Raw genomic sequence first — 72,089 nt, forward strand, 5'->3', positions numbered from 1 at the left:
CAAAGTCTGTGGCAAGGGGAGTCATGGAATAGCTATGACTCATCTAACGTACAGCAAGAAGAAAAGGAGTTGGAGAAGTACATAGCATGGATGAGATAGGTCTACATGTTAGGGAAATAGTGTAAAAATAGCCATTTTAAGGGGGGGGGAAGTGTAATGGATTTAATATATATAATCATATATATATATATATATATATATATATATTAATTGATACGATGACTTATTTTACATCTGCTTAGTTCTTTGCTCAATATTAGCCGACCAGACAGAAATCAGCCTCTCCCCCCACCAGTGCAGCCTGACAATCAAGATTAAACTGTTTGCAGAGAGATATAGTAATATCAAAATGACATTTGGATATTTGTGGAGAAGAACAAGGTTTATTGCTTAGCGCTTAGAAGCAAAACAAGTCAAACTTGTGCATGACAAAAAACTATGTAAAAGTATCTTAAACACGCACATGTCACTAATAATCAATAATGTGGGTGGTAATTTATGTTAATTCTGAAGTCTATACAAAACTCCTGTGAAATGCCATAAAAAAAAAAATAATTAACTGGCCCGGTCTTTAACCCCTTAACCCGTACAGGACCTAGGGTGTATGCATATGCCTTCTGTACCTGGGTCTTAAGGACCCAGGACGTACCTGTACGCCCGTGGGAATTTCGGTCCCCGCCACGTGCCGGGCAGGGACCGGACCGGGGTGACTGCTTATATCGATCAGCAGGCACTCCGCGCAAATGCCCAGGGGGGTCATCAGACCCCCCCATATCGTCGATCGGCGCAAATCACAAGTGAATTCACACTTGCGATTTGCACCGATTACGGGTCATACGGGTCTATGGTGACCCGGTGACTCGGAATATAAGGAGGATTGCGTTTGTCTAAGACACCCACGATCCCCCTGAAGGGATAGGAGTCAGGTGGTAGGGGTGCCACCCCTCCTATCCCTGCTATTGGTGGTCTAGACGCGACCACCAATAGCAGATGGGGGGCGGGGGGGGGGTTAACTTTTGTTTTCCCCGTCCTGGCCACCCACAATAGGCAGGGCAGAACGGGGAACCGAAGGGGACCAGGCGCCGAATATCCACTTATCCGTCGGTGGAGGCTGCGGGACGCGATCGGGTGGGGTGATCGGCGCGGGCGGCATGTCGTGCGGCAGAAGAGGACGGCTCCCTGGATCCGACGGAAGCCGGTAAGTTGCCTAGCAACATCTTGAGGGCTACAGTCTAAGACCATTATACAGTGGTCTCTACACTGTAATCCACCAGATGTTGCAAAACTACAACTCCCAGCATGCTCAGACAGCTGTTTGGGCCTGCTGGGATTTGCGGTTTTGCAGCAGCTGGAGGTCTACAGTTTAGAGACCACTGCACAGTGATCTCTATACTGTAGCACTCTAGATCTTGCAAAACTACAACTCCTAGCATGCCCACACAGCAGTTTGCTGTCTGTGCATGCTGGGATTTGTAGTTTTGCAACATCTGGAGGTCCACAGTTTGGAGATCACAGTACAGTGGTCTCTAACTGTAGCCCTCCAGATGTTGCAAAACTGCAAATCTCAGCATGCCCAAACAGCTGTCTCGGCATTCTGGGAGTTGTAGTTGCGTAGCTCCAGCTGTTGCATAATCATCTCCCAGCATCAGTACATGCTGGGAGTTGTAGTTTTGCAACAGCTGGAGGCACACTGGTTGGAAAATACTGAATTAGGTAACAGAACCTAACTGAAGGTTTTCCAACCAGTGTGCCTCCAGCTGTTTCAAAACTACATCTCCCAGCATGCACGGTCCTTCAGTACATGCTGGGAGTTGTAGTTTTGAAACAGCTGGAGGTTTGCCCCCCCCCCCCCATGTGAATGTACAGGGTACATTCACACAGGCAGGTTTACAGTAAATTTCCTGCTTCAAGTATGAGCTACGGCAAATTTTTCACCGTAGTGCAAATTTCTAGCGGGAAGCTCACTGTAAACCTCTGCCAGTGCGAACATACCCTAAAAACACTACGCTACACTAACACATAATAAATGGTAAAACACTAAATATAAACCCCTTACATTGTCCCCCCCCCCCCCCAATAAAAATGAAAAATGTATTGCACAGCAGTGTTTCCAAAACGGAGCCTCCAGCTGTTGCAAAACAACAACTCCGAGCATTTCCGGACAGCCACTGACTGTCCAGGCATGCTGGGTGTTTAGCAACAGCTGGAGACACCCTGTTTAGGAATCACTGGCGTAGAATACCCCTATGTCCACCCCTATCCAATCCCTAATGTAGTCCTCAAATGCGCATGGCGCTCTCTCACTTTGGAGCCCTGTCGTATTTCAACTAAACAGTTTAGGGGTATTTCCGTACTCGGGAGAAATTGCACTACAAATTTTGGGCGGATTTTTCTCCTTTTACCCCTTATGAAAAGGAAAAGTTGATGGCTACACCAGCCTGTTAGTGTAAAAAAAGAAAAAAAATTTACACTGACATGCTGGTGTTCCTTCTTTTACCCATGATAAAAAGGTAAAGTTGGCATCTACTCTAGCATGTTATTGTAAAAAAGAAATTTTTACACTAAAATGCTGGTGTTGCCCCACACTTTTCATTTTCACAAGAGGTAAAAGGAAAAAAATACCACCAAAATTTGTAACACAATACCCCATATGTGGACGTAAAATGCTCTGCGGTCACACAACAAGGCTAGGAGTGAGAGCATCATGTACATTTGAGGTGATTTTCACAGGTTTTATCCCAAATTTTTCATTTGCACAAGGGGTAATAGAAAAAAAAGCCCCCCAAAATTTGTAACACCATGTCTTATGAGTATATAAATTCCCCATATATGGACGTAAATTTCACAAGAGATAAAAGGAAAAAAAAGACCCCTAAAATTTGTAATGCAATTACTTCACCGAAAAGTCATCAAACACATGTGGGTTGTTAAGGCTCACTGTACCCCTTGTTACATGCCTTAAGGGGTGTAGTTTCCAAAATAGTATTCCATGTGGTTTTTTTTTGCTGTTATTTCACCATAGAGGCTTCGTAAATGTGACATGCCCCCCTGAAACCAAAATTTGGGGAAATAACTGCATTTTAGTGAAAAAAAAATTTCATTTACACATCCGAATTTACCGAAAAGGCGTCAAATGCCTGTGGGGTGTTAAGGCTCACTTTACCCCTGGTTCCATGCCAGTTGCCAGAGTGTAGTTTCTAAAATAGTATACCATGTGTTCTTTTTTTTTTTTTTTTTTTTGCTGTTATGGCATCATATGGGCTTCCTAAATACAACATGCCCCCCAAAAAACATTTCAGCAAAATTCACTCTCCAAAATCTCAATGTCGCTCCTTTGATTCTGAGCCCTCTAGTGCACCCACAGAGCACTTTGCGTTCACATATGATATATTTCCTTACTCAAAAGAAATTGGGTTACACATTTGGGGGGGGGCTTTTTCTCCTTTTACCCCATGTAAAAATTCAAAAAGTCGGTATACAAGACCATGTTAGTATAAAAAATTTAGATTTTGAATTTTCTCCTTCACTTTGATGCTATTCCTGTGAAACACCTAAAGGGTTAACAAACTTTCTTAATGTCATTTTGTATACTTTGAGGAGTGCAGTTTTTATAATGGGGTAATTTAGGGGGTATTTATAATATTAAGGCCCCTCAAATCCACTTCAAAACTGAATTGGTCACTGAAAAATTCCGATTTTGAAAATTTTGTAAAAAATTGAAAATTGCTGCTGAACTTTGAAGCCCTCTGATGTCCTCCAAAAGTAAAAACATGTCAACTTTATGATGCAAACATAGAGTATACATATTGTATATGTTAATCAATATATATAAGCAAAGAGTTTAAAAGTAAAAAAAAATTCACATTTTTCATCAAATTTGGAAATATTTCACCAAGAAATGATACAAGTATCAAAAAAAATTAGCACTTACATAAAGAAGAATATGTCATGAAAAAACTGTCTCAGAATCAGAATGATAAGTAAAAGCATCCCAGAGTTATTAATGCTTAAAATGACAGTGGTCAGACTTGCAAAAAATGCTCTGGTCCTTAAGGTGAAAATGGGCTGGGGTTAAAGGGCTAACATTAAAATAAAGGTGCGTAAAATATTAATTTTACTTGCCAGATGCCTGCAGGTGTTAAAATGTACACAGAAGTATTGGCAGATACAATTACTTTTTCAAGCAATCCAAAAATTCTCCCTTTTGGGTATTGCAACAGGGTTGGTATGACAAAATAATCAAGAAAAAAATAGCTTTTGTTAACATTGAAAAGTAAAAATCTATATACAGTGTATATAAAACTCAACGTGTGTGTGTGTATGTATGTGTGTATGTTCCATCATCACGTTCAAACGGCTAAAGATATTAACATGAAACTTGGCACACACATTACTTATATGTGAACAACAGACAAAGGATAGGTGATTTAACCCTTACTCACCCCCATTTGCCAGGGGTGGGGTCTATGTTTAAAGTCCCATAAAAGTCAATGGGAAATATATGTTACTGCATAACTTCCAAACAGCTTGAGATATTTCGATAATACTTGGTCACATGTAATTTATATATCCACTTAAAATATAGGATAGTTAATTTAACCCTTAACTACCCCCATTTGTGAGGGTCTGGGTTTTTGTTTAAAGTCCCATGCAAATCAATGGGAAATGTATGTTCCCACATAACTTCTGTACGGCTGGAGATATTTCAATAACTGGTACACATATTATGGGTCGGGATAGGAGGTCAACATAGGAGGTCCCCATAGGATGTCAGGATAGGAGGACAGGATAGGAGGACGGGATTGGAGGACGAGATAGGAGGACGGAAAAGGAGGACGGGAAAGGAGGTCGAGATATGAGGATGGGATAGGAGGACAGGATAGGAGGACGGGATAGGAGGACGGGATAGGAGGTTGGGATAGGAGGTCGGGATATGATGACGGGATAGGAGGTCGGGATATGACAACAATATATGAGGACGGGATATGAAGTCAAAATCTTCCTCCTTTGTTTATTTTCCTCCCCAACAAGGATTAGAAAGGAAAAACCGGGCAACGCCGGGGACTCAGCTAGTATAGATATATATATATATATATATATATATATATAAATTATTTTTGGGTGCTACAAGTGGATAACTGTCTCAAATAGTAAGAAAAGAAATAGCTTATGTAAACAATGAAAAGTTAAAGAAATTATAATTTTATTTATGGGAGTTCTTTGTTGCAACAGGATTGGTGACAGTGTCTCATAAAAGTGAAGAAGAAATCACTTTTGTTAACATTGAAAAGTTGAAAATATTATCCCTTGTATTGGAATCATGGCGGGTTGTGTCTGTGTAGGCCTTGCTGTTGACAATTCATGTCAGTTTGGAATAACAGATGTAAAAACTTCATTATCATGTACTCCATCATGAAAAAGCTGCTGCTGATGTTGCTCCTGCCACTTGCAGGGGCAGCACTGACAGAGGAAGTAGAGCATTGACTCTGCAGGGAGTGGAAAGTGGACCCCCATTCAGCAGATATTGCTGTTCGAAAGCCATGGCACGCTGGCAGCATAGTTTCCTTCTCAGATGTTGAAAAAAATGCCCTCATTCTGGCTTTACACTGAGGGTCTAAGAGTGTGACTATCCAGTACTCAGCTATTTCCTTCATGTTCGTCATTTACTTCTATTATTGGAGTATATGCTAAGTGAGTAGTTCCCAGTTGTCAGTCGGTTCCACCAGTCACTATTTCTCCATTTTAAATGGTTTTATTGTTTTAATTGTATGTGTTCATTTGCATATTTGTTCAATAAAGTATATACCTTTTTGAATGCTAGACGCTTGTTTTCTTGGTTTTGTGTATACTTCTCCTAAGCATAGATCTATTACACTAGGGACGTATGGTGAAGTTTGTACTATTTCCTTGATGTGCACAATACGCCTGTCAGTATCTGTTCCGCTCTCAAAACACTGACTATGTGTGATTCTAAACGGACAGCTAAACACTTGTTAGAGACTCCAGTAAACAGAAGCCCAGGCTTGTATTGTCCACCAGAGGACTCCAACTTTATTTTAGTCTGTGAAACTGCAATACAATACAATAACAACATATCAGTACACATGGAATCATTAGCCTAGCATAAATGACAAATAACTAAGCAGAAAGGCGCTTACAGGTGATGATGTCCCAAACCTCATGGGAGAGATAGATACATGCTGCCTGCCCAGTGGAAGAGTGACCTCAAGATGGTGGAAGAGCTTCCTGGAACAAAGGTCACTTCCTGTCTGTATAAACTATCTGTGTAAATAAAGCTGATATTAACTTCTGCCACTAGATGGCAGTGGTACACTACACAACCTATCATTATAATGCAGTTAACCTAAAAAGGCAGCACACTCCCTGCCTGATATAATACATTATATCACTACCTATACATATCTGATGTACAGGGAAAAACATATTAATAAGATAATGTATTCCTGACCAGAACTAGTAACAAACTATAACATAAGTCCACAATATCAGTATCTCTTGGCTGTGGCACTTCAAGCTGGTAATCCACATGAAGAAATAGTTCTGTCCATAAACCCATCTTCAGATAGGAGAAGCCGCACTAGGCCAAACTATCTCCTACCCCATTTGTAATCCACAGAATGGAATTCAGCTCGTGGCAAATGTCACATTTGAAAACTCTCAGTGACAAGCTCTTAGTTATGTATTGAGCCAATAACAGAATAGAAATACTCAAAGGAGAACAATGACATCAGAAACTGGTCTGGCGTACACTTTAACAGTCCCTTGTTTCGTGACTTTTACTTCAACCTTTCTGACATTCCCATCTTTACTTGGCAACGTATTTGTGACAATTCCCATAGGCCAGTTATTTCTGCTTTCTTGAATATCTTTCAATAACACAACATTTCCCACCTTGACATTGGGACCAGTCTCTGCCCATTTCTTGCGACTTTGTAAGGTAAATAGGTAATCTCTCCTCCATCTCTTCCAAAATGTATCAGCCAGACATTGGACTTGTTTCCATTGCTTTGCATGAAGTTCTGTTGTACTAAAGTCTCCACAGGGGGCTGATAAAGAGTCTACCTTTTGGGTCAAGAGCATAGCAGGGGTAAGAACTGTTGGGTTATCTGGATCTGTAGATATTGGTACCAAAGGTCTTGAATTAACCCCTTAAGGACCGGAGGTTTTTCCGTTTTTGCATTTTCGTTTTTTGCTCCTTGCCTTTAAAAAATCATAACTCTTTCAAATTTACACCTAAAAATCCATATGATGGCTTATTTTTTGCTCCACCAATTCTACTTTGTAATGACATCAGTCATTTTGCCCAAAAATCTATGGTGAAGCGGGAAAAAAAATCATTGTGCGACAAAATTGAAAAAAAAAACGCTGTTTTGTAACTTTTGGGGGCTTCCGTTTCTACGTAGTACATTTTTCGGTAAAAATGACACCTGATATGTATTCTGTAGGTCCATACGATTAAAATGATACCCTACTTATATAGGTTTGATTTTGTCGGACTTCTGGAAAAAATCATAACTACATGCAGGAAAATTAATACGTTTAAAATTGTCATCTTCTGACCCCTATAACTTTTTTATTTTTCCGTGTATGGGGCGGTATGAGGGCTCATTTTTTGCGCCGTGATCTGAAGTTTTTAACGGTACCATTTTTGCATTGATAGGACTTATTGATCACTTTTTATTCATTTTTAAATGATATAAAAAGTGACCAAAAATGCACTATTTTGGACTTTGGAATTTTTTTGCGCGCACGCCATTGACCGAGCGGTTTAATTAATGATATATTTTTATAATTCGGACATTTCCGCACGCGGTGATACCACATATGTTTATTTTTATTTTTATTTACACTGTGTTTTTTTTTTTATTGGAAAAGGGGGGTGATTCAAACTTTTAATAGGGGAGGAGTTAAATGATCTTTATTCACTTTTTTTTTTCACTTTTTTTTTGCAGTGTTATAGGTCCCATAGGGACCTATAACACTGCACACACTGATCTTCTATGTTGATCACTGGTTTCTCATAAGAAACCAGTGATCAACGATTCTGCCGGATGACTGCTCATGCCTGGATCTCAGGCACTGAGCAGTCATTCGGCGATCGGACAGCGAGGAGGCAGGTAGGGGCCCTCCCGCTGTCCTGTCAGCTGTTCGGGATGCCGCGATTTCACCGCGGCTATCCCGAACAGCCCACTGAGCTAGCCGGGATGCTTTCGGTTTCACTTTAGACGCGGCGTTCAACTTTGAACGCCGCGTCTAAAGGGTTAATAGCGCGCGGCACAGCGATCAATGCCGCGCGCTATTAGCCACGGGTCCCGGCCGTTGTTAGAGGCCGGGCCCGACCCGCTATGACGCGGGGCCACGCCGTGGCCCCGCGTTATAGATCGGGAGTGGACACATGACGTTCCAGTACGTCATGTGTCCTTAAGGGGTTAATGATGGCCATAACTTCTGCCATGAAAGTACTCAAAGTCTCATGAGTCAGACGAGTGGGTTTGGATTGGAGCAACATTGCATCTAAAATTTGTCTAGCCACACCAATTAATCTCTCCCAAGCACCTCCCATGTGAGATGAGTGTGGAGTGTTAAAGAGGCATGTACATCCTTTGCCTTGGAGATAATCTAGAAGTTCTGCATCATTTGAGCATATATGCAGCTCCTTGCATGCTCCAACAAAGTTCGTACCTCTATCTGAGCGAATCAACTTAGCCGGACCACGAACAGAAAAGAATCTTCTCAGAGCATTGATGAAACTGGATGCTGACATGGACTCAATCAATTCTATATGCACTGCTCTTATAGAAAGACACGTGAAAAGAACAGCCCAGCGTTTGCTGTCAGCGCTGCCTCCTCTAGTTCGGCGTGTTACAACTTCCCAGGGACCAAACACATCAACATCCACACTAGTGAATGGAGGTTCAGGATTGACTCTATCTTTTGGTAATTCTGCCATCTTTTGGCTTTCAAATCTCCCTCTGAGCTTACGGCATACGACACATTTGTAAATGATTGCAGACACTAGACGTTTTCCACCAAGAATCCAGAATCCTGCAGCTCTGATTGCACCTTCAGTAATGTGTCGCCCTTGGTGTACTGTTTGACTGTGATAATATCTTATGATCAAGGTAGCAATGTAGTGATCGTGAGGAATGATGACAGGCTGTTTCTCCTCATCTGACAGCATGGCATAAGATAAACGGCCACCTACTCTCAATAGTCCATATTGATCTATAAAGGGACTTAGTTTTGTAAGACGGCTATGTTTAGGAAGCATCTTTTGCTGTTCAATACAGTCATATTCTTGCCTGAAATGTGCGCTGTACAGAAGAAATTATAACTCTCTTGGCTAGTGAAAGTTCTTCTAAACTAACCCTTTCATGGAAAACTCTCCAACTTCCAGGTTGATCATCATTAGGTTTCTTTTGGAAGCTTTTGGTAACATGGATTAACTTCGCTATAACCCTGTTCAGTCTCTTCCAGTCCGAAAATCTTACAAAACGATGTGGCTGCAGTCTAGCGTCAAGGGCTTTAGTACTGAAGCTTACTACTTCTGACCTAATTTCAGGATCAGCTTCGGGCTCCACTAAAGGGTAAACATTGGTGTCAGGACTATCTACAGCTGTCTGATACAGAAAAGTTGGCCCTGAAAACCATATAGAGTTCTGAAGGCAAGCTATCTGTGTAGGCCTGGTAGCATAATCTGCAGGATTTTGTTCTGAGGGCACATAGAACCATTGCTCTGGACGTGTTGTTTGTCTGATCCTGTTCACCCGATTAGAAACATATAAAAAGAATCTCTTTGTAGTGTTGCAGATATAGCCTAGGACTGTTTTACTGTCTGTAAAGAATTTCACAGCGTCTAGGTCTATCTCGTCTCTCACTAGCTCATACAGTTCAACCGCTAGTACAGCTGCACATAACTCTAGACGTGGGATTGTGTGTGCTGGCCTAGGACTTAGCTTGGATTTTCCCATAACAAATCCAACATGGCAGACATTTCCTACATCGCTTACCTTCAAGTAAGCAACGGCACCTATTGCTATAACAGATGCATCTGAAAAGATGTACAGTTCTTTTTTGCAGGCCTGTGACAATGAAAGAGGTACATAACACCTGGATATTTGTAAACATTGTAAGGCTTGTAAAGACTCTGTCCATTGGACCCACTCATGGAGTCTTTCTTGTGGAAGTAAGGCATCCCACTCACTTTCTCCACTTGATAGTTCACGAACTAAGGCCTTACCTTTTAAGGTGACTGGTGCCACAAACCCGAGAGGGTCGTAGAGACTGTTAACAGTGGATAGGATCCCTCTTCTTGTGAATGGCTTTTCTGCTGAAGAAACCTGAAACACAAAACAGTCTTTATCTAGATCCCAGCTTAGGCCTAGACTTTTCTGCAATGGAAGGGTGTCTGTTCCCAGGCAAAGGTCTTTGAGGTCTTTAGCTCTGTCTTCTGCGGTGAAAGCTTCCATGACTTGTTTGCTGTTAGAGGCAATCTTATGTAGTCGCAGATTAGACTCTGCCAGCATTTGTTTTGCTTTGTTGAGAATGTTGACTGCTCCTTCAGGTGTGTTCGCTGAAGCAAGTCCGTCATCTACATAGAAATGTCTCATCACAAAGTGCTTGGCATCTTGACCATAACGTTCTGCACCTTTCTGGGCAGCTTTCCGCATACAATATATGGCAACAGCGGGGGAAGGGCTATTACCAAAAACATGTACTCTCATTCTGTACTCTGTTACCTCTTTATCTATGTCGTTATCCTTGTACCACAGGAAACGCAGGTAGTCTCGATGGTCCTCTCTCACTAGAAAACAATAAAACATCTGTTGCACATCAGCTGTGAAGGCAATAGGCTCCTTCCTGAAGCGTAAGAGGACACCCAGAAGTGTGTTATTTAGGTCTGGGCCACTCAGCAGTACATCATTTAGTGAAATGCCTTCCTGTTGAGCACTGGAATCGAACACAACTCTTATTTGATCTGGCTTGTGTGGATGGTAAACGCCAAACATTGGCAGATACCAGTGTTCTTTACCTTTATCCAGTGATGGTGCTAATTCAGCATGATTATTGTCCAGCATCCTTTTGATAAATTCTGTAAAGTCTTTTTTCACTTCAGGCTTTCTTTGCAAAGTTTTGCGTAGTGTGTTTAAGCGCTTCATGGCTTGCTCTCTGTTACTAGGTAAATAACACCTTGGTTTGCGAAAAGGTAAAGGGGCTACCCAATTGTTGTTCTTATCTTGGAAAGTCTCTTTATCCATGATGTGGAGAAAGGTTTGATCATCTATGGACATTGCTTGTTTGTCATCATCTTTTGTCTTCTGGAACACTGAGTTCCCTAAATTGTCGGTCTTCAGACCACTACTAATATTCCTATCATAACTGGAAGGAGAGCCACAGTATGGTTTTAGGGTTTCTTTAACAACAAAGCTGTTTTGGCATGGACTGAGAAGGGACGTGCATCCATTTGTTAACACAGATGTCTTAGAAGTGTTGACACTGTCAGGCCGATGAGCTGCTCCCAAACAAACTTCTCCTACTATAACCCACCCCAAGTCAAGTCTTTGCGCATAGGGGGCATTAAATGGCCCATTAATTTGTTGGCGTACCTTATGCACCTGTAGAATGTCTCTTCCAAGAAGTAGAAGAATAGAGACGTCTGTCTGGACAGCTGGAATAAGGTGAGATATTGCATTAAGATGAGGATGATGAAGGGCCACTTCTGGTGTAGGGATTTCTGATTTATCATCTGGTATCATATCACACTCTATCAAAGTGGGAAGTGAGAGATGGATCCTCTTGTCAAGAGACTCAATAGTAAAGTCAGTAGCTCTTCTCCCTGAAGTTTCTATCACTCCTGCACATGTCTTTAGGGTGTATGGAACTGCACTTGATGTAATGTTGAAGGCATCAAAAAAGTCTGACCTTGCCAGCGACCTGTTACTTTGTTCATCCAGAACCACATACATCTTTACTGCCTTTTCTCTTTTCCCTGTGGGGTACACTGTTGCTAGGCAGATCTTGGAACATGAGCATGGATTTGTACTGTCACCACAGATTTCAGTGCATTTGGACATTACTGGGATAGCTGATTTATCTTTTTGCTCCCTGCCCTCATCTTTTGGGGTTTCAGTGACCTCTAATGGTTGATGCAAAGTATTGGGGTGCAGAGCTGAGATGTGTCTGTCACTGCCACATTCTGAGCAATTTGCTTGTATTTTGCAGTCTTTAGCTATATGTTTGGTGGATTCACAACACTTGAAGCATATGCCGTTTTGTCTAAGAAAGGCTAACCTTTCCTTGATAGGTTTACTTTTGAACCCTTTGCACTTGTTTAGAGGATGGGGCTTTTTATGAAGTGGGCAAAGTCTGTCAGGGCCTTCAAAGGTGTTTATCTTGTAGCTGCTTGAATCTCCTGGGTCCTCAGAGGGAACTGTTGTCTTGTGGGTGATCACTGAAGTCCTATTGTAGGATCTAGGTGGCTTTTCTGCCTTAGGCAGTTGGCTGCTGGTGATGAAGGAAAAACTGGGATCACACCTCATCTTAGCTTGCTGCTGTACAAACCTAGAAAACACAAAGAAAGGGGGGAAGGGGACACCATGTTCTTCTTTGTATTTAGCTCCAACACTCACCCATTTCTCTTGCAGGTGGTGAGGTAGTTTCTCCACTATAGGCTTAGTACCGTTGGCAGTATCTAAATGTGCAAGTCCCCTTAAATAACCTTCTTCTTTGGCACACTGGACTTCCCAAAGAATATCACCCAGCTCTTGCAGTTTTAAATTGTCTTTGCTGTTTAGCTTAGGGAAAGACTCCAGTCTTTTCATCAGAGCACCTTCAATTGCCTCTGGTGATCCATATCTTTCTTCTAGCCTTTGCCAGGCCATATCGAGTCCTACTGAAGGGTTAAATAGGTGTATCCTGCGCATCCTTCTTGCATGCTCTGCAGACTCAGACCCAAGCCACTTTACCATCAGGTCTAGCGTCTCAGCTGCTGTTAAGTCCAAGTCTTTGACTGCATTCAGAAAAGAAGCCTTCCATGCCCAGTAATTTTTTGGGCAGTCATCAAACTTGAGGAAGCCTGTATTAACCATTTCTTTATGGATAAGATATTTAGTGACGTCTTGCATGCTCTGGTGTTTGGGTTGCTGCGGTGAGGATTCTTCTTTTATCACTCTGGTACTGCCAGCCTCATGGGTTTGTTTTCGTGCGCTCAGGAGTTCTGATGGTTTTGGTTTAAATTCAGCTGACTTTGGATTGTGAAACGGTAATGTTGAGCTGCCACTTGAAATATCTTGGACATACGCCCTAGTGCGTTCTGCAGAGGAAAGCGGTTTCTCGGGCACATCTGGGCCTTCGTGGATAGATTCCATTCCAGACCGCTCAATATCCGCATAAGCTGCTGCTTCTGCTGCTGCAGCAGCGGCTGCACACTGACGTTGAAGAATATGCAACTTTGCTTCCTGTTCAGTTTTTTCTTTTATAATGGCAGCCTCTTTCTCTGATCTTTCCTTCATAATGGCAGCCTCTTTCTCAGTAAATTCTAGCTGAACGCGAGCAGCCTCTGCTTTGGCGTGAGCCCTTGCAAAAAGGGCACTTGCTGATGAAATCTGACTGGACCTTGCTGATCTAGATGAGCGTGAGCGTACATCATTCTGCTGGACACTTGGCGCGCTCTCCCTGCCTTGATGTGTCCCGGGTAGCTGATCTTCAGCATTATACTGACTTCCTGATCTTAGACTCATTCTGTCTGTGCAGCAACTACTATCTCCAGGCTTGTTGTGCTATCACCTTTTCACTGTTCCGCTCTCAAAACACTGACTATGTGTGATTCTAAACGGACAGCTAAACACTTGTTAGAGACTCCAGTAAACAGAAGCCCATGCTTGTATTGTCCACCAGAGGACTCCAACTTTATTTTAGTCTGTGAAACTGCAATACAATACAATAACAACATATCAGTACACATGGAATCATTAGCCTAGCATAAATGACAAATAACTAAGCAGAAAGGCACTTACAGGTGATGATGTCCCAAACCTCATGGGAGAGATAGATACATGCTGCCTGCCCAGTGGAAGAGTGACCTCAAGATGGTGGAAGAGCTTCCTGGAACAAAGGTCACTTCCTGTCTGTATAAACTATCTGTGTAAGTAAAGCTGATATTAACTTCTGCCACTAGATGGCAGTGGTACACTACACAACCTATCATTATAATGCAGTTAACCTAAAAAGGCAGCACAGTATCAGTAGGCAGTGGTACACAAGTGGTAGTAGTAGTAGCCAGCAGATAGCACGCAGTGGTGGACTGGTGATAGTTGTAGTAGCTAGCGGAAAGCAGGCAGTGGTAGACTAGTGTTAGATGTAGTGGCCAGCAGACAGCAGGGTTGGTACAATAGTGCTAGTTGTAGCCAGTGGACAGCAGGCAGTGGTGGGCTGATGATAGTTGTAGTAGCCAGTAGTTAGCAGAAGTGGTGCACTAGTGCTAGTTGTAGCCAGAGGACAGCAGGCAGGGGTGGACTAGTGATACTTGTAACAGGCTTTGTGAAGCAGCTCCATGTGTTTAAGTAGCGCCATAATTCCTAAACCTGGACCATGTTGATGCCTTATTTTTTTTATTTATTTTTTTTTACCATAGGTGCACTGTGCCTGGCTTTCTGCATCTAGTAATATAGAGAAGAATTTCCACTTCAGAATTTCCACTTCAGAATGCAGTACAGACACCACTACCCATATGTGCACCAACTCTGGAAAGCTTTTTTCCTAAGCCTACAGATGCAGCAGTTTCACTGTCACCTGCTCCTGAGCTGAACAGACCAACAGAACTATTTCTGGTACATTTGACAGATGTTCTGGCCCTACTTCGGCTACACTCTTCATCGCTCTTCATCTTCTCTTCGTCTCCACAACTCCTCTCAGTATGGACTTCTGATATCTGGGCTCATTGCGCCCCCTCAACATATCAACCAATCTGCTTTAAAATCTTACCACAATGCCAACCACCACTGGTTGCATTAGTGCTATGCTCGGCCACTGCTTCCACCTAATCACACAACTCCTCATGGCTAATACTATCCTTCTGTTTATCAACCCACTTCTGGAAAATGACAAGGGTAACCAGGACCCACTATGATAATGAACCCTTGGTGAGGATGTATTAAATATAGTACCAACTAGAATACACCAATGAGGTTAAGATAAAACTTAACTTTTATTTAAATCATAATTAAATAACAACGGATATGGTACACACAACTGCGACAAATTAATAGGGAGAGGGATGAGGGGTACAGGTGAAGCCCTAACCTAGAGTCCCTAATACATAGAAAATCTCCTACTTTCTAGGTGTGGAATGGGGAGACGGATAAATGACAAAATTACAATACAATAAAAAGACAAGTGGCAGTTGTATGTACCATATCCGTTGTTATTTAATTATGATTTAAGTAAAAGTTAAGTTTTATCTTAGCCTCATTGGTGGATTCTAGTTGGTACTATATCCTTCTGTTTAGCATTAGGAGGGGGAAGCAGTGACAGAGATGATGGAACAGACAATCTGGGAAGGCCTTTTCCATCGTGCCGTGTAACTGTAGATGATGGGGAATCCACTGAAATATGGCTCAACGCTATACTATCAGAGTCCTTCTCCTCCTGAAATGACCAATAATTAGCCAATCAGTCCACAAAGACTGTATTATCCTTTTAAACAACACAATCCCTGGAAGACATGACCAACTTTTGCTTGATGTTGCTGCTGCTGCTGCTGCTACTACTACCACCTGATGAAGGCAAAAGTTTGTGCCGAAATGTGCTGTCTAGTTGTATGCCAAATAATCTTTTTCATCCTGTGCATTTCCTGTGGTCTTGTTTATACCAGTATCTAGCAGCACCTCTAAGACCTTTTTTTCCTCATACCACTGTTCCATACTACACTGCTCAAAAAAATAAAGGGAACACTAAGATAACACATCCTAGATCTGAATGAGTGAAGCAATCATATGATATACTTTCGTCTTTACATAGTTAAATGTGCTGACAGCAAAATCACAAAAATTATCAATGGAAATCAAATTTATCAACCCATGGAGGTCTGGATATGGAGTCACACTCAAAATCAAAGTGGAAAACCAAACTACAGGCTGATCCAACTTTGATGTAATTGTAACGATGCTGGATGTGGATCCTCTGACCTGTGTGGCAGATGACGCTGGCCGTATCGGGGAGCAGAGTCTAAGGTGCCGCTGGTCTTCACCAGAGCCTGCCGCAAGGCAGGATGGGCTTGCTGTGGCAGGCGACACCCACGTCGCTACCCATGATGCGACTAAACCACACAGGTAGCTGGGCAAAGATGTAGTACAAAAGGATGAGGCAGAGGCGTAGTCGGACTTAGCAGAAGGTCAAGGCAGGTGGCAAAGATGCGTTGTCAAATAACGTAGCGGTAGTGTCAATATACACAGGCAAGACAACAGACAGTAAGGTACGCTTAATCTCAGGCAAGGGGCACTGAAGATCTGGCAGGGAAGAGTGGGAGGTGCAGGAACTTATAGAATAGCCTCAGGTGTAACACATAATTATGGGCATACTGGCCCTTTAAATATCAGAGCTCCAGCGCGTGCACCCTAGGAGACGGGGACACGCGTGGCGGAGCTGAGAAGCAGAGGAGGAGGTAGCAGAGGAGCGTGGTAAGTGACGGGCAGGAATTTGCTTGCGGGTGCGTCCTGCGATGCGAATCCCAGTCCCGCCGGTAGCAGGGGAGAGAGGGACAATGCCCTTGCCGCCAGTGCGTGGGGCCGGAGCGCAAGGTGTTACAGTAATGTCCTTAAAACAAGTCAAAATTAGCCTCAGTAGTGTGTGTGGCCTCTACCTGCCTGTATGACCTCCCTACAAAGCCTGGGCATGCTCCTGATGAGGTGGCGGATGGTCTCCTGAGGGATGTCCTCCCAGACCTGGACTAAAGCATCCGCCAATTTCTGAACAGTCTGTGGTGCAACGTGGTGTTGGTGGATGGAGAGAGACATGATGTCCCAGATGTGCTCAATTGGATTCAGGTCTGGGAAAGGGGCGGGCCAGTCCATAGCATCAATGCCTTCTTCTTGCAGGAACTACTGACACACTTCAGCCGCATGAGGTCTAGCATTGTCTTGCATTAGGAGGAGCTCAGGGCCAACTGCACCAGCATATGGTCTCACAAGGGGTCTGAGGATCTCATCTTGGTATCTAATGGCAGTCAGGCTACCTCTGGCAAGCACATGGAGGAGTGTGCGGCCCCCCAAAGAAATGCCACCCCACACCATTACTGATCCACTGCCAAACCAGTCAAGTTGGAGGATTTTGCAGGCAGCAGAATGTTCTCCACGGCCTTTCCAGACTGTCATGTCTGTCACATGTGCTCAGTGGGAACCCCTTGCACAAAGGGGGAGGTAGTGGTCCTGCTGCTGGGTTGTTGCCCTCCTACTGCCTCCTTTACATCTCCTGATGTACTGGCCTGTCTCCTGCTAGACACTACGCTGACAGACATAGCAAACCTTTTTGTCACAGCTCGCATTGATGTGCCATCCCGAATGAGCTGCACTACCTGAGCCATTTGTGTAGGTTGTACACTCCGTCTCATAATACCTCTAGAGTGAAAGAACTGCCAGCATTCAAAAGTGACCAAAACATCAGCCAGGAAGCATAGGAACTGAGAAGTGGTCTGTGGTTGCCACCTGCAGAACCACTCCTTTATTGGGGGTGTCTTGCTAATTGCCTATAATTTCCACCTGTTGTCTGTTCCATTTGCACAACAGCATGTGAAATTGATTGTCAATAAGTGTTGATTCCTGAGTGGACAGTGGGATTGACTTGGAGTTACAGGGTGTTGTTTAAGTGTTCCCTTTATTTTTTTGAGCAGTGTAGTACCTATAGTGGTGCTGGTACTGCCACAACCTGCTTACTGTCAGAGAACATGGAAGGGGTGCTCTTTTAACTACTCTGTCATTATCTAACTATTCCTTTAGCAGACATGTTTAATTGAAAAATATTTGGAGGTTCTTTTTATGTTTTCACTGAAAAATATTTGTAGGTTATATTTATCTTTTTGGGGTGATTTGTCACTCACCTTCTGGTCAAGTGGTGAAGAAACTGCCAGTCAACTTTCACTCTCAACACTAGAAATGTGGGTTTATGTTAAACCCAGTTGCAAATGCTTTATGTTTGATTAAACCCTGAAAATATAGGTAACTTGGTGTAAAAGGCCTATTCCACATTCACTCTGAATGTTTTTAACCCCTTAAGGACCAGGCGTTTTTCGTTTTTTGCACTTTCATTTTTTCCTCCTTACCTTTAAAAAATCATAACTCTTTCAATTTTGCACCCAAAAATCTGTATTATGGTGCATTTTTTGTGACACAAATTCTACTTTGTAATGAAATCAGTCATTGTACCCAAAAATCTACGGCAAAACGGAAAAAAAATCATTGTGCGACAAAATTGAAAAAAAAATGCCATTTTGTAACTTTTGGGGGCTTCCGTTTCTACGTAGTACATTTTTCGTTACAAATGATACATTTTCTTTATTCTCTAGGACAGTTAAAATGATACCCTACTTGTATAGGTTTGATTTTGTATTACTACTGAAAAAAAATCATATATACATGCAGGAAAATTTATACGTTTAAAATTGTCATTTTCTGAGCCCTATAACTTTTTTATTTTTCCATATTCGGGGGGGGGCTATGAGGACTCATTTTTTGCGCCGTGATCTGAAGTTTTTGTCGGTACCATTTTTGCATTGATCGGACTTGATCGCTTTTAATTAATCTTTTCATGATATAAAAAGTGAACAAAAACACGCTATTTTGGACTTTGGAATTTTTTTGCGCGTACGCCATTGAACGTGCGGTTTAAAAAGCGGTATATTTTTATAATTCGGACATTTCCGCATGCGGCGATACCACATATGTTTATTTTTATTTACACCTTTTTTTTTATTCTTGGAAATGCCAGGTGATTCAAACTTTTATTACGGGAAGGGATCATTGAAAGGGTTAATGATTTTTTTTACACTTTTCTTATGCAATATTATAGCTCCTATAGGGGGCTATAACATTGCATTAACTGATCTTTTACACTGATTGATCCATCTCCATAGGAATGGATCAATCAGTGTTTTCGGCGATTGAATGCTCAAGCCTGGATCTCAGGCTTGAAGCATTCATTCGGCGATCGGGCAGCGCAGGAGAAGGTAAGAAGACCTCCTCCTGTGCTACAGCTGTTCGGGATGCCGCGCTTATACCGCGGCGATCCCGAACAGCTCCCTGAGCTAGCCGGGCACTTTTACTTTCGGTTTTAGCCGTGCGGCTCAGCTTTGAGCGCGCGGCTAAAGGGTTATTAGCGCGTGGCACCGCGATCAGTGCCGCACGCTATTAGAGGCGGGTCCCGGCTTCACTATGACGCCGGGCCCGCCGCGATATGATGCGGGGTTACCATGTAACCTCGCGTTATATCACGGGAGCGGGACTAGGGGCGTAAGTTTACGCCCTTGGTCCTTAACAGGTTAAAGTGCTTTTTTGTACCCAGCTACAGATGCTATATGTTTGATTAACCCCTTCCCGACCTATGACATACCTGTACGTCATGGGTGGCAAGGTGTTCCCGACCCATGACATACAGGTACGTCATGGATATTACTGCCGCTACTCGCGGCACCCCGCAGCGCCCGGAAAGATGGTGGCTATCACTGATAGCCAGCCATCTTACCGTGCGACCACGGGGGGTTTCGTCCCCCACCCCCCCCAGCGATCGCTGCTATCAGCTGGTCAAATCTGACTAGCTGATAGCAGCGTTTCGCTATCAGAATACTTAGCAGCGCGGTGTGTGAGTTCCGATCACGGGGATCGGGACACACACCGCTCTGCTTAGTGCCCCTGACCCGTCCCCCGGCGTCACTTACCCGTCGGAGCGGTGTCCCGAGCGGTCCCGGCGTCCTCCGTGCGGTCCCGACGTCCTCCATGCGGTCCTAGCTGCGCTGCGTCTCGGAGGTGAGTTTCCGGCAGCAGTGCAGCATCTTCATTGGCAGCAGTGAGATCGCCGTAAAGCGATCTCACTTCTGCCTCTGAGAGTTTCAAAACTGCAACTCCCAGCATGCCCAGACAGCCTTTGGCTTTCTGGGCATGCTGGGAGTTGTAGTTTTGCAACATCTGGAGGTCCACAGTTTGGAGACCACTGTATAATGGTCTCCAATCTGTGCTCTTCCAGATGTTGCAAAACTACAAATCTCAGCATGCTCAGTCTGTCCAGGCATGCTGGGAGTTGTAGTTCTCTAACATCTGGAAGAGCACAGATTGGAGACCATTATACAGTGGTCTCCAAACTGTGGACCTCCAGATGTTGCAAAACTACAACTCCCAGCATGCCCAGACTGCCCAGGCATGCTGGAAGTTGTAGTTCAGCAACATCTGATCCTTCAGATATTGCCGAACTACAACTTCCAGCATGCCTTGGCAGTCTGGGCATGCTGGGAGTTGTAGTTTTGCAACATCTGGAGGCACACTAGTTGGGAAACATTGTCCGTTTCCTACCTCAGTGCCTCCAGCTGTTGCAATTGTTGCAAAACTATAACTCCCAGCATGCACTGACAGACCATGCATGCTGGGAGTTGTAGTTTTGCAACAGCTGGAGGCACACTGGTTTGGAAACACTAAGTTTGGTTGCAAAACACTTGAAAGTTTATTACTTAACTTAGTGTTTCCAAACCAGTGTTCCTCCAGCTGTTGCAAAACTACAACTCCCAGCATGCACGGACAGCCAAAGGGCATGCTCGGAGTTTGCAACAGCTGGATGTTTGCCCCCTCCCCCCAATGTGAATGTACAGGGTACACTCACATGGGCGGAGGTTTACAGTGAGTGCTGCAAGTTTGAGATGGCGCAAATTTTGCGCTGCAGCTCAAACTTCCAGCGGCAAACTTGCTGTGAACCTCTGCCCATGTGACTGTACCCTAAAAACACTACACTACACTGACACTAACCTAAAATAAAAAGTAAAAAACACTACATATACACATACCCCTACACAGCCCCCCTCCCCCCAAAAAATGAAAAACGTCTGGTACGCTACTGTTTCCAAAACGGAGCCTCCAGCTTTTGCAAAATAATAACTCCCAGTATTGCCGGACAGCCATTGACTGTCCAGGCATGCTGGGAGTTTTGCAACAGCTGGAGGCACCCTGTTTGGGAATCACTGGCGTAGAATACCCCTATGTCCACCCCTATGCAAATCCCTAATTCAGGCCTCAAATGCGCATGGCGCTCTCTCACTTTGGAGCCCTGTCGTATTTCAGGGCAACAGTTTTGGGACACATATGGGGTATCGCCGTACTCGGGAGAAATTGCCTTACAAATTTTGGGGGGCTTTTTCTTCTTTAACCCCTTATGAAAAGGTGAAGTTGGGGTCTACACCAGCATGTTAGTGTAAAAAAATAAATTTTTTACACTGACATGCTGGTGTTGCCCTATACTTTTCATTTTCACAAGAGGTAAAAGGGAAAAAAGACCCCCATATGTGGGTGCAAAGTGCTCTGAGGGCGCACAACAAGGCCCAGAAGGGAGAGTGCACCATGTACATTTGAGGCGATTTGCACAGGGGTGGCTGATTGTTACAGCAGTTCTGACAAACGCAAAACAATAAATATCCATATGTGACCCCATTTTGGAAACTACACCCCTCACGGAATGTAATAAGGGGTGCAGTGAGCATTTACACCCCACTGGTGTATGACAGATTTTTGGAACAGTGGTCTGTGAAAATGAAAAATAAAATTTTTGATTTGCACAGTCCACCGTTTCAAATATCTGTCAAACGCCAGTGGGGTGTAAATGCTCACTGCACCCCTTATTACATTCCATGAGGGGTATAGTTTCCAAAATGGGGTCACATGTGGGGGGGTCCACTGTTCTGGCACCATAAGGGCTTCCTAAATGGGACATGCCCCCCAAAAACCCTTTCAGAAAAACTCACTCTCCAAAATCCCCTTGTCGCTCCTTCCCTTCTGAGCCCTCTACTGCGCCCGCCGAACACTTTACATACGCATATGAGGTATTTCCTTACTCGAGAGAAATTGGGTTACAAATTTTAGGGTGATTTCTCTCCTTTTACCCCTTGTAAAAATTAAAAAATTGGGTCTACAAGAAAATGCGAGTGTAAAAAATGAAGATTTAGAATTTTCTCCTTCACTTTGCTGCTATTCCTGTGAAACACCTAAAGGGTTAAAACACTTACTGAATGTCATTTTGAATACTTTGGGGGGTGCAGTTTTTATAATGGGGTCATTTATGGGGTATTTCTAATATGAAGATCCTTAAAATCCACTTCCAACCTGAACTGGGCCCTGAAAAATTAAGATTTTGAAAATCTTGAGAAAAATTGGAAAATTGCTGCGGAACTTTGAAGCCCTCTGATGTCTTTCAAAAGTGAAAACTTGTCAACTTTATGATGCAAACACAAAGTAGACATATTGTATATGTGAATCAATATGTAATTTATTTGGAATATCCATTTTCCTTTCAAGCAGAGACTTTCAAAGTTAGAAAAATGCTAAATTTTCAAAATTTTCATGAAATTTTTAGATTTTTTACCAACAAAGGATACAAATATCAGTGAAATTTTACCAATAAAATAAAGTAGAATATGTCACGAAAAAACAATCTCGGAATCAGAATGATAAGTAAAAGCATCCCAGAGTTATTAATGTTTAAAGTGACAGTGGTCAGATTTTCAAAAAATGCCCAGGTCATGAAGGTGAAAATGGGCTGGGTCATGAAGGGGTTAAAGGGGTATTCTGGGCAAAAACATTTTATTCCCTATCCAAAGGATAGGGGACAAGATGTCTAATGGCGGGGGGCCCGCTGCTGACACCCCCCGCGATCTCTCCTTAGAGAGGGGGGGCGTGGATGCCGTCACGTCCCCAGTCCCGGAAACCCGGAGGTTTCCGAAACTGGAGATTCAGCACCCGCATAGAATGCGGCTGCTGCAGGGAGATGGCAGGGGGTCTCAGCAGCGGGCCCCCCGCCATCGGACATCTTGTCCCCTATCCTTTGGATAGGGGATAAAATGTTTTTGCCCGAAATACCCCTTTAAGTCTATAAAATACAGGTAATTTGGCCTAAAATGATTATTACACATTAATTCACTTTTAATGTGGATTTATAATGAGGTCAGCGAATTGACAATTAGCATGTCTGATTTATAGTGTGATACCTTTCTATGTTCTGCAGTCACACTGCTGGGATTTGTAGTGAAGCAACTGGACAGGTCAGCCCACTACACAATGCTTTGCACAATGCTTTGCTCATCTTGTTTTGTGTTGTAGTGTGAAAGCTTTTATGGGCTCATTTTGCAGTCACACTGCTGGGATTTGTGCAACAAGTAGACACAGTAATGCAGGTAACTGGTCACTGAGGTCAGCCCACTGCACAATGATTTGCTCAAATTGCTTTGTATTGTATTTGTGAAGCCTTTCTGAGATCAGTAGTTCCAGAGCGAGTCCCTCTGTACACTGCTCTCTGATCAGCTTGTGACTGCAATGGCTGCAATGTAGGGCATCGGTTGTTATCAGTCTCTTAACCGCTTAACGACAACAAGCGTATATTTACGCTCATGGTCAGCTCTAGTTATGTTACGCTTCATACCCGGCAGGTCCCGGTTGCTATCAGCAGCCACGACCCGTGGCTAATACCGGACATCGCCGATCGGGCCGATGTCCACCAAAGTTGATTACGGCGTCTAAAACGGGAGAAAAGCGTTGCTGACTAGCTCAGTGGGCTGTTCGGGACCACGGCGGTGAAATTGGGGCGTCCCGAACAGCTGACAGCGAGAGGCTTCTTACCTTGCGTCCCGTTGTCCAATCATCACTCTGCTGCTCCATGCCTGTGATCCAGGCCGGAGCAGCAGAGCTATGGCATAGCATTGATCAGTGTCTGCAATCAAGATATTGCATGTTATAGTCCCCTATGGGGGCTATAATGTTGCAAAACAAAGTGTAAAAAAAAAAGTTAATAAATGTGATTTAACCCCTTACCTAATAAAAGTTTGAATCACTCCCCTTTTCCCATAAAAAAAGATGTAAATAGAAAAAAAAATAAACATATGTGGTATCATCACTTGCGTAAATGTCCGAACTATAAAAGTATAATGTTAATTAAACCGCATGGTCAATGGCGTACACGTAAAAAAAAGTCAAAAATTGCGTATTTTTGGTCACTTTGTATACTGTAAAAAAAAAAATTTTGAAACAAAATAAAAATGGTACCGATAAAAACTTCAGATTACGGCACAAAAAATGAGCCCTAATATATACCCGTATACGGAAACATAAAAAAGTTATAGGGGTCAGAAGGTGACAATTTTAAACAAACTAATTTTGGTACATGTAGTTAGGAGTAAAATAAAATAAAACCTATATATATTAGGTATCCCTGTAACCGTATGGACCTTCAAAATAAAGATATGGTGTAATTTTTACCGAAAAGTGTACTGCATAGAATTGGAAGACCCCAAAATTACAAAATGGCATAAGTTTTTATTAAATTTTGCTCCACAAATATTTTTTTTCTGGTTTCGCCGTAAATTTTGTGGTGAAATGATTAAAAGGTACAATTGTTTGGGCAAAAATAAGCCCTCGTATGGGTCTGTAGGTGCAAAATTCAAAGCGTTATAATTTTAAGAAGATGATGAGGAAAAAACAAAAATGCAGAAATGGAAAAACCCTGTGTCGCTAGGGGGTTAAACCTGCCCTGACCTTCTGCTACGTCCGACCTTGCTCTTGCCTAATCCCTTGTACCGCACCTGTCTCAGCCATCAGTTGGGGTTGAGTCGCTGCCGGGTGGAACGACCTGGGGGTTACCTGCCGCTGCAAGTCCATGCCGCTTTGCGGCGGGCTCTGGTGAAAACCAGGAACCCCTTAGACTCCGTTCCCCTGGTACGGCCCACGTCATCACCCCACTGACACAGAGGATCCACCACCAGTATCCTCACAGTATCCGGATCCTGACAGTAGATCCGGCCATGGATCCCGCTGAGGTCCCGCTGCCAGTTGTCGCTGACCTTACCACGGTGGTCGCCCAGCAATCTCAACAGGACAACAGCTGACCCAACTGACTGTCATGCTGCAACAACTCCTGCCACAGCTTCAGCAACCATCTCCTCCACCAGCTCCTGCACCTCCTCCGCAGCGAGTGGCCGCTTCCAGCCTCCGCCTGTCCCTGCCGGACAAATTTGATGGGTACTCTAAACTATGCCGTGGTTTCCTGTCTCAATGTTCCCTATACTTAGAGATGATGTCGGACCAATTTCCCACAGAACGGTCTAAGGTGGCTTTCGTGGTTAGTCTCCTGTCTGGAAAGGCCTTGTCATGGGCCACACCGCTCTGGGACCGCAATGATCCTGTCACTGCCACTGTCCAGTCCTTCTTCACTGAGGTTCGTAGTGTCTTCGAGGAACCAGCCCGGGCCTCCTCTGCCGAGACTGCTTTACTGAACCTAGTCCAAGGAAGTTCTTCTGTGGGCGAATACGCCATCCAATTTCGTACTCTCGCCTCTGAATTATCCTGGAACAATGAGGCCCTCTGCGCGACCTTCAAGAAAGGCCTATCCAGCAACATCAAGGATGTACTGGCCGCACGAGAAATTCCTACTAAGGATGTACTGGCCGCACGAGAAATTCCTGCTTACCTGTCTGAACTTTTGGCCACCTGCATTGACATGTGTTTCTCTGAAAGACGCCAGGAGCTCCGACAGGAGAAGGACCTTGTTCGCCCCAGGCGATTTCTCTCCCCGGCTCCTCTCTTTTCAATTCCACTGCAATCTGTTCCTGTGCCTTCTGCCGGAAGAGGCTATGCAAGTGGACCGGTCCCGCCTGACCCTACAAGAGAGGACTCGCCGCCGTAACGAGAATCTTTGCCTGTACTGTGCTAGTACCGAACACTTCCTAAAAGACTGTCCTGTCCGCCCTCTGCGTCAGAAAAAACGCACTCCGATTCCTCACAAAGGTGAGACAGCTCTAGGTGTGAATTCTGCTTCTCCACGTCTTACTGTGCCTGTGCAGATTTCTCCTTCTGCTAACTCCTCCTTTTCAGCTATGGCCTTCTTGGACTCCGGTTCTGCAGGAAATTTTATTTTGGCCTCTTTCATTAATAGGTTCAACATCCCAGTGACCAGTCTCGTCAGACCACTCTACATCTCTTCAGTCAATGGAGAAAAATTGGACTGCACTGTGCGTTACCGCACAGAACCCCTGCTAATGTGCATTGGACTGCATCACGAAAAAATTGAATTTCTTGTCCTACCCAACTGCACCTCTGAAATTCTCCTCGGCTTGCCATGGCTCCAACGTCATTCTCCTACCCTTGACTGTACCACTGGGGAGATCAAGAGTTGGGGTTCTTCTTGTCTCAAACAATGCCTCACGTCTGCTCCCATCAGTCAAAGCACTGTGGCTCCACCTATACCAGGTCTTCCCAAGGCCTACCAGGACTTTGCCGATGTTTTCTATAAAAAACAAGCAGAGACTTTGCCACCTCATAGGCCTTATGACTGCCCTATTGACCTCCTTCCTGGCACTACTCCACCCCGGGGCAGGATCTACCCTCTGTCCGACCCTGAGACTCAAGTCATGTCTGACTACATCCAGGAAAATGTAAAGAGGGGATTCATTCGTAAGTCCTCTTCCCCTGCCGGAGCGGGGTTCTTCTTTGTTTCGAAAAAAGACGGTACCCTACGGCCATGTATTGACTACCGCGGTTTAAATAAAATCACCATCAAAAACCGCTATCCTCTGCCTCTAATCTCTGAACTCTTTGACCGCCTTCGTGGCGCCAACATCTTCACTAAATTGGACTTGAGAGGCGCATATAATCTCATTCGCATCAGGAAAGGGGATGAGTGGAAAACCGCATTCAATACCAGAGACGGACATTTCGAATATCTTGTTATGCCCTTTGGGCTCTGCAACGCCCCTGCAGTCTTCCAGGACTTCGTTAATGAAATATTTCGGGACTTGTTATATACCTGTGTTGTGGTTTACCTAGACGACATCTTGATTTTCTCCTCTAGTCTAGAGGAACACCGTCGTCATGTCCGCCTAGTGCTCCAGAGACTCCGCGAAAATCAACTGTATGCCAAAATGGAGAAATGTCTCTTTGAATGCCAATCTCTTCCCTTTCTAGGTTACCTAGTCTCTGGCCAGGGACTTCACATGGACCCAGGCAAACTGTCAGCGGTTTTAGATTGGCCACGCCCTTCTGGACTCCGTGCTATCCAACGCTTCTTGGGATTTGCAAACTACTACCGACAGTTTATTCCCCATTTTTCCACCATTGTGGCCCTGACCAGGAAGAATGCCAACCCCAAATCCTGGCCTCCTCAAGCGGATGAGGCCTTCAATCGCCTCAAAACTGCCTTCGCTTCTGCTCCAGTGCTGTCCAGACCTGATCCATCGAAACCTTTCTTGCTGGAAGTGGACGCCTCCTCAATCGGAGCCGGAGCCGTACTCCTCCAAAAAAACTCTACCGGACATAATATTACTTGTGGTTTCTTTTCTAAAACCTTCTCTCCGGCGGAAAAAAATTACTCCATTGGTGATCGTGAACTTCTGGCCATCAACTGGAGGGTTCCAAACACCCCATTGTCATTTACACTGACCACAAGAATCTCTTGTATCTCCAGTCTGCTCAACGTCTGAACCCTCGCCAGGCTAGGTGGTCGTTGTTTTTTGCCCGCTTTAACTTCGAGATTCACTTTCGTCCTGCTGACGCCCTTTCACGTTCCTCTGATGCTACCGAATCTGAAGCCCCTCTACAACACATAGTACCTCCTGAGTGCCTGGTCTCCTCTGCTCCAGTTTCTATTAGACAAACTCCTCCTGGAAAGACCTTTGTCCCCACACGCCAGCGCCTCAAGATCCTCAAGTGGGGACATTCCTCTCACCTCGCTGGCCACCCTGGCATCAAGAAGTCCATCCAGCTTATTTCTCGTTTATATTGGTGGCCTACGCTGGAGGGTGATGTCACTGATTTCATTCGGGCCTGTACAGTTTGTGCCCGGGACAAGACCCCTCGCCAGAAGCCTGCTGGACTCCTCCATCCTTTGCCTGTTCCTGAGCAGCCTTCGTCTCAAATTGCCATGGACTTTATTACGGATCTTCCTGTATCCCAGGGCAACTCCGTCATCTGGGTGGTCGTTGATCGTTTCTCCAAAATGGCAAATTTAATTTCGCTTCCAGGTCTTCCTTCTGCGCATCAGCTGGCGAAGCAATTTTTTATGCATATTTTTGCCTTCATGGGCTACCTACGCACATCGTCTCGGATAGAGGCATCCAATTTGTATCGAAATTTTGGAGAGCTCTCTGTAATCAATTAAAAATCAAATTAAATTTCTCGTCCCCAATCCAATGGGCAAGTAGAGAGAGTTAACCAGATCCTTGGTGACTGTGATTTGCGACATTTTGTTTCCTCCCGCCAAGACGATTGGGTCGACCTTCCACCCTGTGCTGAATTCTCGTACAATTTCAAAAACTCTGAATCCTCCGCCAAATCCCCGTTCTTTGTGGTGTACGGCCAACACCCTCTGCCCCCCCCTCCCCATTCCCACTTCTTCTAAATTGCCTGCTGTTGATGAAGTTACCCGGGACTTCTCTGTCATCTGGAAGGAAACTCAAAAGTCGCTCCTACTGGCCTCGTCTCGTATGAAGAGACATGCCGATAAGAAGAGAAGAACTCCTCCTGTCTTCGCTCCTGGGGACAAAGTGTGGCTCTCTGTCAAGTATATCTGCTTCTGTGTTCCCAGCTATAAGCTGGGACCACGTTATCTTGGACCTTTTAAAATCAAGAGTCAAATCAATCCTGTCTCCTACAAACTTCTTCTTCCCCCTTCTCTCCGTATTCCTAACTCCTTTCATGTTTCACTTCTCAAACCTCTTGTTCTTAACCGCTTCTCTCCCAAGGTTGTCGCTCCAGCTCCTGTCTCTCGCTCCTCTGATGTCTTCGCTGTTAAGGAAATCCTCGCGTCCAAAATGACCAGAGGTGAAAAAAAAAAATCTCGTAGATTGGGAAAATTGTGGCCCCGAAGAGAGGTCTTGGGAACCCGAGGATAATATCCTCGACAAGGAGCTCATTCGCAAGTTTTTGGGTTCCAAAAAGAGGGGGAGACCCAAAGGGGGGGGGGGGTACTGTTACGCCGAGCACTCCGGGTCCCTGCTCCTCCCCGGAGCGCTCGCGGCGTTCACCTTCTCGCAGGGCCCCGGTCATACCCGCTGACCAGGAGCGCTGCATCAATGTTACCGGCGGGGATGCAACCGGCTCGCATCCCAGTCACCTCACCCGTCCTGTTCCCCGACGGCTCTGTCTTGGCGCACGCGGCCCCGGCTCTCTGCAATTTAAAGGGCCAGTGCGCCACTGATTGGCGCCTGGCTCAATCAGTGCTCACACCTGTGCCCTCACTATATTTCCTCACTTCCACTTCCCAGCATTGCCGGATCTTGTTGCCTCAGTGCCAGTGAAAGCGTTCCCGTGTATGTCCCAAGCCAGTGTTCCAGACCCTCTGCCGTTGCCCCTGACTACGATCCTTGCTGCCTGCCCTGACCTTCTGCTATGTCCGACCTTGCTCTTGCCTAATCCCTTGTACCGCGCCTGTCTCAGCCATCAGTTGGGGTTGAGTCGCTATCGGGTGGAACGACCTGGGGGTTACCTGCCGCTGCAAGTCCATCCCGCTTTGCAGCGGGCTCTGGTGAAAACCAGTAACCCCTTAGACTCCATTCCCCTGGTACGGCCCACGTCATCACCCCACTGACACAGAGGATCCACCACCAGTATCCTCACAGTATCCGGATCCTGACACCTATGCTGTCTCCTGATTATTCTGGGAGCTGTACATAACATAATGAAAGCAATCATTGACTAACCGGAGGTTATGTGGTTTTTCTGCAAGCTGAATGGTATGCTGGGCTACCCTGATGTCATCTTAGTGTTACTTTCTCATCCTTGCATGCATTCTGGTTCCAAAACACCATTTGTTCCTCATCCCTTCTCCTATAATAGCATCAAATGTTCGATGAGCCTCTTTTACCCTACTGAGGAAAAACAGGTTTACTCGACTTTCCTAGCTCACCTCTATATGTTACATTACAATAGATAATCATTACTGAGATAAGTAAAATCTATAGGTTCATAATGTACTTTCTATTTTAAGACAATCAGCCTCTATTGTATCTGCTTTTCAAAGTCATTTACTGAGAAAATGCCCAGATATCTTTCTTATACTAATCATTTGCCATTTGGATGAGATAGAAGAATATGTACAATGTGATTCAATAGAGCTTCAGCTATATTTAATGCACAATCATTTAATAGGGTAGCAGACAGTATTGAGGCTATGGATATTATAAGACTTTATGCCTAGAGACAGATTTAGTCCAGAAAATGACACGTAACAGGAATTTCTTTTAGAGGTTAACATAATTGTGGGTTATATATTGACTTTAATTGGAGTTGCAAACACGGCATAGCCCCTGGAGCTACACTATTTGTGTAACTCTGGAGACTGGAGGGGGTGGAAAATTCAAAGAACTAGATGGGAATAGCCCTTTAATTATTTATTTGTTGTTTTGTATTAAAGTATACCTGTCATGATGTTCAGTGGTAGGATATGTTAAAAACGTTGGGGCAATGTTATGATGTTTCCTGATTGGGTCATCTCGGGCAAGTCTCTGGCTATAAGATTGTTTGGTAGTTTCAAAGTCATAATTAGATAGAAAGCATAAAATAATAGGACTTAGATCAGGTCTTTACCAGTGGGAGCAGTGGCAGCAAATGTCAACAAACATTTCTTGGGCCAGGCTTCCCATTGATGGCCTGAAGGGAGAGAGCATAGACTGCTGCTCACCTTTATTTAGGCAGTGACACTGCTGCCAATAGAGCAAGGGGCACTAGAGATGCTATTTTTGTTTGGTGTCTGTATTGAATTGTTACTGTGGTGTCCAGGTGCAGAACATGGGCCTGTCAGGTAAATACTGTCTCAGGTGCTTCACTAAATGCCTGTTCTGCGCCCCACTACTCCAAGTTTAAAGGTGTTTTATCTTATAATATACTGCACTGTAACATGTATTGTCAAATGCACTATTGTTTTATTGTGCCCTTAAGGGTTACCTTGTTGTGTAGGAGGATGCTTAGGGGATCACATAGCAGCTTACAGCCTATCAGGGCTTTTGCCCTGCTCCCTCAGGTCTAGCTAGACAGTGAGGAGCTAGTTAGTTGTGAGGAGTTAACTGGAGAGAGGAGAGTGGAGGTCACCTTTAGACCTCTGCTGTCGACCTGTACTTCACCCCATGAGGACAGGCCTAGGAGATCCAGTTGCTGCACTAATCTGTTCCTGAGCTACAGCACCCGTCACAGGATCCTGCTGAGCAAACCTTGCACTGTCCATGTCAAGTTCAGGCAAGTCAAGTTCCGAAAGGACAGCAGGAGAGTCTTATTCAAGCTACTTAGTCAATGTCAGAGACCAACCAGGGGACAGGGAGAGTCAGCCCTAAACTGACCCTAAAACCGCTCTCCCTGCCTACTTGCCCATCCACCCTAGCCGGTCCCTCCCTGAACTAAAGTGCAGGGGGCCTCATAAAAACACATACTAATAAATAGTTGGTCACAAACCAGAAACATAACAGGAACATAGAAATCTATAGTATAAAGTTCAGAAGAAACATTTCAGAGAGTTAGTGCAGAGGACACTGTATCAGAGGACATGAACAGAGGACTCAGTGGTCGTGAACAGAGGACGCTATAGATAAGCAGTCCTGAACAGAACTCCAAAGATCTGAATAAAGAACTAATAAACATATACTAATAAACAGTCGGTCAGAAACCAAAAACATAACAAGAACATAGAACTCTATAGTAGATTAAGTTCAGAACACCACACAGGAAAACGGATAAGTCTGAACATACTCCAGAACAAAACAGGAATAAGCTTAATCCCCTAGAAAAACCTCCGGTAAACGCAGGAATAACAATACCCTCTGAGTCCCTATGGACAGGTAACAGGGATGCATAGATACGCAGGATATATTTATAGAACACTGTTCACACTGAACGCAAGACAGGAATAATCACAATCCGTTCAGAACACCTCCAGTAGACGCAGGAATAACAATACCCTCTGAGTCCCCATGGACAGGTAACAGGGATGCCTATTTACACAGGATATAATTATAGAACACAATTCACACTGAACACAAGACAGGAATAGCAATCCCTTTAAACACCTCCAGGAGACAAGGAGTCCCCATGGAGCAGTAACAGAGATCTAACATAGGACTGTTACGCCGAGCACATGAAGAGAGGACTGTTACGCCTGATCCATGAAGAGAGGACTTGCCGTAGGGATAAAAATTTATGTCTGTACTGCGATAGTACCGAACATTTCTTGGTGGATTGCCCTATTCGTCCTCCATGTCTGGGAAACGCACGCACGCACCCAGCTCACGTGGGTGTGGCGTCTCTTGGTACGAAGTCTGCTTCTCCACGTCTCACTGTGCCCGTGCGGATTTCTCCTTCTGCCAACTCCTCCTTCTCAGCCGTGGCCTTCTTGGACTCTGGTTCTCCTGGAAATTTTATTCTGGCCTCTTTGGTGAATAGGTTCTGCATCCCGGTGACCCGTCTCGTCAAGCCACTCTACATTTCTTCGGTCAACGGAGTGAAATTGGACTGCACTGTGCGTTACCGCACAGAGCCCTTGCTTTTGAGCATTGGAATGCATCACGAGAAAATTGAATTTTTCGTCCTGCCCAACTGCACCTCTGAAGTCCTCCTCGGTCTGCCATGGCTCCAGCATCATTCTCCCACTCTTGACTGGACCACCGGAGAGATCAAGAATTGGGGTCCTGCTTGCCGCAAGAAATGCCTCACGTCTGCTTCCAGTCCCGTCTGTCGGGCCTCAGTGTCTCCTCCTGTGCCTGGTCTCCCCAAGGCCTATCAGGACTGTGCCGTGCCTCCTCATAGCCCCCGTCCTGGTGACACTCTGCCCCGTGACATGCTTCACCCTCTGCCCCCCCTCCCCATTCCCATTCCTTCTGAACTACCTGCCGCTGGTGTAGCTACCCAGGACTTCTTTTTGTTCCAGAAGGAAACTCAAGAGGCGTCCCCTATGTTCTTGTCTCATTTGAAGGGACAAGGAGACAAAAAGAGGGGGAGACCTAAGGGGGGGTACTGTTACGCCAAGCGCTCCGGGTCCCTGCTCCTCCCCGGAGCGTTCGCGGCGTTCTCCTCTCTGCAGCGCCCCAGTCAGACCTGCTGACCGGGAGCGCTGCACTGACATTCACGATGGGGATGCGATTCGCATAGTGGGACGCGCCCGCTCACGAATCGCATCCCAAGCCACTTACCCATCCTGGTCCCCGGCTGTCACGTTCTGGTGCGTGCGGCTCCGCTCTCTAGGGCGCGCGCGCGCCAGCTCTCTAAGATTTAAAGGGCCAGTGCACCAGTGATTGGTGCCTGGCCCAATCAGTCCAATTAGCTTCCACCTGCTCCCTGTCCATATAACCTCACTTCCCCTGCACTTCCTGGCCGGATCTTGTTGCCTTGTGCCAGAGAAAGCGTTAGTGTTGTCCAAAGCCTGTGTTCCAGATCTCCTGCTATCCTCATTGACTACGAACCTTGCCGCCTGCCCCGACCTTCTGCTACGTCTGACCTTGCCTCTGTCTAGTCCTTCTGTCCCACGCCTTCTCAGCAGTCAGCGAGGTTGAGCCATTGCCGGTGGATACTACCTGGTTGCTACCGCCGCAGCAAGACCATCCCGCTTTGCGGCAGGCTCTGGTGAAAACCAGTAGCAACCCTAGAACCAGTCCACCGACACGGTCCACGCCAATCCATCGCTGACACAGTGGAGCCACATCCAGCTAGCCGAATCATAACAAGGACACTGTTCACACTGGACACACACACTGGACACTCCTCTCCACTAATGAAGTAGCCATCAATTATAAATCCAAATAGACTACTGGCCAGCGGCACACTCCACAGTGTGGTCAGAAGCTGACCCAGTATGAAAACAGAAATATAAAACACAGATCTTCATAAGAACGGATACAATAGAAAACACAGTGTGAACAGACACATAGCAGAAAGAACATACAAATCCTAAAACCAACTAAACAAACACAGCTTAAAATCTACTAAGAGCATGCCACATAAAATTGGCTAAAACCAGACAATACAAAGTGCATGCTAAAACAGAGATAGTAGATTAAAAGCTCAAACAAAGAGTATTTCACCAAGAGCTACATGCAGCATGTCCAGCATCTTAGCAAGTCAGAATATAATGAAGTCACAACAGCCCAGAGGCTAGACTGGGCTGACTTTAAATAGACACACCCTAGGAGCTATTGGCTAGCAAGCAAAAGACTATTAACTATTCCCTGACCAGGGAACATAAAACTGTTCACACACAAGCAAACCAATAGCTGTGTGTGAACATGACAGTCAAATTCCAAGTCCAGATCAGTCTAAATTATATTACTATAAGTCCCATGGTGCCTAGAAGCAACTGTGATTCCTAAAGTATTCTCCAGCAAACTTTTCACTAAATACTGAACTGTTCGTGTTTAACCTGCAAGTTCCTGCGTAAAGTAAAAGCAGTTTTCGTACCCCTGCATCTGTGGTCGTTATTGCCTCAGCGCTTGGCCCAGTAAGTTGCGACCCTTGGAGTGTGGAGGTTAACACTACCCTGGCATCCCAAACTGTATCTATTTGTTGTTCACAACAACCACCAGCACACTTTACATTAGTGGTCACCAAATTACACTGGCTTTACAGATCTGCAAGAAATGTTATATTCGCTACTAGTGGGAAGGAAAGACTCTGCAACAAATTGTCTATGTGGGATTTCACCAAAGCTTGGCAGTATTGTTTTTAGCACTGTATGCATGGATTAGCTCTGTTATTTTCATGCTTTCTGGTAAAATATTTAGTAAATCTGTAGCAGTTCATACAATTGGAAGACCATATAAAAACAACAAATAATTTTGGGAAAAAGGGGTGAGTGACCATTATATATTCATACTGAGCACACGTTTTGTTCATTATAAATACTTCCAAAATTAGTTTTGTATGTACGCATTATTATATGAAACACATATATTATATGAAACACAATATAACCACAGTTATGTAAAACTGTTAAAATCAAAGCACAGTATCAGATTACTAATGTAATATATCAAAAGACTATGGAAATATGAGCATTGTGTAAACAGCAGATTTTTCATTCGCAGCTATTCATAGGTCAAACAATGCACAATCCACAGACTAGCATCTAAGTAAAGATTCAATGTGAGAAATGTAATCACATCGATAGATATTGTATATAACATAAACCTACAGGAAAACCTGTCAGTCACATTATAAAGGAAAAGTCTGGATTGTTTCATTGCTGAGCAAATCCCCCAACAGAACAATGTCAAATGTAAACAGGAGGTTCTGTATGAATTGAGATTGGAAGTCAAATGCAGTGGGAAAACTGGTCAGAGAATGGCCTGAAAACATTATTTTACTAAGGAATTTAACAGCGAGACAAAAAATAATCAAAGTGCAAAATGTGTATAGAAAATGTGTACATGCACGTTACAGGAAGGAGGTATGTAATAATAGAAAACACCTCATACTGCATTATGTTCAGCAAGACGCTGTAGTCCACTGACAAGGGCAGAAATACTTTAAAATCCTTCCATGAATCAATAACAAGTCTTTTTTTTATACCAGACAGGCTGGTCAGAGTATCTCAGAAACTGCTGATCTGCTGGTATTTTCAGTCATAACCATCTCTAGGGTTTATAGAAAATTGTCCATAAAAGAGAAAATAGTTGCCAGTGGGCAACAATTGCATTGACGAAAATGCCTTGTTGATGTCAGAGGAGAATGGGCAGACTGGTTTGAGATGGCAGAAATGCCACAGTAACTTAAACAACCACTCATTACAACCAAGGTCTTCAGAATACCATCTCTGAATGCACATTGTGTCGAATCATAAAGCAGCTGGACTACAGCAGAAGACCACAACAGGCGCCACTCCAGTCAGCTAAAAATTGAAGCTACAATTCAAATAGGCTCCCCAAAGTTAGACAATGGAAGACTGGAAAAATGTTTTCTGATCTGTTTCCTGAGTCTTAATGCCAGCTGCCAACATAATTTGGTGTAAACAACTTGAAAGCATGAATCCATTCTATATTGTATCAACTGTTCAGGCTGGCTGTGGGGTTTTAATGGTGTGGGGAACATTTTCTTGGCACACTTTAGGCCCCTAAGTACCAACTGAGCTTTTGGTAAGCAAGACAGCCTACCTAAGTATTGTGGCTGACCATTAGAGATGAGCGAACTTTTGAAAAATCTGATTCGGACAATTTGCCAAATTATTCACAAAAAATTTGTTTCGATCTGAATTTATTTGCAACGAATCTATGTTAAAAATGTCTATTTCTGGACTACAGAGAGCCTCAATAGGGGTGTAGAACACTTTGCTTTGTTCTAACACGCATATGGAGTGTGCTGAAGTAGTGAAATATCACTCTTATTCAGAATGACGTGCAGATTACAGGCTTCACTTTTAAAATCACTGTCGCAGAGCGGCACAATGACAGAGCCTGGAGGTGGCATCAGTATGAGGAGACCATATAGTGGCTGAATGACACAGCGTAGAGGTGTTGGCAGCATGAGGAGACCATAAAGTGGCTGAATGACACAGCTTGGATGTGGCTGAAGCATGGGGAGACCATATAGTGGCTGAATGACACAGCGTGGAGGTGTTGGCAGCATGTGGAGACCATGTATTGGCTGAATGACACAGCCTGGAGTTGGCTGAAGCACAAGGAAACCATAAAGTGTCTGAATAGCACAGCCTGGCATTGGCAGCAGCATTAGTAGACACTAGAGCTTCACAATCCCTAAGATTAAAAGATTAATTTTGAAATTTTTGCTACAATAACAGCCTGGAGTTGGCTGAAGCACGAGGAAACCATATAGTGTCTGAATGGCACAGCCTGGAGTTGGCAGCAGCATTAGTAGACACTAGAGCTTCACAATCCCTAAGATTGAAAGATGAATTCTGAAATTTTTGCTACCATAACAAATTTTTTAGGCCCAGACCCAGGCCCAGCAGCATCAGCAAACCATATATTGCCTGAATGACACCGCCTGGAGTTGGCTGAAGCATGAGGAAACCATATAGTGAACGAATGGCACAGCCTGGAGTTGGCAGAAGCATGAGGAGACCATTGAAATTTAAGAATTTTAAATAGAAATTTAAGATTTTGAAATTGAAATTGAGGATTTTGAAATTGAACTTTTAACTCCCAAATTTTAGTTTCCCGGGCCCCGACGTGTGTGTACAAAGAAACAAATTTAACAAGGAGTAACATGTTACATGGCAACACAATGACAGAGCCTGGAGGTGGCATCAGTAGGAGGAGACCATATAGTGGCTGAATGGCACAACCTGGAGTTGGCAGAAGCATGAGAAGAGATCATATAGTGGCTGAATGAGACAGCCTGGAGGTGGCAGCAGCAGCATCAGGAGTCCTGAAAGTGACCCAGTGACAGAGTGGTGTGGTGGGTGGCAATAAGGTCTGATGCGGAGGAATGTTTGTAACTGGGGAGAAGTGCCTTAAATCTGTTTGGTACTATCCCTATTTGTGAAGTGTTGGTGTGGCACCATGCTCAATCTACTCTGATGCATCAGGCATTGGTGGTTGGAAATCCTGGCTGATCCATGCCTGATTCATCTTCACAAAGGTCAGTCTCTCCACACTTTTCGTGAATAGATGAGTTTTCCTTGGGGTGACTATGGCCCCCGATGGCACACTACTGGCCGGGCAGGACAGCTTTTCAAGGGCAAACTCTGCCAGTTGCGACCACAAATCAAGTTTGGCTGCCCAGAAGTCCAGTGGATCTTCAAGGTGTGTTGACTACATAGGATGCCTCTGTAGTAGGTCAGTTTGCAGTAGGTCAGTTTGTCCTCCCTCTCAGTGGGTGTAAAAAAAAGTCCCCTATATTGTTTTGGTGGCGAAAGTCCAATAAGGTGGAGATCCAGAAGTCATCCCGCTTCCGAATGGTGACAATTCGTCTGTCACTACGCAAGCAAGTGAACATGCATCGTGCCATTTGTGCAAGTGACTCCGAGGGACTCCCTGCCTCCATCTCCATTGCATTCTGCCATGGTGTGTCTGGTTTCTCTGTCTCGCCTTCCTCATAAGCCTCTAGCTCCTCCCGCTGCTCCTGCTCCTCCACTCCTGTCAGATTACTAGAAAAAACGCCCATTTGGCAAAACCTAAACTGTACTCCACTGTGCCCCTTCCCCGCTAGTTCAGCCCCCAAAGGGCTAATGTGGCTGTGAGATGTAGGCCCCACGTCTCCAGTGCCCTGACCAGCCATTGTTTCCAACACATGTTGTAGTGGAAGGACACATGTTGCAGTGGAAGGACGTAGTTTATCCCGTAATCCTGTCAACTTACTAATAATGTGGCTTCCTGAAAGGGCCTGAGCAAACGACAGGTGTTATGTATGAGCTGCCACTGGTTCACATTGAAGTTACACAGGGGAGTACCCCTATTCGCTTGGATCATCATGAAATCGGTGATGGCTTTTCTCTGTTCGTACAGTCGGTCCAATATATGGAGGTTTGAATTCCAACGTGTGGCAACGTCACAAATCAGACTATGTTGGGGGATGCCATTCTGACACTGCAGCTCAAGGAGGGTGTTCTTTGCGGTGTACAAGTGGCTGAAGTGCATGCAAAGTTTCCTTCCCATTGTTAGGATGTCTTGTAAATAGGGGGAACACTTCGGCAGCTGCTTCACAACCAGATTGAATACGTGTGCCATGCAGGGAGCATGGCTCAGCCTTCCCAGTCGCAGCGCATGCAAGATGTTTTTCCCGTTGTCAGTCACCATGGTTCCCATTTCCAGTTTTCAAGGAGTAAGCCATTCTCCGATTTTTTTTAGGAATGACTTTTAGCAGTTTCTTCCCTGTGTGACTCTTTTCGCCAAGGCAAATCATGTGACCGACACGGGGGAGAAGGAGAAGGCGGAGTCGCACACTATCACAGGACCAACAGCCACAGAGCGTGGAGGAGGAAGTGGCGTGACCTGTCCATAGTTACAATCCAGACGTCTGCGCTGCCATGCACTTTGGTACACAGACAGGCTCAAGGACTGGCCCACCTTCTCTTCCACAAAATTGTGCAGGGCTGGTACTGCCTTCTTCGCAAAGAAATGACGGCTTGGCACTCTCCAACTCAGCTCGGCACAAGCCATCAGTTCTCTGAAAGGTGCAGAGTCCACCGCTTGAAAAGGGAGGGACTGCAGCACCAGCAACTTAGACAGGAGCACATTCAGCTTCTGCACCCTTGGATGAGTGGGCGCATACTGTTGTCTCTTGGACATGGCTTCGCCGATGGATTGTTGGGTCGAATGGCTCAATAAATGTAGGAGGAGCATCTGGAGCGACAGAAGGAGGGTATGACACACAGCTCCCTTCGGCTGAGGTGGTGGAGCCTTGGCTGGCTGAAAGAGGGAATGGCGCGGTACTCCCAGGCCGCTTTATGGTGGCAAAGCATATGTTGACACAGGGCTGTGGTACCAACATTGGGACCCTGTCCACGCTTCACCTTCTGTCGACATATCTTGCATGTGGCTATGTGAACCTCCTCCAGATGCTTAATAAAAAACTGCCACACCGCCGAGTAGCTGATTTTCCCATCAACAGTCCGCACTAATTGACTGCTACTGTCGCTGTCTCCAGGAAACCCTGTTCCACTACCTCCCGGGAAGGTAGGCTGCCGCGAAGCAAGTGCTCTCCCCCGGGCACCTTTGGTACCAGAATTTCCACTTCTGCCACCATGCTGACTGTCAATCATGCTACCACATTGCTGGCTCAGCTGCTGCCTCATGGGCAACCTGCAACTTTTTTTCTCCTGATGATGATGAAGCCCCTTCTTCAGCCGGCTCCCAATTGCGATCGGCATCATCAACAAGTGTCTGCGCGTCACTGATGTCCTCCTCAGGTTCCTCAACAGTGTCTGCTTCAGGACCCTCAACCCTGGCAATACCGCCTACCACGTCACTCTCCTCATCACTACTTGCCCGCCTAGTGGAGGAAGCGGCAGATATCTCCTCCACTTATTGGCTGGGCAGTAGCTGCTGACTGTCCTCTATTAGATCGTCCTCAGTGAAAAGTGGAGCTGAACCCACAGCATAAGATAATTCTGTAGGGGAGGGAACAGCATCCGTCAGAGGCAACGGGAGGACAGGGACTGCTCCCGAGCCATGCCAACTGAGGGTTGTGTCTGAGGAACCCACCGACTTTTGACTGGGGGTATCAGATGTTACTTGTGATGAAGTGGATGACAGTGTTAACCAATAGATGACGGCAGATGGGTTGCATGATGAGACACGACCACTAGCTGATATCGGGAGCTCAGGCCTCTTGTGTACTTTTGCCTGGACTTTCACAGTATCTAGGCCCTTGACAAAATAACAGGTATAAAATTGTATGCTACTTCGATGTAGGTATGTTGTATGCACTAATGAGGGCAGAAAAATGCGGTACAGTACACTTAAATAAGTATCTGAGTAAAGACACCAGCGCTGAGTAATAGTTTTGCCTGGACTTTCACAGGTACAAAATAGTACATTACTTAGATGTAGGTATGTGGTATGCACTAATGAGGGCAGAAAAAATGTGCTACTGTACGCTTAATAAACGTATTGGAGTAAAACACCAGCCGGTGATTACTTTTGGCTGTCCTTTCACAGTATGTAGGCTCTTGACAGATTATTAGGCACAAAATAGTACACCACTTAGATGTAGGTATTTGGTATGCACTTATGAGGGCAGAAAAAAGCAGTACAGTACGATTAGAAAAAACTTATTTTAGTAAAACACCAGCTGGTGATTACTTTTGGCTGTCCTTTCACAGTATGTAGGCTCTTGACAGATCATCAGGCACAAAATAGTACACCACTTAGATGTAGGTATTTGGTATGCACTTATTAGGGCAGAAAAATGCGGTACAGTACGCTAAAGAAAAACTTATTTTTGCACAATACCAGCAAAACACAACAGTGCTGCAGCACAAAAAAAATGTGTACTAAACACAAAATTTAACTCTGTCAAAGACTATTAGGAATGGACTGCTGGGTATTATACCATCTACAGACTAGTATAACCAGCAGATGAGCTGTTGTGAAACAAAGACACAGAATTGCACTGAAAAATTCTTCCTGCCTCCTTTGCTAAGGTTTATGAAGTTGATGCAGCTTGTTGAAATGTATGAGGCAACACACAGCTATCTGCCCCTCTCTGTAATACAATGCTGAAGAAAGTAACTGGGAGGTTAATGGCTGCAGTAAAAATCCTTTTCAGTGGAAAAAAAACACTGTTCTCTGTCCGCCAGAATGCTGATGTGACTAGGGGGTGAAACGCTGCTGGAATTAGCTTTTCTGTGTAACACACACACAGCGATGTTTGTCCTATCTGTATGCAGTATAATGAATGATATGACAAGCTGCAAAATGGCTGACGAAAATATAGGGCTGTGGCATCACAGGGGTGACTGGCTGCTGATAGGCTGCATCCTGCATGTGATTCAGGGTCATCCTGCCTACTTCCCTTCCCACCTTGCCTTCCTGCCTTCCCAGCGTTCCTTGCCCCATGTATTGACATGTGGATCCACCATTTTAGATGCTCTGGAGCCTGGACTGCAGGAAATGGAGTTTAATTAAGCGATTCGCGCGATAGAATCATGGCGATATTAACATTCATTGCAAATCAAATATGTCATGAAATTTGTAATGAATTCGGGTTCCTCAGCTTTGATTCGCTCATCTCTACTGACCATGTTCATCCCTTCATGACACAGTGACACTTCTTTTGATGGCTACTTCCAGCAGAAACTCATTCTGGTTTCTTGAACATGACAACAAGTTCACTGCATTCCAATGTTGTCCACAAGTTATACTCTGCACGTCCACCCCCCCCCCCCCCTCCCCCCTTTGCCACCCTACTGAATTTGGAATTTGGTTAGGAAAGGAAGCCTGGCATTTTATTTTTTGGGCATCCCAAGAGTGACTGGCTTAAGACTGGAGCTGTCGCAGAGCTCAGCAAGATAGAAGACAATGGCCCAGATTTATCAAAATGTGTGAGAGAAAATAGAGGGATTTCCGCCCAAAAATCAATCACAGCTCAGCTAACTGTGGTGAAGTGAAAGCTGAGCTGTGTTTGGTTCTTGTGAAAAAATCACTCTATTTTTTCTCTCACACAGTTTGATAAATCTGGGCCACTGTGCCTGAAGGACCTGTGGTGGTGATTAGAGATGGGCAAATTTTTCAAAAATGTAATTGGGCAAATTTCTATTAAAAATGGCTATTTCCGGGCTACAGAGAGTCTCAATAGGGGTGTAGAACACGTTGCCTTGCCGTAACACCCATAGGGAGTGTTCTGGGGTAGTGAAATAATACTGTTATGAAGTATGACATGCAGATTACAGGCATAGCTATTGGAATCACTGCTGCAGAGCAGCACAATGACAGAGTCTGGAGGTGGCAGCAGCATGATGAGACCATATGGTGGCACAATAACAGAGCCTGGAGGTGGCAGCAGCATAAGGAGACCATATGGCGGCTCAATGACAGAGCATGGAGGTGGTGGCAGCCTATGTAGGCCACAGAGCAGCACAATGACAGAGCCTGGAGGTGGCGGAAGCCTATCTAGGCCGCAGAGCTGCACAATGACAGAGCCTGGAGGTGGCAGCAGTATGACAAAACCATATGGCCGCACAATAACAGAGCCTGGAGGTGGCAGCAGCCTATGTAGGCCGCAGAGCGGCACAGTGACAGAGCCTGGTGGTGGCAGCAGCAGGACGAGACCATATAGCAGCACAATGACAGAGCCTGGAGGTGGCAGCAGCATGAGATGATTATATGGCGGCACAATGACAGAGCCTGGAGGTGGCAGCAGCATGAGGGGACCATAGGGCGGCACAATGACAGAGCCTGTAGGTGGCTGCAGCCTATGTAGGCCGCAGCGCGGCACAATAACAGAGTCTGGAGGTAGCAGCAGCTTGATGAGACCATAGGGCGGGACAATGACAGCCTGGAGGTGGCAGAAGCATGACAAGACCATAGGGCGGCACAATTACAGAGCCTGGAAGTGGCAGCAGCATTAGGAGACCATATGATGGCACAATGACAGAGCCTGGAGGTGACAGCAGCAGCATCAGGAGTCCTGACAGTGACCTGGTGACAGAGTGGAGCAGTGGGTTCCAATACCAGTACCTGCTGATGAAGGTGGGTGAAAGAAGGAGCACTTGGCATCAGATGTGTGGCATCAGGCAGGTGGCAGAATCAGAATAGAAGCTGAGGCATGTAGGCAGAAGAAACCAGTCTCTTTTGTCAAAGTGTTGGTGTGGCACCATGGATAATCTAGTCTGATGTATCAGGCATTGGTGGGTGGAAATCCTGGCTGATCAAAGCCTGATTCACCTTGACAAAGGTCAGTCTCTCCACATTTTCCATGGACAGGCGAGTTCTCCTTGGGGTTACTATGGCCTCACCGCACTAAACACCCGCTCTCATGCCACACTACTGGCCTGGCAGGACAGCTTTTCCAATGCAAACTCTGCTAGTTGTGGCCACAAATCCAGTTTGGCTGTCCAAAAGTCCAGCGAATCTTCAATGTGGGTTGGCAGGGTCATGTCCAAGTATGCCACCACCTGCTGGCTCAAGTCTTGCTCAAGGTCTACCTGCTGCAGCTGATTAGTTGCTTCACTATGCGAGTGAAGAAAGCTACTCATCAGCCTCAGGCTGCTGCTGCTAATGGAGCTAGTACTTCTCCTGCCACTCCACCCCTCCCAGCAGTCATGGCAGTGGAACCTGAGTGCAGAGGGCCCCCAGTCAGACCTGCGAGAGGATGGACGATGGCGCAGATGGGCATCAGCCAACTGACTAAGTAGGATGTTTCTGTAGTAGATCAGTTTGTCCTCCCTCCCAGTGGGTGTAAAAAAGGCCCCCATTTTGTTTCGGTAGCGAGGGTCCAAAAAGGTGGAGAGACAGAATGGTGACAAGGAAGTGAGCATGCATTGTTCCATTTGTGCAAGTGACTCGGAGAGACTCCCTGCCTCCATCTCCACTGCATACTGCCATGGTGTGTCTGGGTCCTCTGTCTCGTCTTTATCATCACCCTGTAGCTACTCTGGCTGATCCTCCTCTCCTTTTAGCTGAGTATAAAAACCACCTGTTTCGGTACTGATTTCTACCTAAGGGGGCTACTGATTTCTACCTAAGGGTACCACTGATTTCTACCTAAGGGGGCTACTGATAACTACCTAAGGGGGCTACTTATTCCTACCTAAGGGGGCTGCTGACTGTTGCTACCTAAGGGGGTCTACTGATTACTGCCTCAGAGGGCTGCTGGCTATGGCTACCTAAAGGGGCTGCTGGCTATTACTACCTAAGTGGGCTACTGATTACTACCTAACCGGGCTACTGTTATTACTACCTAAGGGGATGCTGCTGGTTATTACTACCTATGGGGACTACTGATTACCACCTAAGGGATCTACTGCTATTAATTCCTAAGGGGGCTGCTTCTATTACTACCTAAAGGTGGTATGCTGCTTCTACTACTACCTAAAGGGGGGGGCTACTACTGTATATGGGGGGCTGCAACTATATACAGGGGGACCTACCTAAAGGGAGTAACCCCTACTTATAGGGGGCTGCTACTGCATACAGGGAGTAACTATCTACAAGGGGCAGCTATCTACACAGGGACCTACTGTCAAAAGCGGCACTCCGGCCGGACATTCCGGCCGTGAGCGCATTTTCCCCCGTGTCCCGGCCCCCGGCGGGGCTGGGATTCGCATCGCGGGACGCGCCCGCATGCGAGTCCCAGCCCGTCACTCACCTCCGTCCCCGGCCTCTGTCCCTCAGCTCCGACACCCGCGCCCCCGCCTTCTAGCACGCGCGCGCCGGAGCTATGAAATTTAAAGGGCCAGTGCGCCCGTAATTAGTAGTATCACCTGCACCTTTTTTTATAAGTTCTAGCTCCTCCTTAGCACCCTTGCCGGATGTTTGTTTGCCCTGCACCTTAGAGAAAGCACTTCTAGTTATTCCTTGCCATCTACCAGACCTCTGTATTCCGTGACCCGACCGTGTTTCCAGCCGCCAGCCTATTGACCTTCTGCTACCCTACTGACTACGCTCCTGTGCTGCCTGCCCTGACCTCTAGCCTGCCTGACTACGTCTTGCCTATTCCTTAGGTACCACGCCTCACCTCAGCCACCTGTGTGGTTGAGTCGTGCCAGAGGTAGCAACCTGGGTGTCGCCTGCCACAGCAAGTCCAACCCGCTTTGCGGCGGGCTCTAGTGAAAACCAATGGCACCTTAGACTCTGCTCCCTGGCACGGCCTGCGTAATCTGCCACACAGGTCCAGCGGATCTACTACTTCAACTGCTCCAGACTACTGTGGAACTACGGATCTACTACTCCCTGGGTACCTGCCGTTTGCAGTGAGTCTTACAACTACCTACAGGTGGTACCTCCCTACTCTGGGCACCTGTGTCATGAGGGAAACTATGTGGAGGGACCTCTCTACTTTCTTGAGCAACCTAACTACCTAATGGGTGGAGGACGGACCTACCTACTCTTCCCCCACCCACTTATCTAGCCACTCTATTATTACTGTATGGATTGTTATAGGTGCAAGAAAAGAGCGGAGCCTAAAATGTTTGTCTGGCAGGTTCTGTGGAGGCGAGTGAAAGGAGGAAGTCGTCATGACAGTCTGGGACGGAAGGAGAAGAAAAAGGAAAGTGAACGATGAATGATGAAAGTGAATGATCAGAGAAGACGTCATCTGATGTAACTGTATGTAATCCCTTATATGGTCTGCAGAGCCGATATGTATCACTATATGGTCACTGTATGGGGGGAATATTTCCTCCTTGTATACTGGGAATATCGGTCTCAGTATACAGGATTTGGTCAGTATCCGTCTGATGGTAATATGTATAGTGATAATATTCCTCCTTGTATACTGGTATTATTGGTAGTATTGGTCTCAGTATACAGGATTTGGTTAGTAACAGTATGATGGCAATATGTATGTATGGTGATAATATTTCCTCCTTCCTTACCCATGGAACTAAAGGGCTCTTGTTTTTCTGGTCCTGTGGTTTACATTTTTTTAATTGAGGATTGGGAAGATAGCGGGCAGGTCCTGTGGGGGGGGGGGGGCTTAGGTGGGAAAGAGTTGGGGGGGCAGGCCTTGAGCTGTGTAAGGGGCCCCAAAATTCCTGATGGCAGCCCTGCCACTTTCTGACATGCGCAGTGAAGACCAGTTAGGAGCGACGGGGAGAGGGAGAGCCGGAGAGAGAGGGGATCAAGATTCATAAGTGGGCGGCACAGCCAATGGGCGGCGCTGATGTCACAGTGCCTCTAGGCTCCTTAAAACCCTGCCCGTGCCAGGCACAGCCACATTTGCATATATAGAAAAACTAAGATTGGGGGAGAACGGCTATACGGATCCGGGCAAGGTAGGGATCATATGAATCAGGGTCCCCCACACTATCCGTCAGTACCTGTGGTTAGTGCGGGAGTGAACATGTGACAGTTTTCCTTTAACCTTTCTAATATATGTCTAAGAAAATGTTGTTTCCTTTTTATAGAAATCATGGCTTATAAAGACCCTGCATACATCCAGAACATGATCCTGTCTTCCTGAAGCATCATCTTTGTCCAAGCTGAACCACAGGCATGTACAAAGTTCAGTAAGTGAGGGCAGGACTAGCACTTCTCTGTGCTCACTTCTGTTTTATCACACTGCAGCACTGGGGTTATAGAGCAGTCTGCAGTGATTGGATGGAGAGACCCAGAATTTTGGGAGTAAGCTGAGCCATGCAGTGGTAGGATACGCCCCCCCCCAATGCACAGAATGACAAAGGAAGAGAGCAACAGAGGGAGGGTATTTATGAGAGCTATAGGTGCTAGACACATAAAAAGTACATGATCAGGGTTAGGTACTGAGTAACATATAACATAGGTACGCTTTAAGTGTTTTTAATTGGTTATTTTTAGTTGTACAGATTAAAAGGTAAGTTTTGCCAGGGGTGTCCTTTTTAGATGGGTGCTTATGTGGCCCTTTGGGCTAGTTGGTGTTGCTTTGACGGATAGTCATTTACCCCTACTGCATTTGCAGGTATAATGGGGTTAGTACTCTCCAAGGAACTTGTCCTAACTAATGGCCTATCCTTAGGACAGGCCAAAGATATAAGGTTGGTGGAAGCAGCCCCACCTTTTAGCTGTCTAAAGGGGCAAAAAACCATTTGCATATGCTGCTGTCCTTGTTTACACAGTACAAGAGGATCTACTTGTTCAAGCTTTTTCTATTATTTATATGAAAAATTGTGAAAACACAATCCAAGAAAAAAAACATTTGTAAATAGTGAATCGATGTAGATCTGGGAGCAGTACATGAATGGAATAAAATGATCACAGTCATTTTAGTGGAAGGGGTATACTATAAAATATAAGTATTTGTTATGTATTTGACTTGGCTACATAAATATTATCCATTGGTTGTACTGTAAATAAATGCGATCCTTCTCATAGTTGAACCACATAGCAGTTTACATAGCAGTATGTATTTATGATTTACAGTATTTTCTACATATATTGTTAGAACAACAGAAGCTTCTCCGTGATTCCATTCAAGACAGTTTCTTTTAAGTGGTCCACCTTGGCAACAGACGTCTCGTGATTAAACAATGGCCTGATCTAAAATGGACATTGACAGCTTGGATCCGCATGTGGTCATGTCAGAACCTTTGTTTGAAACTTGTCTCGTATTCTAGAATCCTCTTTAATGTTAAACAAAACCAACAACAAAAGAAAGTTGCTTAAATTGGAAGAATGGCTTGTCTAGTGTTATCTAAAAGCTCAGTGGGATCCCCATCAACAAGGTGAAAAAATACGCTTGTAATACTGATGGCATTCACTCTTCTCTGTCATATGCACAAATAGCACAAGACTAGAGAATATCCTAAAACATAATGAGCTATCACCATGATGCCTCACACAAATATGTGGCATTTTTCCAGCTTGTCGACTTATTGCTACAGGTTTGATGCTTTCTTTTCAGAGGCATTTTGTTCACCTTTCTTTGATTTTGTTTTTGTCTGATGTTGAATTGTTTTTTGTATTTTCTGTTCCTATTATTTTTCCAAATGTGTGAGCCAAAAGTAGATTTAAAGAGGGACTCCGGTGAAAAATATATATTTTTTTAAATAAACTAGTGCCAGAAAGTTAAACAGATTTGTAAATTACTTTTATTAAGAAATCTCAATCCTTCCAGTACTTATAAGCTGCTGTATGCTTCACAGGAAGTTATTTTCTTTTTGAATTTCTTTTCTGTCTGAACACAGTGCTCTCTGCTGACACCTCTGTCCATGTCAGGAACTGTCCAGAGCAGGTAGCAAATCCCAAAGCAAACCCATCCTGCTCTGGACAGTTCCTGATATGGACAGAGGTGTCAGCAGGGAGCACTATGGAAGACAGAAAATAAATTAATGTCGAAAAGAACTTCCTGTGGAGCATACAGCAGCTGATAAGTACTGAAAGGATTGAGATTTTTAAAGAAATGCAATTTACAAATCTGTTTAACTTTCTGGAGCCAGTTGATAAAAAAAAAAATGTTTTCCACCAGAGTACCCCTTTAAACTGGTGTCAATCTGTTCCCCCCTAGTCCCATCAGCAGCACAATAATAGGTATTTCTGCCCCAGTGTACTTGTAGGACAGATATAATTTTTTATAGCATTAATACTAATTGACTAGAGGCCCCACTCTATAAAAGGCAATCTAACCCCTTCCAACTTGTTTTTATTAAAGAGTATCCGAACTGGATCAGAAATCTTGGGCTGCTGATGGAACAAAGGAAAAATAGATTAACATTAGTTTAAATATACTCTTCCCTTGCGTTCCACAGCAACAATAACTTTTGAAGAGCAAAACTTAAAATCGACCACTTGAGAGCCGCCACCTTTGAGAATCCAAATTTCAACTTTAAAAAGGTTGATAAACCTAATGCAAACTAATAGCTGCATGGAAAATCTGGTGTATCAGGATCAGACTTTATTCAGTGAAAGAGTGAACGCTAATAAAGTTAAACAAATCCGAATTTTGACCAATGTAAGCCAGGTTTGTGGCCTTGTTATCAATTTACTCAGAGTAGGAGATGTAGTTCTTAAGCCCTTGTTTCCCAGAGAAAAAAAGAGAAGTAATAAGTTAAATTAGTAATAGATTTGTAGGGGTATCTACTAACTCGTATATGTGATTTCCCAAACTAAATATAGTAAAGAGGGGGGGGGGTGCATATAAAACTTAGCTTTTAATAGTAGTTATTAAGAAATATAATGCATGTGATGCAGTATTGTTGTTTGTAGCACTCAGATGAGAGGTGCATAAACCAAATGAACGCCTGATATAATCTGCTAAGATATAACAGATGGGGAGAGAACTCCCACAATATTAGGATAATGTACACAACAGTACATAGATGCCCATAGTCAGCTCTCTATGTTCTGAAAAAACCACAATGCCCTACGCGTTTCGGCACACTGTAACATGTGACCTCCTCAGGGGCTAAACAAGTGGTACATATCTCATAATAGTAAACAATAAAAGTATCTGAGCCCACAAGCATTGGGGCTCAGAAGATGGAGTTCTTCCTTAACCCAATAGACTGGGTCCACCTGCAAATAAACACATAAAAAGAAATACCGTTCAGTATACCATGTCCGGGCTGTACGGTGCCTGTAACAAATATATGCATGCACTCACGGTTCTATCAGAAGCATAGTACGACACCTGTGAAAGAAAAGGAAAGAAAATGCCGTTTGTTCTGGCTATCTCCTAAGTCAGGGTGCACATGCCTGTAAACAAAAGGAACAACACTCGCGGTTGCGGCGTCCTAATTGCGAGTAGAAAGCTCCAGGAACGTGTGTTACCCGCAGTGACAGGGAGCCGAACTGTTAGCCGGCTGCTCACACACGTCTCCTGAGCGGACGGCGTCTGATGCCTTATCTGCTTCCGGGGCTGTGGGTGGAGACTCCGCCCAGACGCCATCTCCATACCAACGCCGAAGTAGGAGGGTGTGAACCCAGCCTCGCTAATCTAGCAAGGAGGTAAGCGGAGAAATATTAACCCTAATCGCCCCGTGGATAAGGAAAGACGCTGTGAGTCAAAAGGTATTCTGACCCACAGTGTAATTATGGCTTTATTGACTAAATCCGGATCGCACCCTAGGGACTAAACTAATGGGGCAATGGTGTGCACATGATTAACTTGGTATAATAAAATATTGAGTAAATATAACTCATTGGCATCTAGAGCAAGACTTGGTCCCCTATTGCCCCAGACCCAAAAGAGCCCAAGGAAGGAGCGTAGAGCTGGCACAGACCTGGGAACAGAAGTCGGGAAGGTATATTAGTTAAGTAATAGGGGCTACACAGGATCAGACATTATGAATATAACTACAGCAATATGACCAAGGGGTATCAACTCACAAGATCACATTATTTGAGTTATATTACACCCCAAGGGTATCCCCAGCGGTATACATCCATTATAAAAAGCTGGTAAAAATAAGCTGCTCGTTAAGCCCCTTAGGAACTACTGTATCTAAGATGTATATCCAGCGTGTCTCATGCTGTAGAAGCATTTGATCAAGGTTGCCCCCTCTTGGAGACGGGCGCATTTTTTCGAGACCAAAAAACTGAATATGTGATGGGTCCCCCCCCCCCCCCCCCGTGGAATTCGTTCATGTGCTTGGCAATCACAGTGTCTCTTTTGTTGTGAATGTCTCCCAAATGCTCCAGCACCCTACGGCGCAGTTCTCTGATTGTCTTTCCTACATAGAGTAGGTAGCAGGAGCATATGGCCACATAAACGACAGCCCATGTACTACAGTTAATCATCCCCTTGATCTTAAAGGTTCTTCCTGTAGTTTTAATGGAAATGCTTTCCGTTTTTCTCATATGGGGGCAGGCTTTGCAGTGGCCACATTTGTGGGACCCATTGATGGCATTAGTTCCCAGCCAAGTCTTGGGAGGTATAGGAGGTGCAAGGTGGCTTTGTGTAATGGTATCCCCTATACTTCTCCCCTTCCTATAAATGATTTGGGGATATCCTCCCACAATGGGTGCAATATCCTTATCCATCAAAAGGATGCTCCAGTGTCTCTGGAGAATGTCACGGACTGGCTGGGACATATTGTCATAGGTACCAATGATCCTACAAATCTGTGATTTTGCAGTGTGAACCCTAGGTACCAATAATTCCTGCCTCGGGGTGAAATTTCATAAAGACCTTGAGAGAAAAAAGAGTGCGGCCATGGGGATCTCAGTTGAGGACCTAGCAACAGTTAATGAACTTGTGGACCTTTTTGAGTCTGGTGAGAGAGATAGGGGTTTGGGACCATTTACGGACCTTAAACCAAAGAGCAAAGCCCAGCCACCGGTAGGGGAAACCTCTTGCATCGAGATATTCAAAGAACTAGTCTTACGTGACCTTAAATGTCTAACTTCCGGAAAAAGGAATGTCAGGAATAATCTCTCCAAAAAAGAAAAAATGGCTATGAGGGATCTCACAGACAATATGGAGATTGTAATCAAACCCTCCGATAAAGGGGGGAACATAGTCATCATGAGTAGAAACCTGTATAAAGAAATGTGTTATAAAATCTTAAAAGATAGGGAATCCTACGAGATACTGCGAGAGGATACAACATCTAAATATAGGCAGGAATTGATGACAATCTTGGATGAAGCCAAGACAGATGGCCTTATTAGCGATGGAGAATACAGATATTTGACACCTGATGCTTCCGTTACTCCCACGTTCTATGCACTGCCAAAAATTCACAAGGGCACTTCCCCGCTTAAAGGGCGTCCAATCGTCTCGGGGATTGGTGGCATTTCGCAGAACGTGGGAGTCTATGTGGACAAGGTTCTTAGACATTTTGTCACTGCCCTTCCTTCATTCACACGAGATACGATGGACCTTATGTCCAAATTAGAGGGCATTGTAGTGGATAAGGATGTTTTGTTGGGAGGAATAGATGTCGAGGCGCTATATTCCTCCATCCCACACGAACAGGGGATGAAGGCTGTGACGTACTATCTCTCCACTAGGGGAATTTACCTACACAACCATAATAATCTTATCATCAGATTGATGGAGTTCATACTATCACACAATTACTTTCTCTTCGACGGACGCTTCTACCACCAACTTAAAGGGACTGCCATGGGCAGTCCCTGTGCGCCAACTTATGCTAACATCTTCTTAGGTTGGTGGGAGACCACTGTAGCGTTCGTCGAAGAGAAAGAAAGGTACCTGGAGTATGTCCCTCTCTGGACACGATATATAGACGACGTGTTCGTCCTATGGACAGGTACAGAACAAGACTTTAAACAATTTATGGACTCCATCAATAATAATGAGGTAGGTCTCAAATTTACCTATACCTTGAGCCCCTCACATTTAGACTTTCTGGATATTACTATCCGAAAGGATGATTCAGGTGGTTTGACTACTAATGTGTTCCGTAAAACCACTGCAACGAACAGCCTGCTGAGGTGGGAGAGTTGCCATCCGGGCCCCCTTAAAAAGGTGATCCCTAAAGGGCAATATCTCCGCCTCAGGAGGAACTGTTCGGAGGAGCGGGAGTTTTTGGCACAGGCGAGGGATCTAAGGGAAAGATTTAGGGAACGAGGGTACCCTGACCAGGTACTTATTCCAGCCTTCCAGCATGCTATATCCACCCCGAGGCAGGAATTATTGGTACCTAGGGTTCACACTGCAAAATCACAGATTTGTAGGATCATTGGTACCTATGACAATATGTCCCAGCCAGTCCGTGACATTCTCCAGAGACACTGGAGCATCCTTTTGATGGATAAGGATATTGCACCCATTGTGGGAGGATATCCCCAAATCACTTATAGGAAGGGGAGAAGTATAGGGGATACCAAGATCTCCCAAGACTTGGCTGGGAACTAATACCATCAATGGGTCCCACAAATGTGGCCACTGCAAAGCCTGCCCCCATATGAGAAAAACGGAAAGCATTTCCATTAAAACTACAGGAAGAACCTTTAAGATCAAGGGGGTGATTAACCAGGGCTGTTTATGTGGCCATATGCTCCTGCTACCTACTCTATGTAGGAAAGACAATCAGAGAACTGTGCCGTAGGGTGCTGGAGCATTTGGGAGACATTCGCAACAAAAGAGACACTGCGATTGCCAAGCACATGAACGAATTCCACGGGGGGGACCCATCGCATATTCAGTTTTTTGGTCTCGAAAAAATGCGCCCGTCTCCAAGAGGGGGCAACCTTGATTAAATGCTTCTACAGCGTGAGACACGCTGGATATACATCTTAGATACAGTAGTTCCTAAGGGGCTTAACGAGCAGCTTATTTTTACCAGCTTTTTATAATGGATGTATACCGCTGGGGATACCCTTGGGGTGTAGGCTAGGCAGTCAGGGGGGGCTGTAGTCAGCCCACGAGTTAGCACACCCCCTAAATAGGGAGTAGAAGGGTTTATAGACTAGGTTCCAGTGCGGGACCGCCCTTATTAGGGCGGCCACCCCGCCTAGGCTTAGGGACCAGTGATAGGGCTTAATAGGGACAACATAGGCTCACTAGGCCCCCGCTTTACTTTCCCTCCTCTCCCTTTAGGGTTTCGCCCCCTCTTCCCCGGCGGTATCCGTTGTAATATAACTCAAATAATGTGATCTTGTGAGTTGATACCCCTTGATCATATTGCTGTAGTTATATTCATAATGTCTGATCCTGTGTAGCCCCTATTACTTAACTAATATACCTTACCGACTTCTGTTCCCAGGTCTGTGCCAGCTCTACGCTCCTTCCTTGGGCTCCTTTGGGTCTGGGGCAATAGGGGACCAAGTCCTGCTCTAGATGCCAATGAGTTATATTTACTCAATATTTTATTATACCAAGTTAATCATGTGCACACCACTGCCCCATTAGTTTAGTCCCTAGGGTGCGATCCGGATTTAGTCAATAAAGCCATAATTACACTGTGGGACAAATACCTTTTGACTCACAGCGTCTTTCCTTATCCACGGGACGATTAGGGTTAATATTTCTCCGCTTACCTCCTCGCTAGATTAGCGAGGCTGGGTTCAAACCCTCCTACTTCGGCGTTGGTATGGAGATGGCGTCTGGGCGGAGTCTCCACCCACAGCCCCGGAAGCGGATAAGGCGTCAGAAGCCGTCCGCTCAGGAGATGTGTGTGAGCAGCCGGCTAACAGTTCGGCTCCCTGCCACTGCGGGTAACACACGTTCCTGGAGCTTTCTACTCGCAATTAGGACGCCACAACCGTGAGTGTTGTTCCTTTTGTTTACAGGCATGTGCACCGTGACTTAGGAGATAGCCAGAACAAACGGCATTTTCTTTCCTTTTCTTTCACAGGTGTCGTACTATGCTTCTGATAGAACCGTGAGTGCATGCATATATTTGTTACAGGCACCGTACAGCCCGGACAGTGTATACTGAACGGTATTTCTTTTTATGTGTTTATTTGCAGGTGGACCCGGTCTATTGGGTTAAGGAAGAACTCCATCTTCTGAGCCCCAATGCTTGTGGGCTCAGATACTTTTATTGTTTACTATTATGAGATATGTACCACTTGTTTAGCCCCTGAGGAGGTCACATGTTACAGTGTGCCGAAACGCGTAGGGCATTGTGGTTTTTTCAGAACATAGAGAGCTGACTATGGGCATCTATGTACTGCTGTGTACATTATCCTAATATTGGATAAGGGATAAGATGTCAGATCGCCGAGGTCCCGCTGCTGGGGACCCCGGGGATCGCTGCTGCAGCACCCCGCTATCATTACTGCACAGAGCGAGATAGCTCTGCACGTAATGACGGGCAATACAGGGGCCGGAGCATCGTTAAGTCACGGCTCTACCCCTCATGATGTCACGGTCCGTCCCCGTCAATACAAGTCTATGGGAAGGGGGCGTGGCGGTCGTCATGCCCCCTGCTATAGACTTGCATTAAGGGGACGGGCCGTGATGTCATGAGGGGCGGAGCCATGACGTCACGCTTCTCCGGCCCCTGTATTGTCCGTCATTACGCACAGAGCGAACTCCCTCTGTGCAGTAATGATGGCGGGGTGCCGCAGCGGAGATCCCCGGGGTCCCCAGCAGCGGGACCGCGGCGATCTAACATCTTATCCCCTATCCTTTGGATAGGGGATAAAATGCCAGGGGCGGAGTACCCCTTTAAAAGGGTACTCCGCTCCTCAGCGTCCAGAATATTTAGTTTCGAACACTGGGAGCGGGATTCTGTTGTCGCCCTGCCCCCTCGTGATGTCACGCCCCGCACCCGTGACGTCACGCCACGCACCCGTGATGTCATTCCCCGCCCAATCAATGCAAGTCTATGGGAAGGGGGCATGACTTCACGCCCCCTCCCATAGACTTGCATTGAGGGGGCGGGGAATGACATCATGGGGTGGGGTGTGACATCATGGGGGCGTGATGTCATGAGGGGGCGGGGTGACCACAGAAGGCCGCACCCAGCGTTCGGAACTAAATGTTTTGGATGCTGAGGAGTGGAGTAACCCTTTAAGGGATCTCAAAATCATTGGACAGATCTAGAAAATGGAAGTTACATCCCTTGTGAGAGAAAAGTGGAGATGACCTGACCATAGCCTTAGTAAGAGCTTATCAAAAGGAGATACTGTATTCCTATCCACTGAAGACAAGGCTTTGACCAGCATATTCTGATAGCTATTACTGTGGCCTAGTCTTGCCTTTTCATCAATACCCTCGGCATGTGCTTGACATTTTCTGAGCTTATTTGCCAAGAAATATTAGACCCATACTCTATTGGTCATCCATAACTTTGAGGGAGCCTTAAATCTGCATAGCAAACAGATGTACAGCTTTGCTCATAACATGATCCTTTCTTTTTCACTGAGATGGGGTTCTAATCAAGAGACATTATTTGGGGTTCTGATCAGGAGACACCCCGCTATTTGAACACTGATGTGTTGCTATGTTGTTCAAGCATGCACTGACCTTTTCACCATGTGAAGCAAAATAAAAAACAGCAGATATGTGACTCCGGTTCCTTTGAAATTAAAGCATACCTGTCAGATCCTACAAAAAAAAAAAAAAAAATTAATATGTTACTCAGCACCTAATCCTGGCCATGTATATCTAATTGTTATGCCTCTATCATCTATATTTATTATAAAAATTATTATTATTATTATTATAAAAGGTATTATTAAAAATACCTTTTTATTAGCTCACAGAAATCCTCTCAGGTGAAGGAGACGTGTCTCTTAGTGGTGGTGGGAGGTGATTGGTGTGTCTGCTCATGCAGCCTTGTCTATGAGTAATCTCTTGTCCATGACTCTTGGACAAGCTAATGCTGCTGCTACTTCTTAGTGTTCCACTATGTATGGGGACTCCTGGTGGTGGGATTTTCAGGAGCCATCTTTTTAAATTAAATATTCAAAAAATTTTAAACAACCATATTACAAAAGGTCTTTAATTTTTATCAGTTACAACATATAAACAGTTTTTGGGATCTGACAGTGCCCATTTAAGGACGTAGACATCATGAGGGGACTCCTAGAATTCCAGATATCCTCCAGGTGTGCTCCCAACCTGGTTAAAAATGCATCAGTGGTAACATGATAAAGACAGGCTGGATTGTGAATTCCTTGTTCCTGACATGTTTCTACATTTGATAGATGAATCGGAAATGGCAGAATGCACCTATTGTTCAACCTCACTGGGTTCCTATACCGTAGGTTCAGAATCTCTCTCTGTAGGTGTTGAAAGGACCTAAGAAGCTGTCTTTACAGTTTCTGGCCTAAGGCCTAAAACTCCAAGATTCCAAGGTTATTTCCTACCAAGCATAAGGCTAAGTTTCCACTTGGTTTTTTTTCTGGCAGTTTTTGAAAAACTGGCACTGCAGTTTTTGAGCCAAAGCCAGAAGTGTATTCAAAAGGAATAGGACATATAAAGAAAGGACTTACACTTCTCCTCCCTTATGGATCCACTTCTGACTTTGGCGCAAAAACTGCAGTGGCAGTTTTTCAAAAACTGCAAGAAAAAAAAAACAAGTGGAAACTTAGCCTAAGGAAGATGAAGCATCTATGGAATTTATAATATACCGTATTTATCTGCGTATAACACGCACTTTTTAGGCTAAAATTTTTAGCTTAAAGTCTATGTGCGTGTTATACGCCGATACCGCCCCAGGAAAGGCAGGGGGAGAGAGGCCGTCGCTGCCCGCTTCTCTCCCCCTGCCTTTCCTGGGGTCTAGAGTCCTGCTGCCGGCCCTTCTCACCCCCTGGCTATCGGCGCCGCTGCCCGTTCTGTCCCCCTGACTATCGGTGCCGGCGCCCCGTTGCCTCCCCCCATCCCCGGTGGCATAATTACCTGGGTCGGGTCCGCGTTGCTGTAGGCCTCCGGCGTGCGTCCCCTTCTTCGTTGCTATGCGCTGCACGGCGCGGCGCATGATGTCAGTGCGCCGCGCCGTGCATAGCAACGACGCAGGGTACGCACGCCGGAGGTCTGGAGCAGCGCGGACCCGACCCAGGTAATTATGCCACCGGGGATGGGGGGGAGGCAACGGGGCAGCGGCGCCGGCAATGGGTGCCGCTGCCTCTTCTCTCCCCCTGGCTGTCGGCGCCGCTTCTCTCCCCCTGGCTATCGGCGCCGGCAATGGGGCGCCGGCACGATAGTCAGTGGGACAGAACGGGCAGCGGCGCTGATAACCAGTGGGAGAGAAGGGCCGGCAGCAGGGCTCTAGACCCCAGGAAAGGCAGGGGGAGAGAAGCGGGCAGCGACGGCCTCTCTCCCCCTGCCTTTCCTGGGGATGTATCGGGGTATACACGCGCACACACGCACCCTCATTTTACCATGGATATTTGGGTAAAAAACTTTTTTTACCCAAATATCCTTGGTAAAATGAGGGTGCGTGTTATAGGCCGGTGCGTGGTATACCCCGATAAATACGGTAGCTAAAGAATAACTTTGTGGTTAATGTAATAATGTTATACTTTCTCATTTTATTATCCAACAATATTGGTGCAACTGGACATAAATGTAAAGATGGAACATTGAAACATAGAAACATAGGGGGAGATTTATCAAAGGATTTAGACTGAGTTTTCCTGTCTAAATTTGTCGCACAGAAAGTCGCAGTCTAAATGTGTGCGACTTTTCTGCGACTTTTGCTGTAGAGGATTTTTAGAACATGATGCATGCTAGTCTATTTTAGACGGAAATGCATTGGAAAATGCATTGGTGCTGAATTTATCAAAAGCGACTTTTCAGCAACAAGTCGCATCGGCTGAAAGTACGCTGAAATATCAGACCATGTTGGAGCAGGTCTAAATACAGTCTACAGCATAGATCCTGAAGTCTGTGCACAGAATTTATCAAGAGCCGTGCGCCATTTGATAAATCTTCACAATCCCTAAGATTAAAACATGAATTCAGAAATTTAAACCGAGATTTTGGATAGCTAGTACTACCTACCATAACAAAAATTTTATTCCCAGACCCAGCAGCAGAATCAGTTAACCATATATTGCATGAATGACACAGCCTGGAGTTGGCTGAAGCATGAGTACACACCAGGGCTTTACAATCCCCAAGAAAAAACACAAGAATTAACGCAGCCCTTTTTCGCAATTCTGACCACCGTCACTTTACGCATTAATAACTCTAAAACGCTTTTACCGAATATTCTGATTCTGTGACTGTTTTTTCGTGATATATTCTACTTTATTTTGGTGGTAAATTTTCGTCGTTACTTGCATCCTTTTTTGGTGAAAAATCCCAAAATTTCATGAAAATTTAGAAAATTTTGCATTTTTCTAAATTTGAAGCTCTCTGCTTGTAAGGAAAATGGATATTCCAAATAAATTTTATTTTTATTCACAAATACAATATGTCCACTTTATGTTGGCATCATAAAATGGACATATTTTTACTTTTTGAAAAAATTAGAGGGCTTCAAAAGTAGAGCAGCAATTTTCAAAAATGTCATGAAAATTGCAAAATCTGAAGGGACAGATGTTACAGAACTACAACTCCCAGCATGCCTGGGCAGTCTAGGCATGCATAGAGTTGTAGTTTGGCAATATCTGGAGGGCTACTGTTTGGGCACCACTGTAACAGTGGTCTCCAAACTGTGACCCTCCAGATGTTGCATGCTGGGAGTTGCAATTTGACACCCACTAGGAAGAGCAGCAGTAAATATCGCTTACTGCCCCCTTCCTTTACCCCCCCACCGTCACTCCCCCCATTCTGCCCGACATCCATGGCAACCCACTGTCCTGCGCTGCCATTGGTCAGAATCAGTTCTGACCAATGGCAGGGGATAGGAGGAGATCGCAGCACTGTCACTGACAGCTCCGATCATCCTTATTTTTCTGGTGATCAGATCACCAAAGACCCGATCAGCCCGGAATAGCAGAAAATCGCATGTATGAATTGACATGTGATTTTCTGCGATCTCTGACATGGGGGGGGTCTCAGGACCCCCCTCGGCGATGTGCCGGGATGCCTGCTGAATGATTCCAGCAGGCATCCCGGTCCGGTCCCCAACCATCTAGCAGCGGGAACCGGAATTCCCACAGGCATATGCATATGCCCTACGTCCTTAAGGACTCGGGATGCAGGGCGTATGCATAGCTGGTGCTACCTAGCACAACAAAAGTTTCAGTCCCAGACCCAGGCCCAGCAGCAGTATCAGTCAACCATATATTGCCTGAATGACACAGCCTGGAGTTGGATGAAGCATGAGTACACACCAGAGCTTCACAATCCCCAAGAAAAAACACAAGAATTTTTGAAATTTAAAATGAAGATTTTGGATAGCTGTTGCTACCGACCATAACAAAATTTTCAGTGCCAGACCCAGGCCCAGCAACAGTATCAGTAAACCATATATTGCCTGAATGACACAGCCTGGAGTTGGATGAAGCATGAGGAGACCATTGAAATGTATAATTTTTTAATAAAAATTTAAGATTTTGACATTTAAATCAATGATTTTGAAATTGAACTTTTAACTCCCATGTTTTAGTGTCGTGGACCCCGGCGTGTGGGTACAAAGGGCCAAATCCAACAAGCCCCCACAGGGCTCATGTGGCCGTGAGATGTAGGGGCAACGTCTCCATTGCCCTGACCAGCCATTGTTTCCAACAATATTTGCCAAGGCAAACCATGTGAAGAACAGTGTGACACCACCGTGCCCTGCACACATGGTATGATGAAGGGCCACTGAGACTTGTCCGGGCAGTGGAGGCTGAGGACACAATGGAGGATGAGGTGGCGGAGTCGCACACTGTCACAGGACCAACAGGCTGCCAGAGTGGAGCAGGAATCAGCATGAGTACACAAGAGGGGTTCACAACCCCTAAAATTAAAAGGTGAATGTTGAAATCTCTATTGAAGATGCATGTTAGATAGTGCCCAAGCCCAGAAGCATCAGTAAGCCAAGTAGTTCCTGAAAGACACAGTCAGGTAAAGTCATCAGCAGTACACAAGAGAATTTCATAACCCCTAAGATTGAAAGATCAATGTTGAAATCTCAATTAAGCATGTATGTAAGCTAGTGCAAAACATCCAAAAATTTAAGGCCCAAGCACAGAAGCATCAATAAGCCCAAGCACAGAAGCATCAATAGTTCCTGAAACACACAGTCAGGAACAGGCATCAGCAGTACCAAAGAGGGTTTCATAACCCCTTACATTGAAAGATCAAATTTGAAATTTCTATTAAGCATGCTAAACAACCAAAAATGTAAGGCCCAAGCCCAGAAGCATCAGTAAGCTAAGTAATTCCTGAAAGACACAGGAGCAGTCCGGAGCAGGCATCAGCAGTACACCTGAGGGTTTCATAACCCCTTTACATTGAAAGATAAATGTTGAAATTTCTATTATAGGGGTACTCCAGCGTTAAGACATCTTATCCCCTATCCAAAGGATAGGGGATAAGATGCCTGATTGCGGGGGTCCCGCCGCTGGGTACCCCCGTGATCCTGCATTCAGCACCCTGTTACAATCAGTCCCCGTAGCATGTTCACTCCGGGTCTGATTATTGGCGATCACGGGGCCGGAGCATTGTGACGTCACGGCCCCATGCTCGCCAGTAATCAGACCCGGAGCGAACATGCTCCGGGACTGATTGTAACAGAATGCTGTGTGCAGGATCACGGGGGTCCCCAGTGGCAGGACCCCCGCGATCAGGCATCTTATCCCTATCCTTTGGATAGTGGATAAGATGTCTTAGCGCCGGAGTACCCCTTTAAGCATGTATTTAGCTTGTGCTAAACATCCAAAAATGTAAGGCCCAAGCCCAGAAGCATCAATAAGCCAAGTAGTTCCTGAAACACACAGTCAGGAGCAGGCATCAGCAGTACCCAAGAGGGTTTCATAACCCCTTACATTGAAAGATCAAAGTTGAAATTTCTATTAAGCATGTATTTAGCTCGTGCTAAACATCCAAAAATTTAAGGTCCAAGCCCAGAAGCATCAGTAAGCCAAGTAATTTCTGAAAGACACAGGAGCAGTCTGGGGCAGACATCAGCAGTACACCCGAGGATTTCATAACCCCTTTACATTGAAAGATCAATGTTGAAATTTCTATTAAGCATGTATTTAGCTCATTCTAAACATCCCAAAATTTAAGGACCAAGCCCAGAAGCATCAGTAAGCCAAGTAATTCCTGAAAGACACAGGAGAAGTGAGGAGCAGACATCAGCAGTACACCAGAGGGTTTAATAACCCCTTACATTGAAAGATCAATCTTGAAATCTCAATTAAGCATTTATGTTAGCTAGTGCTACCAGAACATGTTTGGAGTTAATATCCCAGTCCCAGTAGCATCAGAAAATGATATATTGGCTGAATTACACAGCCTGGAGGTGGGGAAAGCATAAGGAGCCCATGTAGTGTCTGAATGGTACAGCCTGAAGGTGGTTGAAGCATGAGGAGACAATTTTAAATATAAATCTAAGATTTAGAAATTGAAATTGAGGATTTTGAAATGGAACTTTTAACTCCCCAAGTTTTTGTGGCCCGGGCCCCGACATGTGGGTACAAAGGACCTAATCTAACAAGGAGTCCCATGTCACATCTCAGCACAATGACAGAGCCTGGAGGTGGCATCAGTATGAGGAGACCATATAGTGTCTGAATGGCACAGCCCGGAGATGGCTGAAGCATGAGGAGACCCCAGGGCTTCATAAAAATGATCAGAATACCACCTGACATTCAAAATAATAAAATGATAGATACGTTTTCTGAAGAAAAGGATCCTTCATTAGATGACAATATGAGTATTTTGTGTTCCAGTGACATTAGCTCATTGGAGGAACAGGAAAACATGATACAACTTAATTCTGCAACTGAAGAACCACAACAAAGAATGAACAACTTAAAGCCTACTGAAACTGAGGAGCTTCGAAATGGTAAAGCTACCACCTGGGATAGTCAGTCAATTCCAACAGCCGGTGGTAAGTATCCACAGTTCCCTGTTTCTGCTAGTCCTTGGCAATATTCCTGGTCTGGCATCAACATGGCAATAATGCTGGGAGAGTAACTCAAGGATAGCCGCATGTTTCCTACAATACACAGTCAATATATGGAGACCATATAGTGTCTGAATGGCACAGCCTGGAGGTGGCTGAAGCATGAGGAAACCATATAGTGGCTGAATTGCACAGCCTGGAGGTGGCATCAGGAGTACTGAAAGTGACTCTAATGCAAGGAATTTCTGAAACTAGGGACCAGCACCTTAATTATGTTTTGCAGTATCCATGCAAGCACAATCAGAGAGCCTGGAGGTAGTAGCATCGGCATGAGGAGACCATAGAGCAGCACAATTATAGAGCCTGGAGGTGGCAGCATCAGCATGAGGAGAACATTGAGAAGCACAATTAGAGAGCCTGGAGGTGGCAGCATCAGCATGAGGAGACCATATGGCGGCACAATGACAGTCCCTGGAGGTGGTAGCATCAGCATGAGGAGACCATATGGTGGCGCAAAGACAGAGCGTGGAGGTGGTAGCATTAGCATGAGGAGACCATAGAGCAGCAGAATGAGAGAGCCTGGAGGTGGCAGCATCAGCATGAGGAAACCATATTACGGCACAATGACAGAGCCTGGAGGTGGTAGCAATAGCAGGAGGAGACAATAGAGCAGCACAATGGCAGAGTCTGGAGGTGGCAGCAGCAGCATGAGGGCCATGCCAACTGAGGGTTGAGTTTGTGGAACCCACCGACTGTTGACTTGGGGTGTCGAGTGTCACTTGAGATGAAGTGGATGACCGAGTGAACGATCAATCACGACTGCTGGTTGCGACACGACTGCTAGCTGACACTGGGAGCTCAGACCTCTCGTTGCGACTACGGCTGGCACACACCCCTACTCTGCTGCGACCTCTAGCTGCACCTGATGAACTTAGGCCTCTGCCACTCCTCAGTGCAATACTGGCAATACTCTTCCTGACATACTTATTGAGTACATGAGGGGAGTACAATACGCTTCACTACACTTAAAACAGTATTTGTCTAGAACAGCAGCAGGTTTGTACTATTGGCTGTCCTTTCACAATATCTAACTGACAGATTACTGACAGATTAACAAGTACAAAATAGTACACTACTTAGATATAGGTATGCGCTATGCACTGATGAGGGCAGAAAAATGCGCTACAATACACATTAAAAACTCTGTATTTTTGTAAAACACTAGCTGGTGAGTACCAGTGCTTGGACTTTCACAGTATGTAGGCCCTTGACAGATTAACAGGTACAAAATGGTACACTACTTAGATGTACGTATGAAGTATGCACTGATGAGGGCAGAAAAATGTGCTACAATACGCATTAAAAACTCAGTATTTTTGTAAAACACCAGCCGGTGAGTACTAGTGCTTGGACTTTTACAGTTTGTAGGCCCTTGACAGATTTACAGGTGCAATATGGTACACTACTTAAATGTAGGTATGTGGTATGCACGTATGACAGCAAAAAAATGCGCTACAGTATACTTGGAAAACTTATTTTTTTATGAAACAAAAGCCAGTGATTAGTTTTCCCTGTCTTTTCACTGTATGTAGGCTTGTTACAGATTACCAGGTGCAAAAAGGTGCACTACTTAGATGTAGGTATGTGGTTTGCATGTATGAGGGCAGAAAAATGCGCTACATTACACTTGGAAAACGTATTTTCGTAAAACACCAGCCGGTGATTACTTTTGCCTGGACTTTCCCAGTACCTAGACTTGTTACAGATTTACAGATACAAAATAGTAGAATGCTTTGATGTAGATATATGGTATGCACGTATGAGGGCAGAAAAATGCGCTACAGTCAGCTGAAAAAACTTGTTAAGAATGGTGTAAACTGGTTTTTATACCGTCTACACACAATTATAAGCAGCAGATGATTTCTTGTGGAAAAAATACACAGAATTGCGCTGAAAAATCATTCCTGCCTCCCGTGATAAGGTTCATGAAGTTCAGGCAGCTTCTTGATATATATAAGGCAACGAAAAACTATCTGCCCCTCTCTGATAAAATGCTGAATGAAGTGACTGGGAGGTTAATGGCTGGCGTCAAAATCCTTCTCAGTGACAACAAGTAAAGCACTGCACATCTCTCTGTCCACAACGCTGATGTAACTAGCAGTTGGAAGTGGAACGCTTTGGTATAATCAGTTCAGCGTCTCTGTGTAACACACACAGTACGTCCTATCTCTGGCATGAAATGAGCAGCCGCAAAATGGCTGCCGATTATATAGGGCTGTGACATCACAGGGGTCAATGAATGCTGATAAGTTGCATCCCGCATGTGATTCAGGGTCATCACGCCTACCTCGCTTCCCGCCTCGCATTCCCACCTTCCCAGCATCCCCTGCCCCATGTAATGACATGTGGGTCCACCAGTTTAGGTGTCCTGGAGCCTGGAATGCTGTAAAATGGAGTTTAATGAAGCAATTTGCGCGATAGAATCGTGGCGATATTCGCATTCGTTGCGAATTGAATAAATCCTGAAATTCCTAACAAATTCGGGTTCATCTGCTTCTGTTCGCTCATCTCTAATCAAATCTATAGTGGTCTAGGGAAGGGGTTAAGAGTTTCCCAGTGTAGTACAGGTAGTTTCCTGTTCCTGTAAATGAAGAGAACAGACTGCAGATAGGCTGCTCTATTGGTCAGTACTGATGCCCTGTTGTTATGTTCTCTTGTTTTAAAGAAAATCTGACATCTGTCGCCAATGGGTCTCCAAGAACTATGGCAGACTAACCAAATCATTTCACCTGCACCCTCATCCCTCCCCACTAAAGCTTATTTGCTGGAATCTAAGTGCAGCTTCCTACTGATTTTGCTCAGTGCAGGGCTGCTTGCTTTGTCAGCTCCCCTAAAAACTGCCACTCTCCTAGCAGGTGCATCACTCATCATATGACTTATATGGCATTTTCCCCTAGCTTTCCACTCTACATGCTCCATGATAAATGTTTAGTTGTTCCTAAACAAGTGGATGGAGACTAGCCTCCATAATGTCTTTCATACCATACCATGCACACAGATAGAAGAGGAGATCCTGCCCTGTATATCTCTCTATAGCACACCCTTAGAAGCAGCAGCAGTATATAGGGCATTATTGCAGTTGTTTACTGTGGCACTTCTCCTTATCCCCCTACCTTCTCCATACACATATGGGCAGCTGTACCTGTGTTAAGTTAGCTGACCTCTTTCGAGACAGAATTGAGCAGTTTTTGCAGAATTAATTAAAAGTTTTGGAGGGGAGCCTGATAAATGGAGAATAGGTACTGTTCAAATGTTATTACATTACTATTTTATGCAATAATTGTTCAAAGGTTAGTGTCTAATTTAATTTATTAAAGGGGTACTGCCATGGAAAACTTTTTTTTTTTTTAAATCTACTGGTGCCAGACAGTTAAACAGATTTGTAAATCACTTCTATTAAAACATCTTAATCCTTCCAGTACTTTTTAGGGGCTGTATACTAAAGAGAAATCCAAAAAAGAAATGCATTTCCTGTGATGTCCTGACCACAGTGCTCTCTGCTGACCTCTGCTGTCCATTTTAGGAACTGGAAAAAATCCCCATAGCAAACATATGCTTTTCTGGACAGTTCCTAAAATGGACAGCAGAGGTCAGCAGAGAGCACTGTGGTCAGGACATCACAGGAAATGCATTTCTTTTTTGGATTTCTCTTTAGTATACAACCCCTAAAAAGTACTGGAAGGATTAAGATTTTTTAATAGAAGTGATTTACAAATCTGTTTAACTTTCTGGCACCAGTTGATTTAAAAAAAAAAGTTTTCCATAGTAGTACCCCTTTAAAGCAAAAAAGTTTTGCATATTGCATGAAAAAAACTCCATGTAAATGAGCAAATATATTATATGCACCAAATAAGAATACATATTAGGTTAATATAAATTTATAATTTTCCAGTCTGAGAAGCTGCAATTTAGGTCACATGTGTATAACCTTCCATTAAGAAATACATTGTGAAAATGTATAGGCCTGATTTTCCTGACTAACACCTTATACCACTGCAAACACAACTCGTGGATGAATCAAAGAGTTAACAAACTGAATATTTTTTGCTCTCTTAGAGTAAACAATCTGCAAAATAGCCTGAAGCGTAACATTCAGAGAAGCATTCTTCCTAATTTATGTGATTTCTATGTGCACTAAGAGATGTTTTTCCAGAGGTATTTCAGGAAAAAAAAGACGGGAAACATAATAGAATGTGTAGAATACTAAAGCATATAGTTGTCCCTGTATTATATAGAATGTGTGCACAGAATGTAAATGCTGGATTACAATTTCATTGCCAGAGTTGTCATCATGTAAATACTTGTATTAAGGAGATTGTATGAAATATGCTGAATATCGAGTAAATCTGACATGCTCAGAACTGGCATGAGGCTTAAAGGATTACTGCAGCCTTAGACAACTTATCCCCTATCTGCAGGGGGGATAAGTGTCTGATAGGGGGGTCCAACCGCTGGGACCCCCCGCAATCTCCCGTATGGGGACCCGGAACTGTCGCAGCTCTCAATGGCTAATGCTTGTATCATCGACCTCACCAAAAGGGTTGACAGACACGCCTCCTCCATTCAGCTCTATGGGAGAGACGGGGATGCAAGAATGCTGCATCTCCACCTCTGCCATAGAGATACATGGAGGAGGTGTGTCGGCCACGGCATCATGCTGCAGTCGACATGCCTCCTGCATGGGGAGAGCCGCCGCAGAGCCGGGTCCCCATACAGGAGATCATGGGGGGTCCCAGCGTTAAGAAGCCCCACGATCAAACCCATATCCCCTATCCTGCGGATAGGAGATAATTTGTCTAAGGCAGCAATGCAAACAAAGGCGATCCTCATTACTGATGGTCTGTCCAGGCTGTTTGGAACCTGTTCACCCTTATATGCATGCGCCCATATGACCACTGCTCCCAATACCTTATATTTGCTTGGTCAGAGTGACCTGGATGGTGAACAGTTCATTGAAACCACCATCCTGCTTCTCTCAGTTCAATGATGCAACCCCCTCAAAGTCTGCCAACTGGGTCAACAAGTCTGCAAAATGTCTTCATCATAGAGGCATGTCTGGCAGTTAACAATCTCTAACCAAGAGGTACATTACCCAATATAGCCCCTGAGAGCACACCTATAATCAATAAATTGTACTTGTCGTTACCGAAAACTTTTTATATACTGTAGATAATACATCTGTGCTTGAGAGAGACATAACTGCATGTCAGGTTTTACAGCAATCTGACATTTCTCACTGGGTACATTATTTTTATATTTTTTTGTCAGTGAGTATGAATTGCTTTCCTACTTAATGTAGAGGAAAAATTATGGAATTACATTTTGTTGATAAAAAGATGCCTAAAAAATGCCTGAAAAAAACAGCATACCAATAACTCGTTGCATATTGTAACAAATTGCCACAGGCCAAAACAAATGCTTAAAAAGTGAAGAAGAACACGAAAAACAAAAAACATTGGCTATTGGCTTTCAGAAGATATCTAGCTACAATATTTGATACATTAATAAAAATTTAAAAATGCTTCAAAATTAGAATAAAAAACCCTGGAGAAAAGCACTGTGTTTCTAGGTGTGAAACCAACCCAAAGGGTAAACTAGCCTACCGTTAAAAGGATCTGTTTTCAGACCTTACAAAGCTGTTGGCTAACGAAAGAGAACTTTGCACCAGAAAGAGAGTTGCCAGTTGAAACAATAAAAAGGAGTATCAAACTACTTTTAAGATGGAAAAAAAAAAACCTGTACAACTTGGAGTGTAGGTTCCAAGGACCCTGGAAACAGACGGTGATCATGCCCAAGGGAAAGTTTCTGTCCCTTGATCATGCTGTGTAGTATTACATATCATGGATTTATAGGCTTTACTAGAAATGATTGGACTAGACTATCCACTAGGACTTGTCTGACCTTATGAAGGACCTGGGTCATCAGTAAAGTTGGGGACAATGCGTAAAATGTCTTTAGGTGAGTTCATGGAAAGGACAGTGTATCCTTTTTCATGCTCTTTGTGACCACGTTCTTGGGAAATTTGCATTGCATTGACGTGAATATATGTATCTTCCTTTCCCAAACTTCTATTCTATTTTGGTAAATAACTTTTGTTTGGGTGTTACTGCTGCAAAGGACCTTTTGTCCCTTGAGAGACCATTGACTGTTCATTTGAGTGGCCTGGAACATATTGTGCACTCAGGTCCAGATTGTGATCTTTGATCCACATCCACATTTCTATGGCCTCCATGCAGAAGTTCCTGGACTCTGTCGTCGTCCCCCCCCCCCCCCCCCCATCTTGTTTATGTCAGCCTTTGTGGTGGGAGAATGGGGAGACCCAGTTTGGCAGCTCTGAGTTCTAGAATGTTTATGTGAAGGCTTATTTTTGGGCCCTGCAAATTTCCTCTCACTGCTCCTCCTTGGGAATAGCTCCCCATTTTGCTAGAGATGTATTCAATGTGACAATAAGCTCTCAGCATTTTTGGAAGCTGGACTGATAAATTTGAATTTTTTTCTTCTGGGATACTGAAGGATAAGCTTTCCATGTTAAGAGGGAAACTGAGAAAGATAAGGGATTTTGTGGGATAGAGAGTTGATTTCTCCTGTCTGTGCAAATAGTGACAGAAGAATGTTTTTCCAAATATAGTTTTCCTGCCTCCTTGTAAAATAGTAGCGATTCATCTTTATAGACTAGACATGTGGTCCCTCACATTCTTAAGCATTAATAACTCTGGGATGCTTTTACTTTTCATTCTGATTCCTAGTTTGTTTTTTGTGACATATTCTACTTCATGTTAGTGGTACATTTTTGTCGATACTTGCATAATTTCTTGGTGAAAAATTCCAAAATTTTATGAAAAATTAGAAAATGTTGCATATTTTTTACTTTGAAGCTCTCTGCTTGTAAGGAAAATAGACATCCCAAATAAATTATATATTGATTCACATATACAGTATGTCTACTTTATGTTGGCATCATAAAGTTGACATGTTTTTACTTTTGGAAAACATCAGAGGGCTTCAAAGTTCAGCAGCAATTTTCAAATTTTTCACAACATTTTCAAAATCGGGAATTTTTCAGGGACCTGTTTGGATTTGAAGTGGATTTGAAGGGCCTTCATATTAGAAATACCCCATAAATTACCCCATTATAAAAACTGCACCCCTCAAAGTATTCAAAATGACATTCAGAAAGTGTGTTAACACTTAAGGTATTTCACAGGAATAGCAGCAAAATGAAGGAGAAAGTTCAAAATGTTCATTTTTTACACTCTTGTTCTTGTAGACCCAGTTTTTGATTTTTTTACAAGGGGTAAAAGGAGTGAAATCACCCTAAAAGTTTTAACCCAATTTCTCTCAAGTAAGGAAATACCTAATATGTGGATGTTAAGTGCTCTGTGGGCTCAGAAGGGAAGGAGCGACAATGTGATTTTGGAGAGTGAGTTTTTCTGAAATGGTTTTTGGGGGGCATGTCACATTTAGGAAGCCCCTATGGTGCCAATACTGCAAAAAAAAAAATAAAACACATGGCATACTATTTTGGAAACTCCTCAAGAAACGTAACAAGGGGTCCAGTGAGCCTTTACACCCCACAGGTGTTTGACGACTTTTCGTTAAAGTTGGATGTGTAAAAGATTTTTTTATTTTCACAAAAATGCTGGGTTTTCCCCAAATTTTACATTTTTACAAGGGGTAAAAGGAGAAAATGCCCCCCAAATTTGTAACCCCATCTCTCCTGAGTATGGAAATACCCCTTGTGTGGACATCAAGTGCACTCATTTGGCTTTTGGAAAGCAAATTTTGCTGAAATGGTTTTTGGGGAGCATGTCTGATTTAGAAAGCCCCTATGCTGCCAGAGCAGCAAAAAAAAAAAAAAAAAAAGACACAAGGCATACTTTTTTGGAAACTACACCCCTCAAGGTATGTAACAAGGGGTACAGGGAGCCTTAACCCCTTAACGATGCAGGAGGTAAATGTACGTCCTGGTGATGTGGTACATTTACGTCCTGAGCATAACTGCGGGCATTGGAGCGATGCCGGAATCATGCGCGGCAGGTCCCAGCTGTGGATCGCAGCCAGGGACATGCCGGTAATGACGGACACCCGCGATCCCGCGGATGTCCGCCATTAACCCCTCAGATGCCATGATCAATACAGATCACAGCATCTGCACCACCGCGATCACTTAACAGGATGATCGGATCGCCCGCATCGCTGCCACGGTGAAACGATCATCCTGCATGGCAGACGGAGGTCCCCTCCGCTGTCTTCCGGGAGTCTTCTGCTCTGATCTGCCTTCCCGCAGACCAGAGCAGAAGATGACCGATAACCCTGATCAGTGCTGTGTCCTATACATAGCACTGAACAGGATTAGCAATCGAATGGTTGCTATAAATAGTCCCCTATGGGGACTATAAGAGTGTAAAAATAAAAGTAAAAAAATAAAGTAAAAAAAATTTGAAAACCCCCTCCCCCAATAAAAACGTAAATTGTCCCATTTTCCCTATTTTACCCCCAAAAAGTGTAAAATTTTTTTATTTAATATACATATTTGGTATCGCCGCATGCGTAAATATCCGTACTATTAAAATAAAATGTAAATGATCTCATACGGTGGACGGCGTGAACGTAAAAAAAAAAAGTCCAAAATAGCTGCTTTTTTATAACATTTTATTCCAAAAATTTTTTATAAAAAATGTAATAAAAGTTTTATATAAGCAAATATGGTATTAATAAAAAGTACAGATCACGGTGCAAAAAATTAGCCCTCATATCACCGCTTATACTGAAAAATGAAAAAGTTATAGGTCTTCAAAATAGGGGGATTTTAAACATACTAAGTTGGTTAAAAAGTTTGCGATTTTTTTTCAGCGCAACAGTAATAGAAAAGTGTATAATCATGGGTATCATTTTAATCATATTGACCCAGAAAATAAAAAACACATGTCATTTTCACTATAAATTGTACGGCGTGAAAACAAAACCTTCCAAAATTTGCGAAATTGAGGTTTTCTTTTTAATTTCCCCACACAAATAGTATTTTTTTGGTGGCTCCATACATTTTATGGTAAAGTGAGTGATGGCATTACAACGGACAACTGGTGGCGCAAAAAACAAGCCCTAATACTAGTCTGTGGATGAAAATATAAAAGAGTTATGATTTTTTGAAGGGGAGGAGGAAAAAACGAAAGCGAAAAAATAAAATTGTCTGAGTCCTTAAGGTCCAAATGGGCTGAGTCCTTAAGGGGTTAAAGGGGTACTCCGGTGAAAAATTTTTTTTTTTAAATCAACTGGTGTCAGAAAGTTAAACAGATTTGTATATTACTTCTATTAAAAAATCTTAATCCTTCCTGTACTTATTAGCT

The 72,089-nt window shown here is 44.6% G+C and overlaps 1 long non-coding RNA gene across 1 annotated transcript; it reads right to left on the minus strand.

The window, feature by feature from the left end:
• Positions 1–29,990: 29,990 nt before the first annotated feature.
• LOC130284455 (uncharacterized) lies at positions 29,991–56,534 on the minus strand. Its single transcript, XR_008847041.1, has 3 exons — positions 56,420–56,534; positions 56,199–56,279; positions 29,991–30,109 (listed from the first exon to the last, which is right to left on the minus strand). It is a non-coding gene; the product is annotated as an uncharacterized LOC130284455 (long non-coding RNA).
• Between the last annotated feature and the right edge of the window lie 15,555 nt (positions 56,535–72,089).

The sequence above is a fragment of the Hyla sarda genome, chromosome 8 (assembly GCF_029499605.1).
Source record: "Hyla sarda isolate aHylSar1 chromosome 8, aHylSar1.hap1, whole genome shotgun sequence".
NCBI lineage: Eukaryota > Metazoa > Chordata > Amphibia > Anura > Hylidae > Hyla > Hyla sarda.